Here is a 72,089-nt window from a genome sequence, read left to right as displayed (position 1 = left end):
TAACTTCTTGTAGTAACCACATAATCCAAGAAAAGATCGAAGTTCATGAATATCACGTGGTCTAGACCAATTAGCAATGATTTTGATCTTTTTGGGGTCTACTCAAATACCATCAATAAAAACAATGTGTCTTAGATATTCGATTTCATTTTGAAAGAAATTTCTCTTTTCATAATTGACATAGAGTTGATTCTCTTGAAGAAGTGAGAACACTTTTTCTAAATGTTGTTCGTGCTCTTGACGATTACTGAAAACTAAGATATCAAACGAAAAACGCTACAACAAAATTTTGATATTTCAAGAATATTCTATTTAACATTCTATTTAAAGTAGCCGGAGCATTAGTCAAACCGAATGGCATAACTAAAAACTCATAATGACCAGTTTGGGTTCTAAAAAAGGAAGTTTTGAAAATATCTCCTTCGTCCATTCGAATCTGATAATAATCAGACTTTAGGTCAATCTTGCTAAATACTTAAACTCCCTTAAGCTTATCTAATATAAGGGAAGGATTCCTTACCTTTCTAAGGATCTAACCATGGGAAGGGATACATGATTAACATTTATTGTTAGAGGCCATAAGACCCTACCCTTATAAAGAGAATTTTCATAAGGTAATTTTCTAAATCTTAAAAGAAGACCATTACTTGTGGAAATCACCTTATGAAAATTCCCTTAAGAGAAGATTATTAGTTGCGGAAATTACCTTACAAAGAGAATTTTCATAAAGTAATTTCCTAGAAGACCATTAGTTGTGGAAATTACCTTATGAAAAATCTCTCGAGAGTTATGGTCTTTACAAGAGTTAGAGTATTATGTGATGTAGCTAAAGTTTTTTAAAAGGGTTAAAGATTAGAGGGTCTCTAAATACTAAGAATACTTAATTGTGAAAAAATACCATTATCCTCTCAAGGAGAATTAGAGAAGGGATATTTCTTATAGGGTCTCTAAATACTAATGAAGGAAGGAAAAAGGACTCTTAGTTATACTAAGAATACTTAATTGTGAAAAAATACCATTATTTCTCATAACTTAAAGGCAACTTTTATGATTTTTTTTTTTAGATCCTTGGTAAGACAAGGGAAGTATTCCTTATCCTTTTAAGGATCGAACCATGTGAAGAAATAAAGGATCAACTTGTTTAGTGTTAGAGACCATAAAACCCTACCCTTAACAAGAATTTTCATAAAGTATTTCCTTACTCTTAAGAGGAGACCATTAGGGATATATAAGATCGCGTTCAATATGACTTAGACACCCCAGAGAGCTGAATCTTCTTAAGGAAACATCAAAGTTGAGGAGCTATTTAATTGGACCTCGTTTAGCCCTAAGGAGACCTGATCCTTAATGGAAAAGTGGACCTATAGAAGATAAAGGAAGATGGCCTTAAGCAGGTTAATCATGATAATCCCTAACGTCGATGATACGGGATAAGGGGATGTGTTTGGATTTGGAATGAAGTACCAATGAAACCCAATGGATGTGCAAACCTTGGTGGTGTGATAAGGCATCAGAACCAAAGCAAATTGAAAGCTCATACTCCAAAGCAATGGTTTTCTTGCCAACTTTGTTTAAAGTTGTTTGATGCACTTGCTTGGATCATTTTCATAAATCATTATGATACCATTTTCTATTGTGGAAAATGTTAATTTTATTGTGGAAACGGTGATAAAGGATCTTCACCATGGTGATTGTGAGTTCTGTGATGGTACCACACAGGTTTGTATCCTATGTGGGTGTCATCCAAGGGGTCCCCCACATGAAGGGCGGTTGGCCGAGACCCTGACCCCTCTTAGTCAAACATGGGTAAGCTCCTAGCACACCTGGGTGAGGGATGTGAAGTGGCCTCGTGCAAGGGTCCAGATTAGTAGAAGTAGCTCCGATGTGGCCCATGAGTGGACAAGCTCGATGGCTGTATGCTACAGCTCCTAATGGAAATAGGAGTAGACAAGCTCAACAATGATTGCCATCCTAGCACATGAGCGACTCTGAGGCAAATAGGCTCCTAGATCCTCTGATCCCAAACACAGTTAGGGGAGTGATATTGAGTTCGATGATTTTGCCTAAAGTAACCGGCCTTGGATTTGGATTTGTATATGTGGCTTTGTTGTGATGGCTTGCATATGTATGTGATGATTTTTTAAAATGTATGTGTGCATACTCTTGCTTTCATTAGCGGTGCATGAGTGAAATTATTTATAAGTGATAGGTGGGTGTGTACCTAGCACCGGATCCATAGCTTGAGTGCTCCGACAATTGGCTAAACCCATGGTGATTGGACGGGGGTCCAGGCTCAACCCTTTGGACGAGGCGAGGCTCGACCTATGGATATGCGCATGTGTGTGCGCATGAAAAGAAAAATAGGAAATAAGCATACAAACAAACTTAAGAATCTAAATAGGAAGATGTAATCCCAAGTCTATAGAAAGTCAAACATTCAAGAAAAATAACAAAGAATGATACTCAAGGAATTCCAACCCTTAAACCCCAATTAAGGGGGAAGTTTCCAGAGTTAGAATTGTTTGATTAATTGGAATCGCCTACATTTCTCGATGGGTGGATTTTCTTAGTTGAGTCTTAGGGAGCTACTGGGATAGACAATTGTCGAGCCAATGTAGGGAAGGCCTCAAGTGAGTATGCTCTACCCCTATAGAGTAGCTAAAATTGTGGGGTATGTTGAGATTCAAGCTCGATGTCAGTGTGAGCCAGCTATGCTATGTGCTGGCAGATTAGGTAGGAACATGTGTGAGACATAAATGACCGCATGTCCAGCTGGTCATAGTGTGTGGACATTAGCTAGGGTTAGTAGAGTGTGGACACAACTCATTGTGTGTTGTGTGGATTATGGATTAGTGCATTATGCTTTGTGTGAGAGTGGACATGGCTTCCCTCTATGGTTAGGGTTTGCAATATACATTAGGGTTTGCTCCTGTGTGTGTGTCTCCTCCTCCTCTACCGTTCTTTCAACATGGTATCAGAGCCTTGTGCTGTTTATTAGGGTTTATGAGTGAGTGAGTGAAGAGGGAGAAGAAGCTGTGAAGCTGCCATTGGAGCTGTGAAGCTTGGAGCACACCAAATACTATCAGATCTGAAAGCTTGGCCTACCGGGTAAGGTCTTCTAAACATCCTTGAGCGGATTGCAGGTGAAACAGGCAAAAGCAAAGCAAAATAGAGCAAATCAAAGCAAAGCAAAATTCTGGTTTTTGAAGCTTTCCATTAAAGCTTGGGAACATTGATGTATGGTGGAAATACGTGTGATTCTGGCAAAAGACATATGTATTTGACAAAGAGGGATGTATTAGCAACCCATGTGCAAGCCTTGAACAATTTTTGGAGCAATTTACATGCATTTGATTGAGTGAAATTACTGGTTTTTTGAGCTCTCACAAAACAGAGAAGAGGAAGCCCAAAATTGAATCATTTGGAGTGTGATTTTGGCTCAAATCCAACCATTGGTGGGTTGCACACATACCTAGGTATCTTGGGCACTTGTAGCACTCTTCAATTAGCATCACAAAGCCTCCCAAATCCCCTAATTGCAGGCGGCGCAGCTCGCAGAGTGAAAACAGGGCAGATTTCTGGTTTTTTGCCTACGAGGAGGTCAATTTCTCATTGGATGCTTGGTCCCTTCCACAACTTCCTTAGCAATTGGATGCTTTACATCTTGGAGAAGAGGGCTATGTGATTTGTTTGGTCAATGATGCTTAATTGAGCTGGGAATGAGCTGATTAAAACAGGCTGTCCACTGGTTACAGAGAAACAGAGCATTTTAATCGAGCAATTAATCCTTGGTGTTTTACAATTGGACAAATTCCTCTTACATGGAGTTGATGGACACTATTGCTAAGCCAATGAATGCCTGGTTGCTCAATTTGGTCAAATATTGAAGAAATTAGAGCCAAATCATTACTGGTTTTTTTGGTTTTTCTGGTTTTTCCAAAAACAGAAAAAGGGGTTTTCAAAAATTGATAATTACACATGTCAGATGGAGTTGATACTCAACATTGAGGTTCATTAGGTGTCAATGCAAGTTGCCTAGACTTGATTGCACCATTACATTGTGATTTGGAGCCTTGGAAGGCGTGTCAATTCAGGGTATCCCGCACTGCGTGAGTCAGTTCATCTTGGATGATTACAGGTTGATTTCCTACATCAAATTTGGGTCAATTCAGGGTATCCCGCACTGCGTGAGTCAGTTCATCTTGGATGATTACAGGTTGATTTCCTACATCAAATTTGGAGTTTGTTGGCTACCTTGGAGTATCTGGAACATTCATTGGAGTGTGGTTGAGCTGAGGAAGGCTCATTTACAGATTTGAAGTGTGCGGAAGGTGTATGCATTGAGCAACATGTCGGACAATCCAGTTCAGATTGTTGGTGAAAAGCTGGATAGGAAGAACTTCCAGGCATGGAAGTACAAGATAAAGAGTTTCTTGAAAGGGAAAGGATTTTGGAATCTCATTACAGGTGCTGAGCCTGAGCCTGAGTTACCTCGGCAACCTACACAGCAGCAGCTTATTGCTCATAAGCAATGGTCAGAGAGAGCATTCAAAGTGCTGCATTATTTGTCTATATGCATTTCTGATGCTATGCTCATACACATTCAGGATGCTGAGAATCCCAAAGATGCATGGGATACTTTTGGCAGAAATCAGGCTTTCTACTCGCAGAGAGGCTTTAGAGGCAGGGGGAGATTTGCATCACGTGGACGTGGTGGTAATGGTCGTGGATGGCAGGATAGACCTCCACAACAGAATTTTCAGCCTTCTTATGGTGCTCGAGGTGGTCGTGGTTATGCACCTCAGCGAGGCAGAGGTACCCCCCGTGGTCGAGGACGTTGGCAAGGTCAACAAAATTCTATGCAAGATGTGGAATGCCATTATTGTGGCAAATATGGTCATATGGCGAGAGATTGCTTTCGCAAACAGAATGATTTGAGAGGGGGAAGAGCACAACGTGGTGGTCATTATGGTGGAAACTATGCACAACATGGTGGTAACTATGCATCAAGTAGCAATGATGGAACTGCAAATCATTTGTTTGCCATGAAGCATGTTGTGGGTTCTATGACGACAAATGCTGAGAATGATGATACATGGTATATGGACTCAGGAGCATCAAATCATATGACATGCCATGGTGAATGGTTTGAGCACATGAAGCCAATGGATGTCAAAGGCTATGTGGAAACAGGTGATGATACCCAGCATGTCATTACACATGTTGGAAGTGTACCATTGGTCATGCATAATGGTCAGACAAAGTCTATGTCAGATGTGCTGTATGTGCCTTCGATCACTAAAAGCTTGGCCTCAGTTGGTCAAATGGTAGAACAGGGATTACAGGTTAGATTCAATGAGCATGGATGCTTCGTTGAAGACTTCAAACATGGATGTAGAGTGATTGCTAAAGGCAAGAAAGAAGGAAGACTGTTTAAGCTGGATGCTGGAATTCCTGAGCTAAAATCAGCCATGTTCTCAAAGAGCAGGAATGTGGTACAAGATATTGATATGTGGCACAAGAGGATTGGCCATGTCAATATACAGAGATTAAAGAACATGCAAACAAGAGGCATTGTCAATGGTTTGCCTAGGTTCAAATATGATGGACATATGCATGTTTGTGAAGCCTGTCAGTTTGGGAAGCAGGCAAGATTGAGATTTCCTAGAGAAGGAAATATGAGTAACAGGCCACTTGAGATAGTACACAGTGATGTATGGGGTCCTGCACAAAACCCATCTATCAAAGGCAGTTTATACTATGTTACATTCATTGATGACTTTAGCAGGATGACATGGATATACTTTCTGAAAGAGAAGAGTGAAGTGTTGGAAAAATTCATGAATTTCAAAGCTTTTGCAGAAAAGCAGTATGGCTGTTGGATTAAATGTCTGAGGACAGATGGAGGTGGTGAATACACCTCAAAAGCTTTTGAGCATTTCTTGAGGAAGCATGGAATAAGGAGACAATTGACTTGCAGGTATACACCTCAGCAGAATGGTGTGGCTGAGAGAAAAAATAGAGTCATATGTGAAGTGGCAAGGACAATGCTTAATGAAAAGAGCATGCCAGATTACTATTGGGCAGAAGCATGTGCTACTGCAGTTTATATATTGAACAAAACACCTACAGCAGCCATTCATGGAAGCACTCCAGAGATGCGGCTCAAAGGTTACAGGCCAGACATTGGACATCTTAAAGTTTTTGGATGCATAGCTTATGTGCATGTGCCTGATGAAAGAAGAAGGAAGTTGGATCCTAAGGCAGAGAAATGTATATTTGTTGGATATGCACAGGATCGAGGCCTACAAGTGTTATAATCCACAAACTAGACAAGTGGTCATCTCACGTGATGTGGTGTTTGATGAGCTTGCTAGTTGGTATAAAGCAAAAGATGAGGGTGTTATTGAGTCACTTGAGGCTGATGTTCATGTGAACTTGCCACCACAAGCAAGTTCTAGTTCTACTACTATGTCTGGGCCAGCAGAAGCTGAGAGTAGCAGTGTACGTCCATGGTCAGGACGTTTGAGGCATGAGAGTGTAAGCACTGGGAGTAGTGCTATGGATAAAGGCAAAAAGAAAGTCGAAGGAATTGGAATCACAGGATATGAGTCATCCAGTTCTGAAAGTTTGGATGAGGAGCTTGGCATACCTGTTTTATGCACACCTGGTGCTAGACAGGACAGATATGTGCCACCACATGCTAGAGTTACAAGTGTACAGAGTGACCCGCATGCATTGCGGAGATCCCAGAGAGTCAGATATCCTGTTGACAGATTGACATATAGAGATTTTGCTATGCACTATGCATACATGACATCTATGGTGAAGCATGTGGAACCTACATGCTATACAGAGGCTATTGGAGAGCATGTATGGGAAAAAGCAATGGATGTTGAGATGGACGCATTGGTCCATAATGATACATGGGACTTGGTTGCACTACCAAATGACAAGAATGTTATTGGATGTAAATGGGTTTACAAAGTGAAGTGCAAATCTGATGGTTCTATTGAAAGACATAAGGCAAGATTGGTAGTAAAGGGTTATGCACAGACCCAAGGATTGGATTATGATGAGACGTTTAGTCCAGTGGCTAAGATGGGCACAGTGAGAGCAGTCATTGCTATGGCTGCAGCTAATGGCTGGGAAATGCATCAGATGGATGTTAAGAATGCATTTCTGAATGGAGATCTACAAGAGGAAGTATACATGGCACAGCCAGAAGGGTATGTACACCCTAGATATCCCACTCACGTATGCAGGTTGAAAAAGGCATTGTATGGTCTAAAGCAAGCACCACGTGCTTGGAGTGATAAGATGAGCAGATATCTTATCTCACTTGGTTTTCAGATTTCTACAGCAGATTCTTCACTCTATGTGAAGAAGACACACCATGGGATTGTTTTACTAGTCATCTATGTGGATGACTTGATTATCACAGGTGATCATGGTGCAGATGTGATGCATGTCAAGAAAGCTTTGAGTGGGTAATTTGACATGAAAGATCTTGGTGAGTTGAGATACTTCCTTGGCATTGAAGTGGTAAAAGATCATGCAGGTACTTGGTTAGTACAGCGCCAATATGCCTTGGATATGTTGGCAAAGTATGGCATGACAGGGTGTAAGCCTATGAGTACACCATTGGAGCAAAATGTGAAGTTGCGGGCTGATTATGGCGAGGAATTGGATGATCCTTCTATGTACAGGAAGATGGTTGGTAGTCTCATATACATGACTATCACACGCCCGGATTTGAGTTATGCGGTGGGGCTAGTGAGTCAGTTTATGCAGAGCCCCAGGAAACCACATTTGGATGCAGTGAGACGCATCATGAGATATGTGAAGACCACAGCACATTATGGTTTATTTTATGAGAGTGATAAAAGCTTGGACATACATGGCTACACAGATGCTGATTGGGCAGGTAGCGCATATGACAGGAGGTCTACTAGTGGATATGCTTTTACACTTGGAAGTGCCGTGGTGAGTTGGAGTAGCAAAAAGCAACCTACAGTTGCTTTATCCAGTACAGAGGCTGAGTACAGGGGTGCAGCCAATTCTACTTGTGAGGCTATATGGTTAAAGAGTCTCTTGACAGATTTATGTGAGCCTCTTGATGGCAAAGTTGTCATACATTGTGACAACATGAGCAGTATACAGTTGGCAAAGAATCCAGTGTTTCATGCGAGGACCAAACACATAGAGGTCCATTATCACTTTGTCAGAGAGAAGGTGCTGGATGGTACAGTTGATCTTCACTATGTGAAGACTGATGAGCAGGTGGCTGATATCTTCACGAAGCCACTTAGCAGAGAGAAGTTTGAGTACTTCCGGACTATGTTGGGAGTACATGGGATGAGCTTGAGAGGGGCTGTTGAGATTCAAGCTCGATGTCAGTGTGAGCCAGCTATGCTATGTGCTGGCAGATTAGGTAGGAACATGTGTGAGACATAAATGACCGCGTGTCCAGCTGGTCATAGTGTGTGGACATTAGCTAGGGTTAGTAGAGTGTGGACACAACTCATTGTGTGTTGTGTGGATTATGGATTAGTGCATTATGCTTTGTGTGAGAGTGGACATGGCTTCCCTCTATGGTTAGGGTTTGCAATATACATTAGGGTTTGCTCCTGTGTGTGTGTCTCCTCCTCCTCTACCGTTCTTTCAACAGGGTAGGGGTCTCACATATCTTGAGTTCTACTCCTAACCGGATCCCTATTCTACTTCCTAACTATTCTCTTCTCCCTAAGCATGGTTAGTAATTCGTGTTTTAATATCTTTTTTTTCTAATAGTAATGTACAAAAATAGGAAAGATGTCCTAGATACTACAAAATCTGTTGATATTTAATTTCCAAGTTGTCTCTTTAATTCTAAGAGTCATATGTAATATCCCATTTTTACTAGTATGTATTGTCAAAGTAGTTGATATTGCCTATGATTTTTCCCAATAATCTTGCATATTCTTAAAAGATTAAACATTCTTGCTCCTTCGTCTACTTAATTGCCTTTCTCCTTCTTACTATTTATGCACTACTTCCAATTGGATTTTTCTTTACTTTCTTCTTGTTTGGCAAAAATTCCCGATTAGGATTGCCAAATGTGGTCAGTAAGGTCTTCAAGAAGGCAATGAGATTTGGGTATTTAGCCTGGGATATAGGAAGGAAAGTTGTTTAGTGGTTTTTCTTCTAGCCATAACACCAAGTCTTCATGCTTGCTACTAGGAAATGGGGTAGTGGTTCACTACTTCTTCCTACTAGGGCCTAATTTCTCACCTTCCCACCACTAGGGCCCAACTTCTCACCTTCCTAATAGGTCCTGATTTCTCACCCATCACCCCCACCCTAGGAGTAGGGTTGGGTGAAAAAAGGGTATGATTGGGTCTAGGATTGCTAGGGGATTGCTAGTAGTAATCACTCTAGACTGATAATTTAGAGCAATACTAGGGTCTTGGAACTTGAGATTAGTCTATCCTTGGGGTATCTAAAAATCACTAGATCCTAGAAGGTATATTGAAAGATTCTAGAAGATATCTTAAAGGGAAATCTATTGCTTTATAGAAGAGTGTTGGAGGGTTGTGATTAGTTAGATAGAACATTCGACTTCATAAATTAGATACTTGATAATTATTTACACTTAGAACATTCGCCTTTTGTAAGGCTTTATAATTATCAACGCTTATTAAAGAAATCAAGTACAATAGTATGTTAAATCAACAATGTATATGATTGTATTAGCTTTGTTTATAACAACTTGTGCTAGTCATGGGAGGAGGTTTCAATACGGGTGATAGAATGGATTCATCTCCTTGCGTATTTGGTTCTTAAAAAATAGCCTAGAAAGCTCTTAAGACTAAGATGAACTTGGTAGATATATGGGATGGGAGAGTAGAGAGGAAGTTCTAGTGGTCATGCCTCTAACTCTTCTTCCATATTTGATGGGATATATGGGATGGGAGAGTAGAGAGGAAATTCTTGTGGTCATGCCTCTAACACTTCTTCCATATTTGATAGGATATATGTTTCCGATAATGGAGAAAAGTATAGTCATGCTTATTTTAGTTCATAATACTCTAACTCTTCTGCCACACTTGATAGGATATATGTTTAATGGTTCTTGGCTACCTTATGCTCTTCATTTTATTATAGTTTATAATTAGCCTTTGCCATATCATTTTCCTTTTCTTAGTAATTTTCTTCTTTTAAATGATATGTATGCTCTTCCTTTTCCAAAAGTCTAATTTGATGGTAATTCTTCATTGCATGATTATTTATTTAACAACCTTATAAGATCTCTTCTTCTATTGTTGTTGCTAGTCATTATGGTTGGAGGTAGTGACATCAGCATATCATTAACTTGGTTAGTAAGGTTAGAGCTTCTCAGAAGAACCTTTGCAACAATGGTTAATGCTAGACAAACTAGATCTTGGGCTCTTGATAAACAAGAACCTATTATAACTTAGTAAGGTTAGAGATTCTTATAAACAATAAGAACCTATTAACTTGGTTAGTAAGGTTAGAGCTTCTCAGAAACAATAACCTTTTCAAGAGTTAGAAATCTAATGGTATTTCTTGGTTAATGCTAGACAAACTAGATCTTGGACTCTTGATAAATAAGGCAAAACATAAGAATCTATTATCATGGTATAATTATGGATGTGTTGGTGACTATTTTTTTTCTATGTATATTAAAGTTTAAAAACCTTGGGTAAATCTTTATATTATGTGTTGATATATAGTCTTCATAACCCACTCAAAATTAGTGATTTTGGGCGATCTCAAAAACTTTTGACGCACATTTTCCTTGTAAAGTAGCCCCACACTTTTTGGAGGACCTCATAAAGTAGCCATTGGGCTAAAAATTGGTAGATTTCATGGTGGGTGGAGGTGTGAGATATTGTATCAAATTAGAAACCATTAAACACTTGAAACAAGCTAGAAAAATACTTCGTAAAAGACTCTACTTGCTTGCTTACTTTCATTAAAAGGATAAATATTTATAGCCTTTGAGAAGATGCCCATATCCAAAATATTATCTTCAAATTGCTACCTACAATCAAGTCCAAAATTCTCTTCAATTTGAGAGCCTTAGAGAAGGCACTCAGATCCATATTCTTCACCTCAAATTGCTACCTATACAATCAAGTCCTAAAACCTCTGTCCAATTCCATGAACTTACAATGGTCGGTCCATAGTGTGTATGACTTGATGCTATAACTATGTCATACTCTAGAAATCCAAATGTGGTTATCACACAACCTTTCATCCACCATTGGCATATCAACCATAATCTCACCAACCGTGCTAGTCGTATAAGTGTGGAAGCTATCACCCAGGTGAGTCATCAATGTCCGTAGCACTAGTTGAGCTTAACACTCCTCTTCAAGCTCAACTCCACACACTACTGCACACTTCGAGTACACTCCTAAACTTGTGAAACTTCTCTGTACCCAATGCCTTTATGAAGATGTCAGTGACCTAATCCTCTATACTGACATATATTAGATCTACATCACGTGTTAGGACTTTCTCCCTCACAAAGTGATAATATACCTCAATGTGCTTCGTCCTAGCATTATAGAATGGGTTATTGGCTAGCTATATGACCAGATGTATGGTACTCATTTTTTCATAATAAATGATAATGGCCCTATCCACATGCTCACCCATATCCATAGGCTCACCCATATCACCAAGTAGCTTATGAAACTCGACAATTCGGCTGTTTCTTGGCTGCTCCAATATATAACAACACTTGGAAAAAAAAATGAAAAGCCACTCAGAGATCTCATGTCTGCCACACTACGAGCCCAATCGGCATCTGTGTACTCATATAGCTATATCTCTGTGCCAACCTTATAGAAAAGTCCATAATCAATTGTGGACTTTATGTACCTGAGAAACTGTCAGGCCACATCCAAGTGTGGCTTCCTAGGGGCCCGTGAAAACTGACTCACAAGTCCAATAATATAGCTCAAGTTTGGCCTAGTAATGGTCATGTAGATCAAGCTATTCCCACTATGCGCCTGTACATAGTGGGGTCCTCCAAAAGCTCATATGTATCTATGGAAAGCTTTGTGTTTACATGTATGTTGCTAATGCTGACAATTGTTGGTCCTTTTGTCACGTGGTGTTTTATGTTTATACTACTTCATATGGTTACACAAGGCTGATGCAACTTCATGCTTTTCTCAATGTCCTAGTTTTTTACTGTTGTACAAGATCTCAATCTTATTTTGTTGGATTATGGAATACTTACAAATGCTGTATCCTCGGTTCATTATTTTCGTGTTCATTCTTTGGGGCTTTATTGCTTTCAAGGGAGTTGCTAGTGTTATTGCCAAAAGATGGTTATCTCAAGGCATTTAAATTTGGTGATCTGAATCTACTTCTACTAGAGATTGCATGGACCACTTCTAGATGCTCTTGCAGATGTGTTGCTCCAGTGGTTATGGAAGATTTCATGTGACTTTGCTAGAATTTTATTTTATTTTTGGAATGTGAGGCAATGAAACTAGGGTAGATTCAAACCCAGTACCTCCATTTTAGGAGGCATGGGCGCTGCTGCTGTTGGGCTAACAACCCATGGTACTAGTGGATTAGAATCTAGTACTCCACTTAGTGCCTTTGCCTAAATGTTGTTGCTGTGTTTTACCTACTATTGTTTGAGTACATTATTGTACATCAATATTTTTAATTGTGTTCTGGAGACAAAATTCCCTTTGCTAAGAAAAATTGTGTCGGAGTTTTTGTAAAGGTGTTTTTATATATATATTTTGATATAATTTCTACCCTTCAAAAAAGTTGTCCACAAAATTTTAATGTCTGCGCATATATAGAGTGGAGGCCAGCAAAGAAGTCTACCGCAGATCCTTCTCTCTCTTCCTCTCTCACCTTATTTGATCCCTCATTTTTTCCTGTGGTCTGATCTGCGACCCTAATCTCCGAGAAGAGGAAACCCTAATTTTTGAGGGGGAGATGGCTACTGTCGGTACTACCAACATGCAGGCGAAACTGGTCTGCTCTTGCCCTCGATCTCTCCTCATTGCTACGAATAATGAACTTTCTCTGAGAGAAGAAAAGATTAAGGTTAAGAAACACAGAGCGCAGGCAGCAAATAGATTAGGGCAAGAGGAGCTTATGCCAAGTATCTAATGGAAGCGGGAAATTTTATTGGAGTGAGACAGGGCAGTTGGTTAGGTTATGAACAACAGACTGCATCAATTGGGGTGAGAGAGAGAGAGAGAGAGAGAGAGAGAGAGAGAGAGAGAAAGGCAGATTAGGTAAAAAATTATGGATTAATCCAGTAGGTTAGGTTAAGCAAGGGTTGCCCTGGTGTGCTGAAGTTTGACTTACGTATTTTTCTTTTTTCTTTACAACTAAATGAAATTTTAAACATTGGAAATTATCATTTATATAAGGTCCTTCTTGGAGACATGGGAGCCGGCAAATCAAGCTTAGTCTTACGTTTTGTCAAGGGCCAATTCCAGGACTTCCAGGTACATATATTCTTTTCCGAGAGAGAGAGAGAGAGAGATTAACGTTTCCTAAAGGCCGAAATGGCCCATGAGACCGAAACAAGGTACAACTGATGATGATGATGTCTCATCATAACAAATCTGAAAGAAAGAATGAAAATAGTAACATCCTTAGAGAGCTAAGAGCTGAAAGCTGAACCGCTGAATCGTCGTGGTAAACTCCTCCGGTGGCGGGCAATGATGGCTCGAATTTGCCGATGGTGAGGGAGTCGTGGACGTGATCCTCGTGGTCGTGGGCGTCTCGCTCTATAGATGGCAATGGCTTTGTCCAAGGTGACTCCTTTGGGCCAGGTAGGCCTGTAGATGGGGGAGTAGAGGCTGTTGGGGTTACAGTGCTTACAGTGCTGGCTCTGAAAAAATCTGAGGGCTCTAGCCTCTCTGTCTAGGCGGCTCTGGTCCTACTGCCCTGCTGTCCCTCAATAGGCTCTCTCTTTGGCATCTAAGCTCAAGTATGAAGAGCCCTAAGCACCTTTGGTCCTCAAAGTTCATGATCCGACACAAAGGTCCAAAGCCTTCACAGAACAAGCAGTGGTACCTCCCTCGGATCTCATAGTAGACAGTACAACGATATATATAGTGTTCCTCCGACTCCACCTCCTGATGGCAAAGCTGGCATATGCGGTCCTCTAGTGATGTATCCTCATATCGAGCTGTCTCTATCCTCAGCCGGTGTGAAGATGTGCGAATCTGTCCAATAGCACTCCGAATACCATGTGAGAGGTGTGTGTCCATGTAAGCATGGCGTATAATAAACCCGTCTGAAGAGAGGTGTAGAAAATGACTATGGTAGTGTGCCATTTTCGTGCCCAACGGCTGCGGGGGCTTGACCCATGTCCTCTTTGTATCTAGTCTCACAATGTCCATCCTGATCACCCGATTCAGCTCTGAACGGCTGAGATCTAAGAATGGGAAGTCCAGGCTGAAAGAGTGCATCAATACTCATGCCATGCAAGGCCAGCCATGTGCGCATCTAGGCATACCAACACTGGGTGTCTCCCTCATCTGCAAGCTGTTTGGAGCAAGTGAGTGCTAGGTGAGGGTATTTCTACTGAGGGAGCTCCCATATTCTATGGAGAAAAGTAACTCCATGGATCAAAGCCTCAGTAACCACTGGGGCAGCCCCCATCTCTACCCTGATGATCTCATGTGGTACAGATGACTTGCTCCGAATCATGCGTGCAATCATCATCACTAATGGCCTCTCCATATGCTGCCATCCATCGTAACAGTCTCTCTCTGGTCCATCCTGTCCTGTCCTGCCAATGGCTCCCTCCTCTTATGAAAAAGACTAGGCCCCCATATCTCCGCTCCATAGAGAAGTGTCGATGTAACCAGAGTGTCAAATAGCCATAGTTTCGTGCGTGGCTCTTGAAACTGTATGTTTGCGCACTCTCTCTCGAGTGCCCCCAAAGCTGCAAATCCTCGTGCTAGTCTAGCCTGTGCTGCCTCCCTCATAGAAAACCGTGGCCCTTTGAAGGCCACCCCGAGAGAGAGAGAGAGAGAGAGAGAGAGAGAGAGAGAGAGAGAGAGAGAGAGAACTCACCATATTTAGAAGGTACAACTGATTCTTCAAATGCTAATGGATTTGTTTTTTCCAGTTAAAATTATAAAATAAAATTTGTTCTGGGTTCTACCTGTTCATGGTCTTTATGCCGATGGCCTTAAAAACAAATAAAAAACAAGATGTAAAAATGGCATATAAGGGTATGTAAAAAAAAAAAAAGGCTTTGTGTAAAAGGCTTTCCTGGTCCTTAATTTTTGCTGTGGTATCTTTATGACAGGAGTCCACAATTGGGGCTGCATTTTTCTCACAAACAGTGGCTGTGAATGACACCACTGTAAAATTTGAAATCTGGGATACAGCCGGACAGGAAAGATATCATAGCTTGGCCCCCATGTATTATCGTGGAGCCGCGGCAGCAATTATTGTTTTTGATATCACCAACAACGTAAGTAGCGCAAGAAACTACTTATGTAGCATCTGGATTGTATGAATATATGTAATGTTTTACTCGTGAATTGCCTCAAGGTTAAGGGCTTTTTCTCCAGGATTCTTTTGTGCGTGCAAAGAAGTGGGTACAAGAGCTTCAGAGACAAGGTATCCCCACATTTATTTGTTCCTAGTCGGTTTTTTGTCTTGCTGACTGTCAATACATTAGTTTTTATATACTCTGTCATTCTGATCTCAATAAAAAATTACATACTGGGCCACAATCACTTGTGTAAGACATATCCCTCAACTTGAGGGTACTTATTATTTGAACAGGTATATGCGCCGAATCCAAAGACTATGCTATCTCCCTGTTTTCACCTTCATTGCTGGAGTAGCTGAAGTGCATATTGCAGGGAACCTGCTTATCCCAGTGGCTAACAAAATTCATCCCTGTTTTCACCTTCATTGCTGGAGTAGCTGAAGTGTATATTGCAGGGAACCTGTGTAACACGCGGAAGCTCTGAGAGTCTTCTTTCAGCCCTAAACACTCTTGGAAACCATCTGATGCAAAACGCAGATATAGAGAGAGAGTAGAGAGAGAGAGAAGTGCTGGAAAATTCAGTATATTGCTATAGTACAAAAAGGTACTTGTCTGCAGCCCTAGTCTGCCTTCTAGAAAAGGTGGAATACACCAAAACTGTCCCCTATGGGACCCCTAATGACTCACACCCCTAGAGGGAGTGAATGAGTTCAATGATGAGCACTTGGGCCTATTTATAGGTTCTTGGACAATGTAGGAGCTGGCTGACTGCTGGTCGGCCAGGTCTAAACTCATTAATGCCCCTTTAATGCAGCCGTTTTCTCCTTGTTCATGATGCGCAGCCGACTGGTCCTCCTTCCTGTTCATGATGCGCAGCCGACTGGTCCTCCTGCTTGCGTCTGCTGTTGCCCCTAATTCTGGTTCAGTCGACCATGCCCATGAGCAGCCGACAGCATCCTTTTGGTTCTTCTCCAAGCCTTGCTTCAATCTACACTGCAAAAGGTGCTCAGTGCTCTGTGCTCTATCACCCTGGTTTTTCTACCTGGTTCATACTCTTTATCTGGTTGCCTTTTTTGGATCTAGCCCTGAGAATGTCCATGGCATCTATGATGCACATGACAACCTGCTTATCCGAGTGGCTCACAAAATTCAAGTGACCTACCTTGTGCTTCCAATTTATAGAATTGCGCCTGTTAGTTGAACCCTGCAATGAGATGGTCTTTTTTGACACACAAAGTGACCATGCCCCCAAGAGGACAACCGTAGACCTTTTGGAGGGAAATAACACTACAGCTATTTAGCGTAACAGCTCACAAGGTTCTTTTCTAAATGAAACATGTAAGCAAGGGCTTGCAGAACAGGACGAAGAAGGGAATGGCACCAGAATGCCCATTTCTGCATGTGCGGCTGAACAGCGCTGTCGAGAGGATGCTGGCAGAATGGGTGGACTGGTGCATATTTGCTGATGTCATGGGATCCGCCACCCTTGGATGAGCCCTGTCCTGTTCCTTTGGATGCCGCAGTTCCATTCCACACGTCAGCACAAGGACTGGTGGCTTTGGTTGCTTTTGAACTGCAGGCTTTTATTATTGTTAATTCATTCAAGAGTGATTTCAAAGCTTGGATTTATCAACTGCACACCCTAGTGAGTGAATTGCTTAGGCCTTTGAACCCTTCACAAGTTCTTGTATGTCACATGCAGAAGCCTTGTCATACCTAACTAAGTTAGTTGGGTAATTATTGTGGGGCATTATTGGAGAGAAGAGAGACACCAAACACCCGATTGGGTCCCAAGGCCCACTAAAGGGCTCTCACCTTTTTGTCACATGCACACTATGATGTGGACATGTCTCTACAGTGTAGCCCATCAAAGGGTGTGTTCGTGGTTGGGTTTTGGCCAATTTTTGGGCTTTTCAGCCATTGCATTGTATCTTGGCTCCTAAGGCGCCCAAAGGGTGTGGACACGTTTATTATTGGTATTATTGTTTTTAGGGGTGGCAGTGCGAACCAGCCCAGAAAACACTATAAATAGAGGGCAAGGGGCTGAGACTCATTCATGTTGAGCTGTATGTGCTCAGAGAGAGGTGGGCAGCAGAACTAAGGCCTGACCCGACATACCGTGATCATCATCAGCATTTGTCATTAGCACAGCATTCATGAGTTGGATCTATTCTGATCTGCAATCATTGTACATATCCATTCATGTTTTGGAATATACAGTAGATATGGGCATCACGTGTCTTGTCGATTGCATGTTTTCATTCACGCTTCTGCATAGGGAGATTTGCGTTAATCTACAGCTTAACTTGTTTTTTTTTGCGTTAATCTCCGTTAAGCACCCATGTGACATCTTTTAGTGCAGTTGCTTTATTTTACAGTTGAAATGAGTACATTACATATGTGAATCCTTGACCTTAGGCTTTCTTAGATGAACTTCAGTTTGATACCCAGTGTAAACAATAGCCAATCTTGTAGCTCTGAAAAGGTTCTTGCTGGAATAATCTGCCTACTGTGCAATTCTCTTGAACACCTTGTTTTGCAGTTGAACGATTGCCTTTGCTCTTCTGCTGAAGTGGAGTGCTGGTCTTGGACTCGTTGCTCCTAGGATGCCCTGCTGACCTGTCCATGAACTGAGAAGCAGACGAGGGACAAGGGAAGAGGAGGGGCCTAATATTTATAGGCCCATTTGCATCCTTCTGCTGGTTGGCCTGTTTCACCGGCAATCCCAGTGGTGTTGAGTTTTTGGGGATCACTGCATTGGCCTTAGGCATCTTGTTGACCTGCAATGGCCAACCATGTGCCCACCGCGAGGCTCCTGTGGGCTAGCACAGCCAAAGAAAGAGGATGAGCTTCCATGGGCGGAAGCTCCCAAAGACGCTAAGATTCTGCAAGGGACAGGGGAGTGAGATTTTGGGTGTGCCAGTGGGCGATGTTGATGATCTCCTGAAGCAAAATGTGGCGGCTCCTTCTGGCTGAATAGTGGAGAAGGGGATGTTTGGGGCCTCCATGCGAACAATGGGGTCCCGACTCCTGTCAATGTTACTCTCCTGGGCTTTGCTTACAGCCAGACGAGAGGGTAGTTTGGTACCAGAAATGTTTCCTGCAACCCGGAGAGGAGAGTGGTCGACGTGCCATTTGCAATCGTGGAATCCAAATATTGAGGGAGGACAACTTTCTAAAGTGAAGCCAAGATCCTATCGACCAAGCTGGCCAGAGCTGACACGATCCCAAGAGATGTGCTATGATAATGTCCGGTGGAAAGGTGGGTGAGGGGTGACAAAGTGGCTCCTCGTCAGGCGGGGAACAATGGGAAGAGGGTGGATTCCAGGCATGGAAGAGGCTAGCTGCAAAGTTGTCCTCAGAGGAGGTGCGAAGTTTGTAGAGTGGAATGGCTATGGAGATCCTTTGGATGCTGGTAGGTTAGGGGTCTCCGTGGGATGGGGGATGTGCTAGACAAAAATCCTTCCATGGAGCTCATCCAACGAAACTCTACTTTGTAAGGTTGGATAAATGATGCTCATGACTCCCTTTGTGGGGTGTTGGACGATGATTCGGCTCCCATCTCTGACCTCTAGGTACCAGAAGAAGGCAGATCTAGGCGGGGAAGAGGCTAGCCGCAAACTTGTCCTCAAAGGAGTTACGATGTGTATAGAGTGGAGCGGCTATGGAGATCCATTGGGTGCAGGTGGGCTAGGTGTAACAAGTAGCGGAATTATGCGTAATGAAGGATCCTGTCACACAAAGTTTCACGCTGTCTTCTTTATCTTGAGTTTCGTGAGTCTTTAGCAATCCACTTTTATCACTTCAAACTTTAAGAGATGAGAGAGAGAGAAATGAAATGAAATGTTATATTAACGTCTTCAAAAGGCCAAAGTGACCTATGAGACCAAAGTTACAACCATGTGACATCTGAAGTGGTCTAGAAAAGAAAAGAAAGAACTGAAGGTAAGTATCTAGCCCTACAATACATCAGTAGGGAGCATCCGGAAGCAGCAACTAGGGAGAGTGGGAAGCTAATCTACTAGTCAAAATGGGGTACATGAGTACATGGATACATGAATACATGGAACACTTGTGCAAGATATATTTTAACCATATGCTCAGCTTTGATGGTCTTTTTGACCGGCAAGAAATGAGTTTGCTTGCTAAACCTGTCCACAATTGTCCAAATTGCATCATTACCCTGTTGGGTACGTGGCAAGTCCATAATGAAATCCATTGTAATACTTTCCCATGGTTGCGTGGGAATAGGCAATGGCTGAAGCAAACCTGGTGCCTTTTGCCTATCAAATTTGGTGATACATGCACGTACATGTGCCTCTATGTCCTTCTGCATACCTGGCCAAAAGAAATACCGCTCAATCATGTGCGTAGTAGGCATTATGCCTCTATGACTAGCATATGGAGGAGCATGGCACTCATCCAAAACCTTTTGCCTCATGTTAGACACCACACATAGGCAATTATCTTTCATGAGATAACCCTCTTTGATCACATATGAGGCATGTGCATGACCAGCCATCAAATCAGCCCAAATAGTGGCAAAATCAACATCCGTATGATACAAATCATGCATGGTAGACAAGTCTCCATGAGAGGCAACCGAGATAGCTACTACATACGGCTTTCGTGTTGACAATGCATCGGCCACTACATTCTTCTTTCCCTGGGTGTGCAAGATCTGAAAATGAAACATAGAGAGGAAATTGGCCATCCTCATATGCTTCTTTGACAACTTAGTTTGAGTAAGAAAATACCTCAAACTCTGGTGATTTGTCTTCACAGTGAAATCAGCCCCATATAGTAAGGGCATGAATTACAGCCAAGAGCTCTTTCTCATAAATGCCAAGAGATAGCTCTGCATCATGCAATCTATGACTCTCATAAGCCACGGCATGTCCCTCTTGATTTAGGACAGCTCCTATGCAATTTGCAGATGCATCACATTCCACACAAAAAGGCTTTTGCAAATCTGGAATGATCAACAGTGGACCATGAGTAGTTGCATCTTTCAATTTGAGGAATGCATCTCTCTCTACATTAGTCCATTTGAACGCGGCCTTCTTCTTTGTCAAATCATGTAAAGGAGAAGCAATCCATACAAAGTGCCAAATGAACCTACGGTAGTAAGAGCATAATCCAAGAAAACTATGGATCTCATGCACCGAACTCAATTCAGGCCAATTCCGAATTGCATCAATCTTTGTATGATCCATCCGTACTCCATCTTTGGACACAATATGCCCAAGATAATGTATCTTTGACAAGAAGAACTCACTCTTCTTTGCATTTATGAAGAGTTTATGCTTATGGAGCTCTTCAAAAACAATAGCCAAATGAGCTTTATGCTCTTCTTCGGTCTTCGAGAAGACTAGGATGTCATCAAAGAAGACACCAAATTTCCTGTATCCATGGAATATGCGATCCATCGTTCTATTGAATGTAGCCGGGACATTTGTAAGATCAAAAGGCATAACAAGATACTCATAAAGCCCAAATGCTGTCCTGAAAGCAGTTTTGTGTATATCCTCAGACACTACACGCACTTGATGATACCCACTCTTGAGATCAATTTGGCTAAAGCATGCTGATCCATCCAATTTGTCAAGGATGTCGTCTATGCGTGGAATCGAAAACCGATTCTTGATGGTAAGCTTATTCAAAGCTCTATAATCGACACATAGACGAAAGGATCCGTCCTTCTTTTGAACCAAGAGGACGGGTGAACAATATGGGGAAGAGCTTGGCTGAGCCAAACCCTTCTCAAGAAGCTCATGCACTTGCTTCATGATCTCCTCTTTTTGGGATGCACTTACACGATAGGCTGGCTTATTACGTGGTGAGCTACCCGGCACAAGATCAATGCAATGATCTTCCGGTCGTATAGGTGGTAACTCATTTGGTAACTCATCAGCAAAACAATCATTGTGCTCTTGCAAAAATTTCAGCCTATCATTGCTAAGAGTGTTTACATGTACATTATTTTCCTCAACATGATCTCGTACAAAAATCAATTCCGAAAAACACTCTTTTTCATTACCTTCTTAATTTGTACATGTGATACAAGGGGAATGGTATCACCCTCTTCACGAGCATCAATTATATGTTCTTGACCTTTATGCATGAAGGTGATCTTGTTGGTCTTGTAAGCCTTGCACAGATCAATACATGTATGCCAAGGCTTTCCAAGCAATACATCACAACCATTCAAAGGTGCCACAAGAAAATCCTCATGATCCACATAGCCTTGAATGTGTATGCGCAACTTGCCAAAAATAGGCATGACCTGCACTTCTCTACCAACAAAGGTAGCCGCTGCTTCAATTTGAGGACCCATGTCCTCCACTTCAATACCCAAAGCAGCTGCCGTCTGTGTGGATATGAAATTTTCAGATGCACAATCATCAAACATGAACAAAGCGGGCTGATCTTTGAGCTGTCCCCAAGCTTTACATACAATCCTTTCTTTGCTATCATGTGAAGTGTGCCCTGCACATCCGGAACCATATGCACATTAGGCTTTGATGCATTTGCATTATCACGCTTCTTCTTGTTTGGGCATGCCCTTGCAATATGCTCGGTGCTACCACAAGTAAAGCATTTTCCCTCACTCATATATTGCTTTCTCTGTTCCGGAGTGAGACCATAGTCTCTCAGTTTGAAGGGACACTTCTTGGTAGTGTTATTTTGAGCCTTTGGACCATTTTTATCTTGGTTTTGGTCCTTTACAGGTGGTTGTCCATCATTTTGCAGGTTTTGGACAGCCCTCTTTTTGCCTTGAAATGAGGGTTTAGCCTTATTGGATCGACTCAATTTGAGTTCCAATTGTTTGGTGGCAGTGGTGACTGCGATTAATTGGTGTAAGGTATGACCAGGATACATTTGTAGTCCCGCTTTGTACACGGGTTGCAATCCCGATTGAAACCTTCTCTTCCTTTCCGCCTCGGTGACATGCATAAATGGAGACACCTCCAATAGCACTTTCCAAAACTTTTGTACATATGCATTTACCGATTCCCTCTCATTTTGCTTTACCCAATCCCACTTCATTGTTATCTCATTCAATGCATTGGGAGGCAAGAATTGAGCATAGAACCTCTCCTTGAACTCTTCCCATGATCTAACAGGATTCGGTGAGAGCTTCTTTGTGAGTCACCAATGGGCAGCAGTGTCTTTCATGAACATGCTTACATGCCGGATCATGGATTTCTGAGTGAAATCCTCATCACTGAAAGCAATATCAAACTGGGAAATAAAAGCAAGTGCCTTTGATGCATCATATTTCCCATGATATGTGTCAAACTTCACAGATTTGTAGGCATATGCTCACTTATGGTAGTGCTATGTGTGAACAGGGCTTAACCAAGGGCTCTTTTTCCCATGTGCTTTCCGTTCCGTTCCGGCCAGTCTGCACCTCCACCGCTCCTTTTCGGTTGCTGCTCCATTCGTCCGACACCGTTCCGGCCGACTAGAGTCGACGACGCCACTCCGTTCTGGCTGATTGGTCGTCGCTGCTCAAACTCCCGTCCGTCCGTTCTGACCTGCCGTCTGTTCGGGTTCTGCTCTGCAGCTACGTGTGCAGCTAGCCCACGGCTATCCTGGTCGGACACCAGCGACTCCAGCGCTCGCCTCTGGCTAGTCCGACTCTAGCGCCCGCCTCTGGCTGGCCCGACACCAGCGCCCGCCTCTGCTGGTCCGCCACCTGTTAGAAATAATGTCCTGAGACATTATTATGGGCAGTGGCCAATGTATTAGGACCGGCCGGGCACTTTTTACTCACTTTAAGTGAGGTTTTTTCCCCGCGCCCAATAAGGCGCCCAACTTACCGTTATGTGAAACGGGCACCAGTTAGGGTTATTATATGCCCTAAGTTTTGTAACAAACTTATCTTCATAATTTGAGCTCCATCGTTTTGCTCCTTGCCTCCACACATTTTGCTTCTGTTTCTTCGTGTGCTCCACACCGTCTCTCACTCACAATTGGTATCAGAGCTGGTTATTGTTCCTGCTCCCGCCTACCCTACTGTTGGTGAAGCACTTTCGTCGCGAAGAAACACCTCTATTGTGCTGGTCGCCTGCTTCTGGTGCTGAAAAACAGGTCGCCCTCCTTCTACAGACCTGGGCGACTGCTTTTTGTGTGTCTCAGGCACTGTTCTGGTGCAAAAAGCAGTGCTGGTCGTTTTTCTACAGGCCGTACAGCATCTGTGCAGCACGTGTGGCTGCTGGTTGCTGTTTTTCTGTTCGTACAGGTCTGTACGACCAGTTTTGCTGCTGTTTTCTGATCGTACAGCAGCCGTACAGCTGTCGTACAGCTCTATCTGCTGTTTACTGTCCGTACAGTTCTGTACCGCACCTGCTGGTTGCTGTTTGCTGTCCGTACAGCCTTCCGTACAGCATTGTACCGTCTTCTGCATCAGTTCGTACCTCAGCAATCTGCAGCAACAACTCGGGTGAGTCTACCTGCTGAATTTTGGAGCTTAACTGTGAATTTAGTCAGCAAATCAAGCCAGAAATTTGGGGCTTTTGCTGTTTTTGTGTTGCTGCACAATCTGTGACAGCTCCCACAGGTTTTTTGTGGGAATCAGAGAAATTTGAGCCACCAGAAATTTGGGGCTTTTGTTGCTGTGCTGTCTATCTGTGTGAAACAGACAGTCTCGAGCAATATTTGTGGACTCTTGTGCAGTCAGTCTCTTTTGCAGGTTACAGTTTGCTCTCATGGCACAGAACACCGCTGATGTGTTTGGGTTTTTAGCCCAGGAAGATAAGTTGGATGGAACCAACTATTCCCTGTGGAGCTTTATGATCAGGAATCTGCTAGTTGCAAAGAATTTGTGGAATTATGTAAGTGGAGCTGAGGCAAGGCCTATGCATGTGGCCCCAGCTACCCCTCCACAACATGGCAGGCAGCAGGTTGTACTACCAGCTCCTCAGGCACCTACACAGGAACAAACTAGGTGGGATTCCAGGGATGCTCAGGCACTCTCTTTGATTGCACTTTCAGTTAAGAGGTCCATTATTCCGCATATCCGTTCATGCAGGACATCTCAGGCTGCATGGGATACTTTGGAGCACATGTATCAGGCTCGCAATGAGGCTAGAGTTGCCTTTTTGAAGCGGGAACTATCACACTTGTGCATGGATGAGGGTGATTCTATGCAGGATCATCTTACGAAGATTCAGGATTTGAGAGAACAGCTCTTGAATATTGATGAAATAATTTCTGATGCTGAGATGGTCACCACTACACTTAACTCTTTGCCGAGCTCTTATTTGGGTTTTCATACATCTCTTCACTTGTCCATGAGGGGTAATCCAGTCCCTCTATCCTTTCAGGATTTGGTTGGACTTTTGCTGCAGGAAGAGCAGACTCGGAAAAATGTCATGCAAAGAGGTGGTGAGCAAGCATTATTTGCCAAGAACAAGGGCAAAGGAAAATCTGGTGCATATAAGCCTAAGTCAGAATCAGGACAGCCATCTAGTAAAGAGAAGGATGATGCACAGAAACCTAAAAAGAAGGGTAAGTGCCATTACTGCAAGAAGCCAGGTCACTATATTCATGAATGTCATAAGAGGATAGCCAAGGAAAAGAAGAAAGAGTCTGGTAATTCAGTTGAAGACTCTTCAGATGTGGATAACAAGAAAGATGATGCCACAGTCAATCTTGTGGAAGAGGATTGGTGCTTCTTTACTTGCAGCTATGATCCCTCAAATCAGGTTCATTCACTCAGTGTGAGTGAAAGTGGTGATGTATGGTTCTTTGACAGTGGTGCCTCAAGGCACATCACGTCCAGAAAGGATTTGTTTGGCAAGATGGTACCTTCTTCATGTGGCAGAAAGGTTACGTGTGCAAATAATGCTTCTTATCCAGTTCAGGGCACAGGGGATGTTATGCTTACAGCCATTAATGGCTCAGAATTTCTCCTTCAGGATGTATTGTATGTGCCTGGGATAAAGAAGAATCTTCTCTCAGTGTCTTCTTTTGCAAAGAGAGGGCTGGTTGTTTCCTTTGAGGATACTAAATGTATGGTCCGTGACAGGGAAAGTGACTTTGCTTTGGTTGCTACAGGGATCTTATGTCGCGGTTTGTACCGTCTTGATCCTTATGAGAGACACAGTGCATGTGTTGTTTCTACCTCTACATCTGCTATGCAGGATGCAGAGTTGTGGCATGCCAGGTTTGGGCATGTAAATTATGGCAGTCTCATGGCACTTCAGAAGCTGAAAATGGTAGATGCCCTACCTAATTTAGAGACTCCTCCCAGACATGTGTGTGAGGGATGTATTTTGGGAAAGATGCATCGTCAGGCTTTCAAAAAGGATAGAGTTGTTAGAGCTGTCCGCAAATTGCAGCTCATTCACAGTGATGTATGTGGTCCAATGAGGACACAATCCTTGGGAGGTCATTGGTATTTTGTTACTTTTATTGATGACTTTTCCAGATATGCCTGGGTGTATGCTTTGAAGAACAAATCTGATGTCTTTATGCATTTCCGACATTATGTCAACATGGTTGAAAATGCAACAGGACAAAAAGTGCAGACTCTCAGAACTGATAGAGGGGGGGAATACTTATCTAAAGTATTTGATGCTTTTTGTTTAGAGAAGGGCATAGTACACCAGTGTACTACACCATATACACCTCAGCAGAATGGTGTCGCCGAACGAAAGAATAGGTCACTCATGGAGATGGCCAGGTGTATGCTGAAAGCAAAGGGATTGCCACATAAGTTTTGGGTGGAAGCTCTTATGTGTGCCACTCATGTGTTGAACAGGTGCCCTACAAAGGCACTCAGATCTGTTACACCCTATGAAGCTTGGTTTGATCGGAAACCTAGTGTTGATTATTTTCGTGTGTTTGGTTGCTTGGCTTATGCACATGTACCACAGGAGCTTCGTGGGAAGCTTGATGATAAAGCCATAAAGTGCATATTTGTTGGCTACAGCAGTCAAAGTAAAGGGTACCGTCTCTATAATCCTGTCACACGGAGGATTTTTGTGAGCAGAGATGTTGTTTTTGCTGAGAATTCAGCACAACCCATTGCTGAATTTAAATTTCAGCAACCTCAGGAGTCTTTTGATGTATTTGAAGGGTTGATACCCATTGGCATAGGAACCACAGCTGATATACCGGCTGAATTTCAGAATTTGCAGCCACCACCTCGTGTGTTTGATGCTTTAAATCAGCCCTAGGCTGAGCCTGACATACAGCAAGCAGAAGAGGATATTGTTGTACAAGAGAGGACAGCTTTGCAAGAAGCTAGAACCATTCCTCGTTGGGCTATACAGACTCTTCAAGAGAGTAGACTTGCTGCTCCATTACCAGGTAGGACACGTAGGAGTACACGTGAGGCTGAAAGCTCTCACTTTTCAGAGTCAGCTTGGGTGAGTTCTCTTATGGATGAAGAGGAACCTGAGAGTTTTGAAGATGCAAGTGAAAATCAGCATTGGATGCAGGCCATGCAAGCTGAATTGGATTCTATTGTTAAGAATCATACATGGGATTTGGTGGATTTGCCTCCTGGCAAGAAGGCAATTGGTACAAAGTGGGTTTATAAGGTTAAACGCAAACCAGATGGTACCATTGACAGGTACAAAGCAAGGCTGGTTGCTAAGGGCTATGCTCAGAAAAAGGGCATAGATTATGAAGAAACTTTTGCCCCCACTTCTCGGATGACCACCATCCGTGTTGTTGTTGCTATGGCTGCACATTATGGCTGGTTTGTACATCAGTTGGACATAAAAACAGCCTTTTTGAATGGTGATCTTGAGGAAGAGGTTTATGTGATACAACCTCTTGGTTTTGCTATGTCTGGTCAAGAGCACAAGGTGTGCAAGTTGAGGAAAGCTTTGTATGGCTTAAAACAAGCACCGCGTGCCTGGTATGCAAAGATTGATGCATTTTTGACTAGCCCGGGGTTCACCAACAGCCCAACTGAAAGCACCCTCTACATCAAGAGAGATGGGGGGGATATTTTGATAATCATTCTTTATGTAGATGATATGTTGCTCACAGGTACTGATGCGGATAAAATTTCAGATTTTAAGTCCGAACTCAAATCTGCTTTTGAGATGTCAGATATGGGTATGTTGCACTATTACTTGGGCATACAATTCATACAAAGTGAGAAGGGTATCTTTATGTTACAGTCGAAGTATGTACAGAGACTGTTGGAAAGATTCAAATTTCAAGATTGTAAGCCTATTTCCACTCCTATGGAACCAGGGCTGAAACTTACAGTACATGATGGCAGTGAATCTTTTGATGCTATTCTCTATTGTCAGGCTGTTGGGTGCCTGATTTACTTGTGCAACACCAGACCGGATATTCAGTACGCAGTATCCCAGGTGAGCAGATATATGCACAGCCCACGGATGCTTCATTGGCAAGCTGTAAAGCGTGTGTTTCGTTACTTGCAAGGCACCAAGTCTTATGGCTTGATGTTTCCCAGGGGGGGTAACTTGCATTTACATGCATACAGTGATTCAGATTGGGCTGGTGACTTCGACACAAGGCAGTCTACCAGTGGTAATTGTTTCTTTTTGGGACACTCATGCATTTCATGGTTGAGCAAGAAACAATCTACAGTAGCTACCTCGTCTTGTGAGGCTGAGTACAGGGCAGCTTTCACAACGACAGTGGAATGTGTTTGGCTACGCAGACTCTTGGCAGATCTTCATCCTTTATTGGAGGAGCCTACTCCGATTCTCACTGACAGTCAGAGTGCTATTGCAGTAGCACGGAATCCTGTGTTTCATGCACGAACGAAACACATAGAGATACATTATCATTATGTCAGAGAAAGACTTCATGCAGGGGAGATCAGCATGATCTATTGTCCAACACATGACAATGTCGCAGACATTTTCACCAAAGCTTTACCTCGAGAAAAGTTTGAAGCTTTCCGCAAAGCTTTAGGCTTACTTCCTTTTGGTGATTGACATCATGCCTTGTACCCACATTGGCACTGCAGGGGGGTGTTAGAAATAATGTCCTGAGACATTATTATGGGCAGTGGCCAATGTATTAGGACCGGCCGGGCACTTTTTACTCACTTTAAGTGAGGTTTTTTCCCCGCGCCCAATAAGGCGCCCAACTTACCGTTATGTGAAACGGGCACCAGTTAATAATAGTGGGTTTGGGTACGACATCATGCTCGTATGGCATCTAATGCGAGTGAAACTATGTGAGTGGATCCATAAATCTGCTACCTCTCCAATTGTAAAGTTTCACAACCACCATCGGACGCCAGATGGGCGGGATGGTGTGTTGCCACTCAACATTTTTTGCATAGTGCCCAAGGGGTCCCCTATGCAAAAAATAGTGGTTCTGCATGGGGCATCACGGTCGTATCGTGTCCGATGTGGGAAAAAATTTACGAGTGGGTCCAAGGGATTACCACCCCTCCAATCACAAAGTTTGACCACCATTGGCCGAATTGGGGGGACTGTGTTTTCCCATCCGCTATTTTTTGCAAGTATTTTGCATAGTGCCAAAAGGGGTCCCCTATGCAAAGAATAGCAGGTTCGGGAGGGACATCACGCTCATATGCCATTCAATTAGGTGAAACTTTGAGAGTGGGTCCATGTGGCTGCTATCCCTCCACTCACAAAGTTTCACCACCATAACAAACTTATCTTCATAATTTGAGCTCCATCGTTTTGCTCCTTGCCTCCACACATTTTGCTTCTGTTTCTTCGTGTGCTCCACACCGTCTCTCACTCACACCACCGCCCAGAGCGCATCCGTCCTCTGCACACCTCGCTGGCTACCAGGTACACGCACCCGCCTGCAGCTCCGTGTCCTTCTCATTGTTGAGTCTCCAGCTGCAACGACTCCCTCCAACGCCTAGGCCTCTTCCCGACTGTGCTTCCGTACTTCATTCTTCCCGGCTGTACATCAATACTGTCCACACGTGCAGGTACCTTTGTTTCAGCAAATAGAAAAATTTAACAAAGTAAACAAAATAAGCTTTGCAGGCACTCCGCTCCAGATTCGACAAATTTTGGGGGTTTGCCAGGAAGATTTGAAAGCTTGCAGGTGGTACAGGATTCAGGCAAATTGGGGGATTTCTCAATTTGAGGCAAAATTGAAAAATTGCAATTAGGGGGTTTTCAAAATTGAGGTCAAAATTAGCAAATTGAACCTCTTTCATTTGCAGAAATTTGGGGCTTTTGTGAAAATTGGCCAATTAGATGCACATTGAAGCGATTGGAGTGCATAAAAATTGGGGATTTTCAGATTGGAGCATGTAATTGGGCACTACAGCTGCGATTTGTCGCGTATGTATACACATTGTGTGTAATTGGACAATTTGGTGCAGGTTTACACTTGCTTTGATTTGCAGGCATACATTTGCACAGGACATTTGGTTGCCTGGCAGTGCACATTGGTGCTTGGTTTGCTTGCAGGTATATTTTGTTAACATGGCACAGAATGCTACAGATGTATTTGGTGTGCTCACCCAGGAGGATAAGCTGGATGGATCTAACTACTCCCTCTGGAATTTCATGATCCGTAATTTGTTGATAGCCAAAGGGCTTTGGGACATCGTGTGTGGTGATGACACACGCCCACTTACCATACAGCCAGCCACGCCTCAAAGAGGAGGTGCTCAAAGAGCTCCTGATGTAGAACCTGCTCCCACACAAGAGCAGAAGAGATGGGACTCGAGAGATGCACAGGCCATGTCATTGATGGCCCTTTCAGTGAAAAGGACTATTATTCCGCACATTCGTTCTTGCAAGACATCGAAGCTTGCATGGGACACATTGGAAGCAATGTATCAGGTACGCAACGAGGCAAGAGTTGCCTACTTGAAGAGGCAATTGGATCTTCTTTCTATGGATGAGGGTGACTCCATGGCAGATCATCTCACCAAAGTGAAAGATTTGCAGGAACAATTGCTCAACATTGACGAGGTTATCCCAGATAGACAGATGGTCACCAACACTCTTCATTCTTTACCGCCTTCCTACTTGGGCTTTCACACCTCTCTCAACCTCTCAATGAGAGGAGGTGGTGATCCCGTCACTTTTGAAGAGCTCGTGGGTTTACTCTTGCAGGAAGAGCAAACAAGAGCAAACTTATCGAGCAACCGTGGTGGAGAGGCATTTACAACCAAGGATAAGGGTAAAGCAAAGAGCTTTAGGCATGGGGGACAACAGTCTAGTAAGGCTGGTCATGGATAGCCCTCTTCTGGCGGTGAAAAGTCTGACAAAGGGGATGCAAACAAGCCCAAAAAGAAGGGCAAATGTCACTACTGCCATAAGCTTGGACACTACATCAGTGAATGTAGGAAGCGGATTGCAAAAGAGAAAAGGAAAGAAGCAGGCAATGCAGTAGCAGACTCTTTTGATGACAAAGCATAGCAATCAGCTAATGTAATCCAAGAAGAGTACACTTTTTTGGTCACATGCACTAGTGACACACCAAGTGCTTCAGACACTGATATGTCTTGCATTGCATCTGACAGATAGCATGCATCATGGTATTTTGATAGTGGTGCTTCGAGCCACATCACTTCATGCAAAGATGTATTTCAACACTTGGTTTATGCTTCAAATGGCCGCACTGTATCATGTGCAGATCATACCACATATCCAGTAAAGGGAACTGGTAATGTCATACTTATTGCAGCCAATGGTGCCAATATATGTATGAAAAATGTATTGTATGTTCCAGGGATAAAGAAAAATCTGCTCTCCGTCTCAGCCATAAACGACCAAGGTTTAAAGGTTGAATTTGAAGACGGGAAGTGTTTGGTAAAAGACCCATCAAAGGGTTATGAAATAGTCACTTCTGGAACACGATACAAAGGCTTGTATAAGTTGGACAGCTATGACAAGCGCACTTATGATGCAAATACAGTGGCTGCCCACACTCCTGCTATGCATGATGCAGAACTATGGCATGCTCGTTTTGGGCATGTAAATTTTTAGAGTTTGATGCTTTTGCACAAGCATCATATGGTTGATAATATGCCGCCTCTTGAGTCTCCACCAAGACATGTATGTGAGGGGTGTATTTTGGGAAAGATGCAACGAAAACCATTCCCCAAAGATGGAGCTGTTAGAGCTGAAAGTAAATTACAGCTCATACATAGTGATGTATGTAGTCCAATGCGGACACCATCCATAGGGGGGCATCTTTACTTCGTCACATTCATTGATGACTACTCCAGGTTTGCTTGGGCTTACCCCTTGAAAGCGAAAGCAGATGTGTTTACATGCTTTTGACACTTTGTAGCAATGGCTGAAAATATGTGTGGATGTAAAGTCCAAACACTCCGCTTAGATAGAGGTGGAGAATACATGTCAAATGCATTCAAGGATTATATGCTTCAAAAGGGATCAAACACCAATGTACTGTGCCTTATACACCGTAGCAGAATGGTGTAGCTGAAAGGAAAAATAGATCTCTCATGGAGATGGCAAGATGCATGGTGAAAGCACAAAAGTTGCCTCACAAATTTTGGATGGAAGCTATAATGTGTGCAGCTCATGTGTTGAACAGGTGTCCAACAAAAGCTTTGAAAACCATAACACCATTTGAGGCTTGGTATAGCCGAAAGCCAATAGTGGATTATATGCGTACATTTGGGTGTTTGGCATATGCACATGTGCCAGAACAACTCCGAACAAAGCTAGATGACAAAGCAATTAAATGCATTTTTCTGGGCTACAACAATGAGAGCAAAGGATACCGTCTTTATAATCCAACTACACGAAGGATTTTTTTTTTTTCCCGAGAAAAGATCCTTTCATTAGTTAAATAAAAACGCCCGTAGGGCTACAAAAGATCTCTCCTGCTCATAAGAGAAACAGAGCAGTGAATACAGCAAGGCAGCTCGGGAGACTCTCCCTAGGTGCTGCAAAATACAAGCATCAGTACAGAGGACTGAGGGCTAAATCATACAATAGGGGGGGGGGGGGGGGGGGAAGCCAAACAGGTGGCCTGTAATGCCAACGGGGGGATCCCGTGTGTAAGGTGTAAAAGGGGCCTCTGCGCTAGGTGGTGTGAAAAGCCTGGCGCCGCAAGATCGCCTCATCCGAGTCGCCCCGGATGCGGTCATACTGTCCTCGCAGGGTGTGGATCAACTCTTGCCAAATCCCCCGCACAGTCTCTGCTGGTGGCTCCAGTCTCCCCTTAAAGGCCGTGAAACACCGAGCCCTCCAGGTGAACCAGATGGTGAGGCTGCTGAGGAGCTCCCATCGTAAATCCCTCTCCTGTGTCCAGCTGGCGGACGAGAAATCCGGTGCCGGAACCAGGCGAGGCTGGCCCCTAATGAATCTGATGGCTTGACTGTCCTGCTCCATCTCATAGCCCATAGCAGGTCCTGACGAAGTCGACCAAGCAGCGGCACCCCACGTAAACATACCCTCTGGAGAGAGGGGGGCCAGAATACGCAGCATCCGCAGCCAAATCTGCTGCGCCCGAGGGCAATCCCAAAGGCAATGTCTCTGTGTCTCCATAGGGTGGCCGCATCGGACGCAGGCCGCCGGAAGACCGCTGTAAACAAGCCAGGTGCCAATTGCTGAGCCCCTATGGGCGACCAGCCACTGGAAAGTCGAGATCTTGCGGGCCTGTCGACTAGCCTAGAGCCGAGCCCAAAAATCCTCCAGGAACTCCTGTGAGAGTCCCTGTAGCCGCCAATGCCCCGCTGCAGCTGGAGAGACCATCCTCCTCGCCGTCAAAATATGCCGCCCCAGCCGAACAGTATACTGGAAAAAGGTGATCTCTGTGGCCTCAAGGGATGCATAAGGATCATGCCACTCGTACTCCCCAGGGTCCCACTGTAGCCGGGCCAAGGGGCGCACTGCATATGCCCATATGCGCCAATCCGGGAGCACATCAGCAGGGTCGGGGTCAATATGCCACTTCCGAGAAGCGGCGGCCACAACCCGTATCCTCTGAAAGGTGCACTCTGCAACCAAAGGCAACTCCATCTCCACTCTCTGAAGTCTGCCCTCATCCTGGATCTCATAGTAGAGGCATCTGCCATCCTCAGTGCAAGCTCTGACAGCAATCAAGATCTCCAACTGTGTAAAGGCTCCCATCCACCGTGGGGTCATTGGCTCGAAAGGCGTGAACCACTCCTCTGTGAGTGCCTCCTGAATATCATCCCTCATAATCAACCCCCCTCTGAAGTGACTCAGCCTCTCCACCTGGATCTCCTCTGGGAGACTGTAGAAGGCCTGCCAGTCTCCAAAACTACGTGCTGGGCCTGCCGCTAAAGGTCCCCAGGCTAGACGAGGCCGAGAACCCAGCATATGACCCTGCTCTGTGCGAACCGCTGGGCTCCAGATGAGCGGCTGTCTGGCCCGCTCCTCAACACTAGAAGGAGGTCGCTGAGAGAGCCCCGGTCTCAGCAGCTCCCAAGCTCTCAGGATGCTCAAAGCAAATCTGTCCTCCCATCCTCTACTGAGGCCTGTCCTCCTCATCTCTATGAAGATCCAGCGAATCTCTGGTGCCCAAGTACCCCCTGCTGGGGGAGCCCGAGCCTGCAGCCGCTGCAAGAGAAGCTCTTTCCAAGGCTCAGTGCCTGGAAGCAGCCCCCGAACAATAAGCTTCCCCAATAAGGCTCTACTCTGATCGACTGGATCTATAATGCCCAAGCCTCCCTGAGCCAGCGGAAGTGTAATAACTGCCCATGCAACCTTTGCCCGGGCTGACTGACCGTCCCGCCCAGACCAAAGAAAGTTCCTGATTAGCCTCTGTACCTGGCTGATGCAAGAGCTCGAGAAGATCCAGCAAGACGTAATGTACCACATGGTCGCTAATAGCACCTGATTTGCCACCACCAACCTCCCAGCGAAGGATAGTCGAGCTGTACTCCAATACAAAAGCTTCTTCCGAATGCTCGGAAGAAGCGGGGCAATCTGTTGCTCAGGTGACAAATCTAGTCCAATCTGGCATCCCAAATACCGCACTGCTGTGCCAAGAGGAATCCATCTAAAACCGGGGTCCGGGCTCCATGCCAGAGTGGGAGCACTACTGATCCAAAGGCCACTGTCTTGCGCCAATTGATCAATGCTCCCGAAGCTGCACTAAAAATGTGGAGTGACTGCTTTGCCCGAAGAAGATTGGCCTCTTGGCCATGCAAAAATAAGCCCGTGTCGTCTGCAAACTCAGCATCGAGCAGGTCCTCCCCCCGGACTGGGAGCTGGAGTCCTCTCAAACCAACCTCCTCTGCCGTCAAATACATACTCATAGCCTCCGCAAAGAAGAGAAAAAGAAAAGGGGCGAGGGGACACCCCTGACGGACTGATCTGGTCAGCTCAAAACTCGGCCCCCGTCCTCTTGCAATCAAAACCTGGCTACGAGCTGTGGAATACAGAGCCGCCACCCCTCTGATCCATCCTGGCTCAAAGCCCAGGCGAAGCATAGTGCCCTCTAAGAAACCCCAATCAACTCTATCGTATGCCTTCTCAAAATCGAGAAGCATCACGACCAAGTCCTCGCCAAGAAATCTAGCTCGGGCCGTCGCCTCCCAGAAAGTAAAGATGTTGTCAAGGATACTGCGCTCCTTGACGAATCCTGACCGCACATTGGTGTGTCGGGGGAGACTTCAACATGCTTGAGGACCCGGCCAATAGGGTGGGAGGCAGTCATGTTACAGTGCACGGCACGGAGCTTGCAGCTTGGGACCGGTTTTGCATGTCACTGAAGATCACTGATGCATGGCAGCATGGGGCCTTCTCCCGCTCTCAGGACAGTCTTAGTTTCTCTCGGTCGGATCGCCGGCAGGGAGGGACTAATCTATCACGGATTGATCGCTTTTATGTGGGTGACTGGTTAGGGGAACGAGGGGGCTCCGTCGGCATTCTCGCTGGCACCTCATTTTCAGATCATGCGCCAGTTATTTTGACATTGGAGGAGAGGACACGGGAGCCCAGCTTGCAGTTGAGGATCCCAAAGAGGGTACTTGCAGATCCCAGTATTGCTGAGGACATTGAGAGGATCTGCCAGGATAGTCAGTGCTCTGACCAGGATGCAGCAGGCCAGTGTGCCCAGGGACTAATCGAGCTTAGCTCTTTTTTGCACGCTGCAGCTTTGACACGGCTGGGAGAGATTCGCGAGCGGGAGCATCGGCTGAGACACAGCCTTGCTTCGCTACAGCGCCTTCAGGAGCAGCAGCCTACATGTGAGTGGGTGGCGTCACAACTGAGCCAGGCACGCCAGGAGGCTAGAGAGGCAGAGGAGCAGAGACATGAGTTTTACTATCGTCGCCAGGCCTCTCAGTGGACGCAACTTGGTGATAGAGTGACTGGCGAGTTTTTTGAGATCACTGGACCCCGCCATGCTCGAGCAGGAGTCCGTCAGCTTGGTAGATCGGATGGATCAGTAGCTACTGAGCCCGAGGAGATCAGAGCCATTGCCACTGCATTCTATAGAGACCTGCTTTCAGCGGAGCCAGCCACTGAGGATCGAGATGCTTGCAGACAGACTGTGTGGGCCCATGTGCAAAGGAGGGTCACAGATCATATGCGTACAGTTCTTGGTGCGCCTCTTTTAGAGATTGAGCTTGTCGAGGCCTTGAGGGTCCTGCCGCGACATAGTTGCCCAGGGGAGGACGGACTGATGCCGGCCTTTTTTATGCGCTATTGGGACCTTTTGGGGCTAGGCCTCCGCAAGGGCTTTCAGTATGTTCTGGACACTAGGGTGATGCCACAGAGCTTTTCAGAGGGCTTGATCTTTCTTATCCCCAAGGGGGAGGGAGTATCAGATGATATTCGGCATTGGAGGCCTATTACGATCCTGAATACTGTCTACAAGGTCTTAGCAAAGGCCTTGAGTTTGAGGATCCAGCCCTTCCTAGGGGAGTTGATTCATGCTACCCCTCTGGCAATGCATCCGTAACCTGGGTCCAGAACTCTGCTCTGGCACTAGCATGATTGGGCGCATAGACGTTGAGCACGCCCAATAGCTCATCATGCATCCTCAGAATGACATACTGTGCTCTACCAGGCACAATGATCCCTCGATCCACAATGGCCTGCCGCCATACATCTGCAATGACCATGCATACTCCTCCCTGTCCACCCAAAGGACCAAACCCTGCAGACCAAAAGGTGTCCCATCTACCAGGCATCACCGAACCATATCTCCGGATCCTGCTCTCACCCAAGTGGTGCTCCTGCATCATCAAAATATCAATGCTGCCACCAACCAGGCATCTCTGAAGATCCTGCAACAAGCAACCACGATAGCGTATAAAATGTGCTGCGCCAAGGCCCTGTACATTCCATGAGATGATCCTCATGGATGACCTGCTGAGGTGGAGGCTGTCTCAGCCGTACCGCGGGCCTTCGCAAGCAGCTTGGATGGAGAGTAGTCCCCATCCGAGCGGCTGCGAATCTGCCCACCCGGTGTACTGCAAGAATCACGGATCAGGCGCCAGTGGCTGTGGCCCATGGCGACTGCCTCCCGCTCTGACAGAGCAACCTCGTGTATACATACATATCCAGGGTCGTGTGCAAGGTCTGCCACTATGCGAACGACCAAATGACGAATCCCTGAGGCATCCACACTCCCGGGATCCAAGAAAAAATGAGCCAACTCCCAGAGTCGGCCTATCACATCTGTCACTTCCAGATCGCTCACATGATGAGAAAACTCAACTGCCTGAGTCTTCAAAGTGCTAAGAGCGAGCTCTAGAGTCCACTCCCGGTCGCAAGGGCCACATAGAGGGAACGAGAAGGCCACCGCTGAATCAAGTGCCTCCTCCCCGCGGGCCGGAGGTATCACTACATGAACTCGGATGGGTGCTGGCTCATGGGGTCCCTCTGCTCCAAAAAGCCGTGTGAAGGCGTAATCAAAAGCCTCCGAGCGCTGTCTAATGCCGAGGCGACTCAGCCGACTGCGGATAGATGATATCCGTGAAGCCCGAATCGGCATGGTAGGTCTCCTCTGTGGTGCTCGAGCGAGGTCGGTGCTCAGCGCCCTCCGGACTACAGGTGAGCGCCAGGGGACTGCCAGGGCCTCCCGGGAAGGTGAGGCGGGCGGGGGGGGGGAGGAGGGGGGGGGGCGAGGGGGGTGGAGAGGGAGCCGCTGCTGAAACCGGAGCGGGGATGGGAGGAGGCGAAGGTGGAAGCGAGCCGGTGGGAGGGGACGGGGGTGTGGGGGATGAAGGAGGGGGTGCTGTCATCTCCTGGTTCTCAGTCGTCGCCGCAGGGGTCTCCTCCTGGAGGGGAGCAAAACTGTTCCTCACGGGAACCCAGTGAGGCTGAGACTGTGGCTGCTGCTGCAGCGGTCTCTGGGCGTGCTGCTATGGTTGTCTCCCTCGGCGGCGCCCTTGTCCAGGCTGCCACTCTGAGGTCTTTGTGGCCTGAGCAGGTGTCCCGGAGGCAGCCTGCCGAGCCGCATCTGTGGGCGGGCCATCAGGGGCCTGCTGCTGTGGTGAGGGTCGGGGTCTCCTGCGAGGGCAGGCCTTGGCCAGATGTCCGACCTGCCTGCAAATGAAGCACTGGTCCACTCTCTGATCAATCCATCCCCCCCCTATCCTAGGTAGCTAAATGACCTTAGGAAGGGAGGAGATGTCAGACACCAACACTCTGACCGAAGGTAGCCCAGCTGCTCTGGCCACCACTGAAGCTGCTGTGGGGCCAGTCTCTAGTACCGAGCCCACCAATGCTCCTAGCCTAGAGAGGAGCGGAAGATACTCCCGGTGGAGTCCAGGGAAGCAAACTGTAACATGGAAAAGGCGCTCTCCCTGCTCAGCCGCTGCTGGGTCAAAGCCATGCTGCCAAGTTCTGAAAAAAGCCCGAGCACCCCTGATGTCTAGGGGACTCATGGCAAGGACCTTGGCCATGCTCTGGGCGGTCTCGAACTCGATCTGGTAATGTCCACGGCCAAGAAGCTGTACGTCCAGGATCTTGCCCACATCTGCAAGAAGGCGGGCCTGGAGAAGATCCCGGATCTCCCCTTTGCTGGGGCGAGTGCCGACTAAGGCAGATGGTGGAATGTGCCTGAAGGCGTTCCACCTCTGCGGCGAGGCTCGCTTCCTCTTCCGGCGAAAGAGAAAGCCTGCTGGGGTGTCCTCAGGGGCGGGCGAGGGGGCTGCGAATGAGTCCCTCTGAGGCGGGGCGGGAGGAACCTCCATCAGAGTCTGAAGCTGTGTCGAAGGCGGAGCGGAGACGGAGAACCTGCACGAACCGAGCTGCACACGAGGGTGGGGAAGGCGAAAAGTAAAAAGGGGGAAAAAAAAAAATCCCTGGGGGCGGAGAAAAACAGAGAGAAGAGGATTTTGGGGGGGGGGGGCAAAGAGGCGAAGACGGATCTGGGGGGGGGGGGGGGGGGGGGGGGGGGGCGGAAGCAGCACGAAAAGGGGAACGAGAGCTGGCGAATGGGAGGGGGGGGGGCGAGGCGCTGAAGAGGAGGAACGAGAGCTGGCGAATGGGGGGGGGGGGCGAGGCGCTGAAAAGGAGGGGGGGTGGGCGCGATGGTGAAATGCTACGGGAGGGTGGGGGGCGACGGCGAAGAGCAGTGGAGGGGGGGGGGCGCTTCAGCGCAGGCAAGCCAGGCGAAGGGGGGGCGGCGCAAACCTGAGGGCAGGCGGAGGGGGGAAAACGCGAAGGCGGGCAGTGAGAAGGGAGTGCAGACAGAATCGCGAGGGGGGGGGGGGGGGGGGGAGCGCGGAGCTTCAGCGAGCTGATTTTTTTTATACGTTTGTCCACCTTCTAACAGCCTCTGCGAGCATAGACCCAATCAAAGATGTTTCTTGAAATCCGTCTTGGAATTCACACGAAGGATTTTTGTCAGTAGAGATGTGGTATTTGCTGAAAATTCAGAACAGCCCATGTACAGCTTGTATAAAAGCAATGATACAGGCATACAGGACATGTTTGATGGACTTTTACCCATTGCAATTAGGGGGGATTCAGATCAGCCAGCCCCTACACAAGAAAATCCTCATATAGAACATGTGGAACAGCCAGCCATTCAGCCCCCTTCTATGGAAGAAGTGGAAGATCTTGTCAGGGAAGAGCAAACAGCCATAGACACAGCCAAGTCAGTGCCAAGATGGTTGCTGAAAACTTTGCAAGAAAGCAAACTTGCAGCTCCACTCACAGGTAGAACAAGGGCTAATTCCAGCCATGCTTTGAATATACATCCCGGGGAGTCTGCATTAGCAATGGGTGGTCTCTTTGATTCAGAAGAGCCTTCTTCTTACGAAGAAGCACATGAGAATGAGCTGAATTTGATATGTCAGATTTGGGGCCTTTACACTACTATCTCGGCATACAGTTTATGCATACAAATGATGGCATTGTTATGCAGCAAACTAAGTACATAAAAAGTTTGCTAAAAAGGTTTCACATGGATGAATGTAAGCCCATTTCTACTCTGGTAGAACCAGGTGTACGGCTTACTATGCATGATATTGGAGAGCCTTTTGACGCCGGCATTTACAGCCAGGCAGTGGGATGCCTCATTTACTTGTGTAACACGAGGCCAGACATATCTTTTGGGGTGTCTGTTGAGCAAATTCATGCACAGCCCAGGCACAAAGCATTGGCAAGCAGTCAAACGCATTTTTCGTTATCTTAAGGGTACCCTGGATCTTGGTTTGTTATATCCCAGGGGGGGCAGCTTGCAGCTTTATGCATACAGTGATTCAGATTGGGCTGGTGATTATGATACCAGGCAATCCACCAGTGGGAATTGTTTTTTTCTTGGCAGTTCATGCATATCTTGGTTGAGTAAAAAGCAACCCACTGTTGCTACATCTACTTGTGAGGCTGAGTACAGGAGGGCAGTCTTTACAGCTACAGTAGATTGTGTATGGTTGAGGAGACTATTGGCTGATCTTCGTGAGTGTCAGCAGACACCCACCACCATTCTCACTGATAGCCAGAGTGCTATGGCCGTGGCACGAAATCCAGTATTTCATGCACGTACCAAGCACATAGAGATTCATTATCACTATGTCAGAGAGAGGCTACATGCAGGGGAGATCAGTTTATCTTATTGTCCTACACAGGATAATGTTGCAGATCTATTCACAAAGGCTTTACCTCGAGAAAGGTTTGAAGCTTTCCACAAAGCTTTGGGCTTACTCTCATACAGAGAGTGATCTGCTACCTTGTACAGGTTCACACTTCCACTACAAGGGGGATTTATAGGCATATGCTCACTTATGGTAGTGCTATGTGTGAACAGGGCTTAACCAAGGGCACTTTTTCCCATGTGGTTTTTTCCCTTGGACATCAAGTGTGAAAGGACACTCTAACATATAATATTTTGTACTTCTATATTATATGGATGTGGCACACATGCAAGGGTTGACTTGCATTTTGTAGATACCACACTTTTGGCTCTCTCTCTCTCATTTCTGTGTGTGAGCTTCTCTACCCTGCACCTAACCCTGATGTGCAGGTTTGTGTGTGTGAGTGTGTGAGTCCAACACCCAATAAGATTTGTCTCCGGCTTTGAAGTCACGAGACTTTGACGCATCTCAACATGTTTTTCCCCATGTTTGTCCATTGGGACAACCCCTGTGTGACTGGCATCATTTTTGGACCAAAAGGTGATACATAAGGCATAGATACATGTGTCCTGTAAGCATGAGGCATGGCTGGCCCCTCAACATGCATTGATACATTTTCAGCCATAACTTCTCCCTCACAAGCACACTCGAAGGCATGAGTGGCATGAGAGATACGCGGAATACCTGCACCAACAGAAAATTGCAGCCCATGTTGCATGTGTTGTGCATGCACATTTTCAGCCGGCAATGGCATTTGACATACATTTTGACCACTGCCATAAACATTGTATCCTTGACGGGCTACATAAGGTATTCCTGCATGGCGTGAAGTCACTGATTGTTCCTCTTCCATAGCATGGAGATTCATCCTCTTAGACAGAAGTTCTTGTTCGGGCACTTGTGGGGATTCCAAGACATGTGGGATGGTTGCCTTTTCTGCATAGGCATCCTCGGTACGAGCCAAGTATGCACGTGCTGCATCCCTTGGTTGCATGTGCAACTCTTGAGTAATCATTGCCATTGCATGATCCATATAAGATTCAGCTTTCTTGGCCTTTAAACGGTCATGTACCAATGGATCCTCACGGCGATAGAGATTCAATTCTTCTTGTTGTGCATGGAGAAGAGCCTGCATACGAGTAAGTTCAGCCCTCAAGACTATGGACTCTTCTTCCTGCATCTTCTCTTTGCCATGGGACGGCTGTTCCACATATTCATGTTCCCTATTGTGCACCACATGAGTTTGCTCATCCTGTAAAGCATTGGAGGCATGCATTTCATTGTCCCTGCCTCTTGTATTAGCATCTCCAACATTCATTGTATGGCTGTCCATAATGTTCTAAGTGTAGAGATAGCTAGTGTTCACGGTGATTGTCTCTCACGATAGAAGTGAAAGAGAACCATATGCTCTGATACCAATGTAACTTGGTTGAACACAATGCTAATCAATACACTTAAATACACTAAGATTTGATGGACACTTGCTCAAATAGAAGAAGTAAATTGCTGAATTGACAAGAGACACACAATGAGCTGGAACGGCCGACCCCTCCCTCAAATAAAGTATATTGATCTTGGGAGAATCAAGTACATAGTGTCATGGGCATTTCTGACCAGATTTCCATACCAATGCATATGAATACAGTATTGCAAACAAGTGGTTGTCGATGTAGACTTGCAACCCACACTACCCTCTCACGTGTCCATGTTCCCTACCATCTGCTCTCTATTGTTCCACCAACACATGGTAGCAACAATCTGCAAGAGAGCACGTAGGACAGAGAACACTACACAGGGTATGTGATCTTGTAATCCGGTTCCTCCCTCCTGTTACTTGCTCCCATATTTAAGCATAAAAGCTTACCAATAGCAAGTAGAGTCGATAACAGCGGAAGTCTTTGCGATGGAAGTCCTTGGAGTGTTGAGATCTTTGATTTGTCGCCTTTCTTTGTGACAAAAGTCTTCAAGAGGATGAAGGGAACCTTGGGAAATCTTCCCCTATGGTTCAACTTGAGAAAGGAAGGCTGAAATTAGGGTTTTCAGCAAAAAGACCAAAAATTACAGTAAAAATGAGAGCTGTTTTGCTGAATTTCAGTCATTGGGAGTGAGTAGGAGAGTGACTAGCACTTGGAAACACTCTTGGAAGCTTGGAAAATACCCTAGCAAGTTGGGTATGGCTATGGAGAGCTTGGAAATGGTGGAAAAACAGAGTTTTCAGCCTCCAAAAATCTTCATGAAGAGAAAACACGAATTTTCTCTTAATAAGTAACTGAATTGGGGTCCAATCAGGTGAAGGGACATGGGGAGATGCCCATTTATGAGTAAAAGGGAAGGATCAGGTCCTGGACATTGAGTCTTGTCCGCCTCGGGACTTCAGTGAGTGTGAACGTGAAAGCAGTCATAATTTATAAGTGACTTTTGGGCGCCCAAACTTTAATGAAGTGGGAACACACTCACTTATAAATATTGGCTAAGTTCTAATGGCTATTTGAGCCTAGATTGGGTAATACTTACCACCTGTTCACATGCCACACAACCATGTCAGCAGATAGTTTCACACGCACGGTTCACGGGCGGGCGTCCCCTAGCCCGAAACTACACATAGGTGAAAACAGCATGCAATTTCATTTGCAAGCAAGCACATAAAGATGCTATGCAACGCAGCATTGGTATGGACAATCCCCGTTCATGAGACTATACCAAAATAGACGTGCTCCAGGCAAGTACACGAGGTACCAGACCCAATGGAACACCAATCCACCAAGCATTTCCGGGCATGTACACGGAGGCATAAGTCCCAATGGAAAGCCAAGTCTACAATATCACATGAGTGGCATCAATCCCCGGCATAAACAACTGCCATGGACACCAGTCCAATGTACATACATAATAAGAAAGCACGGGTGGACCAATTGGGTGGCCAAATGGTGACATCCTCTACACACATGAATCTCGCATATTTCCCCTCTCTCAGAATTCATGTAACCTAACATGTAAGCAGAACCCATAAAATCATAAACCTTTTTCCTCATATGAAAACTTAGGCATGGTGTAGAGAAATACCTTCAACGAGTATGCATCAAATCAACCTTAGCACAAAGGCGTAGAGAATACTTGGATCTTGCGAATCCATCTCCCGTGCATCGTGATACCTACCGTATTTGGGCCGTTCTGATACTAAGTGTTACAACCCCAGAGATCTCCTAAACATGAAACACAAGTGATTAGTACAAACCCCCCCCAAGATAACCACTTGTCATAATAACCTTAGCTGCCCGTATTAGCTTGCTTTCTCTTGATCTTAGGGCTCCCCTAACCTTGTCGGATTAGGCCACTAATCTCGAGGATTAGCACCAAGTACGTAACATGCGTCTCATCTTGGGCACTTCTAGTGGGACAGGGCTTGGAATGTCTGTTGCTCTATGCTCTCCTTCGAGAAGGGAGAATCCAAAAAACGCTTAACCTGGTCGTGTCTGGTAGAGACGCTCTCTTGTTTGGCTGTGTCTAGCAAAGGCAAGGTTAGTGAGGAGCTAGTGGTAAAAGTTGGAGACGATGGCATGGAACGTGGGAAGATGAGATCCACTATATCCTGTTTGGACGACAAGGCCAGCAGACTCCGATATCTCGTCTGGGCCACGGGGGTGGTGGACTCTGTTGTGGCGGTGATGCAGGGCGGTTGAGGCAAAGAAATCCCTAGTCACTATCAAAAAAAAAGTTGTGCATGGCAGCCATACTCCATGCATTGAGACTTGATGGCCTCGAGCAAGTACAGTTGATCTGGATCTCACTAAGGACTCCCTGTGAAGAAAAAGTCCCAGGGATCTTTGATTCGGGAAGTCCATGATCCTGGAAAGTGGTCCGAACCAAGCTCGGACGAGGCAGTGGAACCTCCCCCGGATCTCATAGTATAAAGGGCATCGGCATATGTAATGATCCTCTGTCTTGGGCTTTGTGTGACAGAGCTACTCCTCTGGTGTGGCCGCCCTGGGTCCATATCTGGCACTCCCCACTCTCAGTTCGTGGGACGAGGTGCGGATCTGGCCGATTGCACATCTCACCCCAAAAGATGGGTGTGTGTTGATGTAGCGTGGGCGGATGATGAAACCATCCTTTGTCAGGCATAGGAGAAAATCTCTGTAGAAGGCCATCTTCGTCCCCAATGGACAACTAGGTGAACTCCATGTCCTCTGAGTATCCAGTCTGACAATGTCCTTCCTAATAACCCTGTTCCACTCTGTGCGGTTGAGAGAAAATGACGGGGCCTCTATGGTGTACTGAAATGGGGGGAGTGCCTCCATATGCATGCCAAACCAAGTGCCTACTTGTGCATACCAGCACTCTGTATCTCCCTCGAGTGTCAGCTGCCTCGAGCACTCCCGAGCTAGCCGGGGGTATCTATCTAGTGGAAGCTCCCATAGCCTGTGCCAGTATGTCACTATCTGGAATAAAGCCACTGTCACTATCAGTGCAGCCCCCATCTCTGCCCGCACAATCTCATGTGGCACTGGTGGCTTACTCCTAATCATGCGTGAGATCATCTCCACTAGGGGCCTCTCCATTGGCTTCCACCCATCATATACCTCCTCTGTATCTATCTTGGCCGGCTCTCTTCTCCGTCTCCTCTTGTGGTATAAGTTGGGACCCCAGATGGGGGCACCATAGTGTAGGTGTAACTAGAGTATCAAATAGCCAAAGCTTCATCCTCGGCTCTTGAAACTGTATCTGTGAGCATTACCTCTCTAGCGAAGGGCTGCATATCCCCTCATCAATCTAGCTTCGTCCGCCTTCCGCATCGAGAACTGAGGTCCAGCAAAAGTGATCCCAAGTTATACATATGAGGTAACATACTCCACAGGCTCTCCACTGTATGTAAACTGTACTACAGATCTACCTATCCGCTGTGGGGAGGTGTTAAAGATCATGACCTTGGTCTTTCCAAGGTTCACAGTGAGGTCCTGGTCCTCGCAAAAGGCCCATAATGCCTTTGTAGCCCCTCTGGTGAATTAGAAATAAGAACAATATCATCTACATACAAGAGGATCGGTATTAGGACTCCTGCTAAATGTAAGGGGTAGCCTTGCTTCACCCCGGTAGTGCTGTGTAGGATCTTTGAGTCGTGGAGCCCATACTCTGCCTGTGATGACTGACTCATAGAATGTAATGATCCCCCAAAGCATCTCTTCTGGCACTCCCATATCCTCATCAGTCTAGCCCGTGGGACGGTACCAAAAGTCTAAGTTAACCTTCCACACTACTAAGACTCCGACTATTCCAACACCTTCCCTCGGAGTGAAGGTGGTGAGACCTGAACGCACAAGAAGCAACCAACCTCCAACTCCATCACATCACTATAGAGAGGCGACCTAGCCATGCGCGCCTTCCATGCCATGTTATTCCCTCAATTATCTTTAGCGGTACATTTACCCTATCAACTACTTATTTGCTGTACTAATTCTTTCTATTTGCTACTTCCCTTAGTGCTAGGCTTCATTATGGCTGAGTATGCCATGCATCTCCGGAGGTTTGACAGAAACGAAGGGCTTTGTGTGAATATATGCTCTTATGTGTGTGTGTGTGTGTGTGAGAGAGAGAGAGAGAGAGAGAGAGAGAGAGAGAGAGAGAGAGAGAGAGAGCATATCTTGATACAGAGTTCTACACCCACTATTGGGCACTGATGACGTTAGTGGGGATGTCGTAGTATCTAGTCCATACTATGCATAATGGAATTGATAGTTATATAGTCTTGTGGGTTGACTACCATGACTATATAACATGCACGTTCCTAAAAGATGAATTTGGGCATGTTCCTGGATTCATCCAGGTACATAATTCAGCCGTATTATCGGACATGTAGATTTCACATTGTGAAGTTTTCGTCCAAGTTGCGGTCAGTTGATAGTGCTTATTCTTTCTATCTTTAGTGGTGCATTTGCCATATCGACTACTTATTTTCTGTACTAATTCTTTCTATTTGCTACTTCCCTTAGTGCTAGGCTTCATTATGGCCGAGTCTGCCATGCATCTTCGGAGGTTTGACAGAAACTCAGTACGAAGGGCTTTGTGTGAATATATGCTCTTATGTGTGTGTGTGCAGTGCGTGTGTGAGAGCATATCTTGATACAGGGTTCTACACCCACTATTGGGCACTGATGACGTTAGTGGGGATGTAGTAGTATCTAGTCCATACTATGCATAATGGAATTGATAGTTATATAGTGTTGTGGGTTGACTACCATGAGTATATAATTCAGCCGTATTAGTGGACATGCAGGTTTCACATTGTGAAGTTTTCGTCCGAGTTGCGGTGAGTTGATATTGTGCTTATTCTTTCTATCTTTAGCGGTGCATTTGTCCTATCAACTACTTATTTGCTGTACTAATTCTTTCTATTTGCTACTTCCCTTAGTGCTAGGTTTCATGATGGCTGAGTCTGCCCTGCATCTCCGGAGGTTTGATAGAAACTCAGTACGAAGGGCTTTGTGTGAATATATGCTCTTATGTGTGTGGAGTGCGTGTGTGAGAGCATATCTTGATATAGAGTTCTACACCCAATATTGGGCACTGATGACATTAGTGGGGATGTCGTAGTATCTAGTCCATACTATTCATAATGGAGTTGATAGCTATATAGTCTTGTGGGTTGACTACCATGAGTATATAACATGCACGTTCCTAAAAGGTGACTTTGGGCATGTTCTTGGATTCATCTAGGTATATGACCAAAGCTGAGATTATCGCTTAGTCATCCCCCTGATTCCTAACTGGGATAAGAATAGCCTTTTATTGCATCAAGGCATTGCAACAACTCCAAAAAAACATCCAAAAATTTTCGATTCTGGGGGACAACCTGGGTAGAGAACCCCTGATTCAAACATGAATGATGACTAGAAATTGAGGAAGAATCCCCCCCTCCATGCCAGTGAAGATCCTTTTGCGGTGTCATTTCCAAGCAATGGATGCTTGGGTCATTCCTTTAGGCTCATGGGCCAGGGTAGAGCACCCGGATGTAGATGTGTTCGATGAAGATGTGGATGTCGATGCAGAACACATACCCTTTAAGTCTGTCGTAGATGTTTAGTAAAATTTGTCTTTCTTTCTTTTTCTCCTATTTTTTATAGACTAGCCTTCTTGATTTAAATCAAAACTGACTAGTTTCTTGTTCTAGTAGTGACTCTATCAATTGTACTTGAAACTTTTTCTTTTTTTTTTGGTCTTGGTATTCTTTGCAAAATTTTTTGGAGTGTTTTACTGTTTGTTGTAAAATAAATGCAATTATCCTTTCAATTCTGAAGGTCAGATATATTCCAATCTTATTTGCTGCACTAATTCTTTCTATTTGCTACTTCCCTGAGTGCTAGGCTTCATTATGACTGAGTCTGCCCTGCATCTCCGGAGGTTTGATAGAAACTCAGTACGAAAGACTTTGTGTGAATGTATGCTCTTATGTGTGTGTGTGTGTGGAGTGTGTGTGTGAGAGCATATCTTGATACAGAGTTCTACACCCACTATTGGGCAGCACTGATGACGTTAGTGGGGATGCCATAGTATCTAGTCCATACTTTGCATAATGGAATTGATAGTTATATAATCTTGTGGGTTGACTACCATTAGTATATAACATGCACGTTCCTTGTGGGTTATATAGTCTTGTGGGTTGTCTACCATGAGTATATATAGTCTTGTGGGTTGACTACCATGAGTATATAATTCAGCCGTATTAGTGGACATGCAGATTTCACATTGTGAAAGTTTCGTCCGAGTTGCGGTGAGTTGATATTGTGCTTATTCTTTTTCTATCATTAGCGGTGCATTTGCGCTATCAACTACTTATTTGCTGTACTAATTCTTTCTATTTGCTACTTCCTTAGTGCTAGGCTTCATGATGGCTGAGTCTGCCCTGCATCTCCGGAGGTTTGATAGAAACTCAGTACGAAGGGCTTTGTGTGAATATATGCTCTTATGTGTGTGGAGTGCGTGTGTGAGAGCATATCTTGATATAGAGTTCTACACCCACTATTGGGCACTGATGACATTAGTGGGGATGTAGTAGTATCTAGTCCATACTATGGATAATGGAGTTGATAGTTACATATAGTCTTGTGGGTTGACTACCATGAGTATATAACATGCACGTTCCTAAAAGGTGAATTTGGGCATGTTCTTGGATTCATCTAGGTATATGACCAAAGCTGAGATTATCGCTTAGTCACTCCCTTGATTCCTAACTGGGATAAGAATACATCTTTGCCTTTTATTGCATCAAGGCATTACAACAACTCCAAAAAAACATCCAAAAATTTTAGATTCTGGGGGACAACCCGGGCAGAGAACCCCTGATTCAAACATTAATGATGACTAGAAATTGAGGAAGAATCCCCCCTCCATGCCAGTGAAGATCCTTTTGCGGTGTCATTTCCAAGCAATGGATGCTTGGGTCATTCCTTTAGGCTCATGGGCCAGGGTAGAGCACCCAAATGTAGATGTGTTCGATGAAGATGTGAATGTCGATGCAGAACACATACCCTTTAAGTTTGTTGTAGATGTTTAATAAAATTTGTCCTTCTTTCTTTTTCTCCTATTTTTTATAGACTCACCTTCTTGATTTAAATCAAAACTCACTAGTTTCTTGTTCTAGTAGTGACTCTATCAGTTGTACTTGAAACTTTTTCTTTTTTTGTCCTGGTATTCTTTGCAAAATTTTTTGGAGTGTTTTACTGTGCGATTATTCTTTCAATTCTGAAGGTCAGATATATTCCAATCTTATTTGTTGTACTAATTCTTTCTATTTGCTACTTCCCTTAGTGCTAGGCTTCATTGAGTCTGCCCTGCATCTTCGGAGGTTTGATAGAAACTCAATACGAAGGACTTTGTGTGAATATATGCTCTTATGTGTGTGTGTGAGAGCATATCTTGATTCAAAGTTCTACACCCACTATTGGGCATTGATGACGTTAGTGGGGATGTCGTAGTATCTGGTCCATACTATGCATAATGGAGTTGATAGTTATAGAGTCTTGTGGGTTGACCACCATGAGTATATAACATGCACGTTTCCAAAATGTGAATTTGGGCATGTTCCTGGATTCATCTAGGTATGTATTCCAATCTTATAAAGGTAAATGATGAGGGTTAGGGCTATGGGATCACAGTTGACTCTGTTATCTGATGTGACTTGCTTTATGTTCTTGGATATTGCTCCCTTTTGTGGTACATCCTTTAAGACAAGGATGTCAACCCCACCATTACAAAAGTGTATTAACTACCATTGATTTGGCTGCTGTCTGAATTTTTAAGAGATGAAAACTTTATGCTTAAAAAGAGATGGTTTAGATTTTGCCAAGTTTGAACAATCAGGATTCAAATTAAAAGTTTTTCTTGCTTGCAGGAAATGCGAATCTTGTGATGGCTCTTGCGGGGAACAAGTCAGATCTAGCCTCGAAAAGGAAAGTAGAACCAGAGGTAAGCTCCAAGAGGTTTCTCTTCTCTTACAAGGAAGTATATTCTCACAATATTTCAGTGATTTTGATGTTCAGGAAGCGCAAGCCTATGCTGAAGAAAATGGGTTGTTTTTCATGGAGACCTCAGCTAAGACTGCTCAGAATGTGAATGAGCTGTTTTACGAAATTGGTATAGTATTTAAAACCAGAAAACTGATTTCTGTTATTTGTTTTATCTGGGAAACTTTAAGTTATGGCCTCTTCCTTTTCAAAATATGCGATTCATATGCATGCATTATAATTAACGATCGCGTGGAGCTGTGAGCCCCCCCACCTGCACCCTGCCCTGTCCTCTTTGTGCTCCGCCTCCCCCCCTTCTCTCCGCTGTCACCCCTTCCTCCTCCTCTCCTGCCTCCTGCCTCCTGCCCCCGCCTCTCCCTCCTCCTCCCGCACGCTGTCCCTCCCTTTCCGCCTCCTGCCCACCCTTTCTCCAGCCCCGTCGTGTGGCTCTGTTTGGTTGTTTCTCCCTGCTTCCGCCCCTGCTCCTCTGCTCCCTCACCCCTTCGTCCCTCCAACAGGCCTCTCCTCCTCCGCACTTTTTCCTTCGTTTGAGAATAACTTACCTTCCTGCTCCTCGTGACCCCCCGTCTCTTCCTTCCCTTCAGCGCTTCCTCAAGGCAGGTTTTCAGCTTTTGGTCATTGTTCCTTTTCGGCAAGTTTCAGCCCCTTCTGGTCTTAGAACCTTTAGGAGGATTCCATGGCAGCCGCTCCGTAACCCCTGACCGAGGCCGCTGTCCCTTGCCTATCTTTTTCAGAAGCGGACCTACAGCTCCTCGCTTCGGTAGTTACATCTTTGGAAGCTTCCACCCTGGTATGCAAGATTGTGGGTAGCCGCCTAGCGTGTGGACAGCTCATGGACATGTTATAGGCAAGCCTGCTGGGCGTGCCTGGAAAGATCTTTGATATTCATCCCTTGGGGCGTGGCTACTACCAGGTTGAGTTCGATTCGCCTGCGGCGTTAGACAGATTCATGTAGCTGAGCCCCGTTGCACTGCACACGGCCTAGGCCTTCTTTGCGAGGTGGCAGCACGGCTTTGACCCAACGTCCGACCCTTGGCTGTCATCTCAGGCTTTCCTATGATAGTCTGCTTTCTTGGTCTCAGGAAGGAATACTTTCCCCTCCTTCCGGTGATTGGTGGTGCCATCGGGAGGGTGATGGAATCTCCCCCACTGCCGCTTCGATTCTTGCTCGGACGGTCGGGATTCCATCCCTTCGTATCTGCATTGCCTCTCTGGAGGTAGAATCTCATGCCATATCGCTTCCTAGCCTTCGGGGGAACCCTATTTCGCAAAGAGTTGAGTACTCTCACCTACTAGGCCAATGTTTCATCTTGTCAAAACCCCACGGATCTCCTCGTGATCGATCTTGGTTCGGACTTGAATCCTGCAAACAAACGAACAAACAAAGAACAAGGGGGTGCAGGTGTGACTCACCTCCCAACCACGATAGTTGTGGGCAAGCCCACAGTCTTGGCTGTCCCCACCGAGCCACGAACTGAACTAACTAGGATGACGTACCGACCAATCTCCTCCTCGTGACGTCCCATACCGCCACGAAGCTGCCCTCGCGGGCCTCGAGACTGCTGTCGGCCTCAGCTGCGTAAAGCAGGTGCACGTTTGCACTAGATCGAGGCTCCAAGACCATAGAGCTCTCACAAACTCGCGAGACTCTCTATATCCCAATAACTAACCTTGGCCACCCTTTTATAGACTCTTGGCCGGTCATCGGGCGTCCACACTTAGGCGCTCGCCCGTCCATACTTGGGTGCCCGCCCGTTAGTATATCCCTAACTCAGCTCGTCAATCAGCCTGCCTAGTTCCAAGCTTCCCCAAGCCTCGAAACTAGTCTTGCGTGCGTGTAGCACACGGTAGATACACACTGTGCCCATGACATACTCCCCTTCCTCTAAGAGCTCACTCCTGAGCTCACTAAAAAGCCAAGGTAATCTCTCTGAAGAGTAGTCAATGTCTCCCATGTAGCGTCCTCCTCAACATGATTCTTCCACTTGATCTTGTATTCCGTGATAAGCGTATTACGTAATCTTCGTTCACGAAATCCAAGAATCTTTTCAGGTTCGTGCGGAACAAATGTCATGTCCTCGACATCTATAATTTCTTGAGGAGTAACTAACTGATTTGCTCCACCCAGTACTTCCTTAAGTCTACTGACATGAAATACAGGATGAACTTTCACATTAGAAGGCAAATCCAATTCATATGCAACTGAACCAATCCGTCGTGTAACACGAAATGGTCCACAGTATCTAGGGGGTAATTTCGGAGATCGACCTGTCTGTAAAGTCTCGGAATCTTTCGGAACTCGCAAATACACCATCGTTTCTTCAGAGAACTCTCTGGGTGAACGATGTCTATTAGAATAAAACCTGTCTCGGCCTTGAGCACTTCTAATAGATTCCTTCGCAACTTGTAACATTTCCTGCATATCTTGCAAAAAATTATGTGCTGCATCATGTTGAAGTCCTTAGAATTCTACTGTAACAGGTGATCTAGGTTGAAAACCATACATAAGCATGAAAGGACTAAACCCTGTACTCGTATGCTTAGTACTGTTATATGTAAATTCTAACATAGGAAGATAATCCTCCCATGAAGTCTGTCTTTTGCATACATATGCTCGAAGCATATCCTTCAAAATCTGATTCACTCTTTCAGTCTGGCCATCAGATTGAGGATGATATGAGGAACTCAAATTCAAAGTTGTTTCCAACTTCTCAAAAACAAGTTTCCAAAAATCACTCGTAAACTTAGAGTCCCTATCACTGACTATGTCTTGCGGTAACCCGTATAGTATAAACATTTGCTCGATAAACTGCCGTGCTAATTGCATAGCTGTAATAGTCTTCCGGGTCGGTAAAAATCTAGCCATTTTTGTCAAGCGATCTACCACAACCCAAATAGAATCGTGGCCTTGATGTGTTCTTGGCAATCCGGTAATAAAATCCATGGAAATACTTTCCCATTTATTACCTGGGATTTGCAAAGGATGCAACAACCTAGCCTATCTAAAGCGTTCAGCTTTATTTGCCTGACAAATCTGACACTTGAGAACATAATCTTCTACATACCCTTTCATCTTCGGCCAATAAAAGTGTGTTTCACTAATGATAGTGTCCTGTGTACCCGAGGGTATCCAGCAGAAGGGGCGTCGTGACACTCCTTAAGAATCTTGGACCTAATGTCCGGGATCTGTGGTACACAAATTTTGTCATTACGAAATAGTAAACCATTCCGAATCATCCACTGGCCTCCTGCAGCTTGAATAGTAGACTGCTCAGTCATCGAGTCTTGGTCAATCAATGAGCTTCCGTCCTGGATCTTCTGCCAAAATGGACCAAAATAACTATCAGTCTTGCAAAGCCCTCTTAATGACTGAAATAAGTCAGTAGAAATCTCGGTGAACGACAAAGTATTCACCTCTCTAATCTGACTAAGCGCATCTGCGATACTATTCATGGACCCTTTCCGATAACGGATCTCAAAATCAAAATCTTGCATTAACTCTGCCCAACGAGCCATCCTGCCTCTCAAATCATCCGCATCACACACATACTTGATTGACTGATGATCAGTCACAATACCACAAACTTGGAGCCATTTAAATAATGTCTCCAAACCTTGAGAGCATGAATCACAGCATAAAGCTCCTTCTCAAGGGTTGGCCAACGAGATTGAGTGTTGTCTAGCTTTTTACTTTCAAAAGCAACCGGTCTACCATCTTGAAATAAAGCAGCCCCGATAGCATAGTCACTGGCATCAGTTTCAAGAACATAAGGCCGACTAGGATCAGGCAATGCTAAGATAGGTGCTTCCTTAACTTTATCTTTCAAAAGTCTGAAGGCCATATCCAAATCGTTATTCCAAGTGATAGGCTGATTTGACTTACGTTCACAACCTTTCAATAAGTCGGTCATCGGTAGTGTGAGCTGAGAGTACTCCCGTACAGATTTCCGAAGAAAAACAACAAAACCGAGAAAATAACGAAGTTGTTTCACTGTTCGCGGTATAGGCCAGTCCAGAACCTTCTGAACTCGGTCATAGTCAATGCTCAATCCATCTCTAGTGATCTGGTGTCCCAAGTAAATGATGTCGGTCATAAAGAACTCACATTTACTCAACTTAGAATATAGTCGATTCTGTCTTAAAATAGATAAGACAATCGTGAGGTGTCTGACATGATCCTCAAGAGTACGACTATATATCAAAATATCATCCAGGAACACCACCACAAATTTTTCCAAATGTTCACAAAAAAGATCGTTCATCATTTGCTGGAAAGTGGCTGGAGCATTGGTTAACCCAAAAGGTAATACGAGAAACTCGTAATGGCCATACCTAGTCCGAAAGGCGGTTCTTTCGACATGCCTTTCATGAATACGTATCTGGTGATAGCCAGTACGTAAAGCTATCTTCGTGAAATATTTCGCTCCTACTAACCGGTCAATCAGGTCATCTGATCTAGGGAGAGGATAACGGTTCTTAATGGTCAGCTTGTTCAATCTCTTGTAATCTATACACATTGTCCAGGTATTGTCCTTCTTTCTCCTAAGCAACACAGGTGCACCCCAAGGTGATTTACTTGGACGGATCTGGCCCATCCTCAAATAATCTTCGAGTTGTTTAGCCAACTCATCTTCCTCAGCTTGGCTCATCCTATAAGGTGGAATACTTACAAGATGAGCACCAGGGATCAAGTCAATACGATGATCTAGTCCCGTTCAGGTGGTAAACCCGATGGCAGTTCCTTAGGAAATACGTCTGGAAACGAATCAAGTATCTTATGTAATTCTTTGCTTTCAAACACACTTAATTCATTTACATCCATGGAAGAGATGAGAAAGGAAGAAAGTGGAATCAATACACAATGGAAAGCGGTATACAAAGAAGAATCCATTATATTTCCAAAATCAATTGTATTTACAAGAGGTTGTTGAGAGGGATGAATACAATCACCTAAAATACTATACTTGGTGTCCTTATGCTGAAAAGAAAAAATATGACTAGACCAATCTATCTGGACTTCAAGAGTCTTAAACCACTCAATCTCTAATAACAAGTCTACATTTTCTAGATACATTACATAGCATTCCAGAGTATCTTTGTAGTCCTGAATCTGGATTGGAAGCATCTCCACCTTGTGATCCCAAACTTGCCTTCCCGCAGGTAGGCGTACCTCATAGGTATGATCGCTGAGTGTCGTATCAAGTTATGCGAACTGCCAGGGTCTAAAAGAATGTGAATTTTATGGCCATTCACTTCTCCATAAACTCGGAGAAGATCATGCAAGCCAAATACTTTAGAATTGAACAGACAATCAGAACAAGTACTAGGGCGAGAAAGTACAGTAATTGACGTACCTGTCAAAGACAACTGGTTAGCTGCCTTTGGCTTGGGTCCTGCGTTTGTCTTGGTACCCTTTTGCTTCGGGCACTCGTTACGCATGTGTCCTTTTTCTTCGTAGATAAAACAACGTCCTTCTTGAGCTTTAAAGCCCTAAGGAGTCGTTTCTTCTTCGCTGGTGTCGAATTGGAACTCTTTGAAGGTTGGTCTGAAGACTTTCCTTCTGTCGTGTTAGCCATAGGTGCGGAGAACTTCCTTTTATGCTTGTTCCCCTGCTCGGTAACGGGTTTCGACTTGGAAGAGACCATCGTATCATCATAGATACGAGCTGAATGAATGGCCTCGTCCAATGTTTTACATTTGTTATTTTTAACCTGTAATCGGCACGAGTCTGGTAAACCAGCTACGAAAAACCCCAAAAGAGTAGTGGGATCCATCTTTGTAGCTTTCATCTGCAAGTTACGAAACTTCTGGAGGTAGACCTCATAAGTGAGGTGCTGCGAGGTCATGGTCAAAGCTGAAAACCGGGCAACAACATCATAATCATCCTCTTTCTTGAGGAATTCTTTCTTGAAGATGTCTTCGTATTGTGCCCAAGTCGTTGGCTTAGGGTTGAGTTCCTTTCACCAAAGCAAAGCTTTGCCGGACAACAAACCTGCTGCTAACTGGATCTTCTTTCCATCATCATATGGATGAAACTGAAAGTGAACTTGCCACTTATGTAGCCACGTGTCTACGATCTCCTTGGTGCGCTGCTTTTGCTCGCCCCTGAACGGTTCCGGAGTAATGTTGGGGCCTAAAGCTGAAGCCAAGGTATCCATACCCGAGAAAGTGGAGAGGGTAGTGGTCAATAGAGCGATGGAGTTCTGCAAAGCTTGCATCTGGGCTGCGATTTGTGTCTGTACGTTCCGACGAAGAAGCTTCGAGAGCTACTTTGAACTCTTGGAAATCTGATTTTGACACAAAATCGTCAAAAAGATCGGCATCGGTACCTTCCGTAGCTGGCAAGCCTTCGAAAACACATACTATTCTGAAAACAACAGTATGCACAGAAAAAACAGCAGGCTTTTTAACACATACCTTTCTTCGACCTCATCTTCTCTACCTACCGACTTGCTCGTTCACGAGGTATGCTCTGATACCACTGTCAAAACCCCACGGATCTCCTCGTGATCGATCTTGGTTCGGACTCGAATCCTGCAAACAAACGAACAAACAAAGAACAAGGGGGTGCAGGCCTGACTCACCTCCCAACCACGACAGCCGTGGGCAAGCCCACAGTCTTGGCTGTCCCCACCGAGCCACGAGCTGAACTAACTAGGATGACGTACGGACCAATCTCCTCCTCGCGACGTCCCATACCGCCACGAAGCTGCCCTCGCGAGCCTCGAGACTGCTGTCGGTCTCGGCTGCGTAAAGCAGGTGCACGTCTGCACTAGATCCAGGCTCCAAGACCATAGAGCTCTCACAAACTCGCGAGACTCTCTATATCTGGCCACCCTTTTATAGGCTCTTGGCCGGTCATCGGGCGTCCACACTCGGGCGCCCACCCGTCCATACTTGGGTGCCCGCCCGTTAGTATATCCCTAACTCAGCTCGTCAATCAGCCTGCCTAGTTCCAAGCTTCCCCAAGCCTCGAAACTAGTCTTGCGTGCGTGTAGCACACGGTAGATACACACTGTGCACATGACACATCTACCGACAAATGGGACACCAGGCTAGAGCTTGTCCTCGTCGACAGTCTAGGAGGATGCCTCCAGTGCCCCCTCCCCCTACCCTAGTTGAGATCCTCCTCAGGTGGATGGGAGGGACACAGGCCCCCAAATACCCGACGGCCAGGACCTGACCTCGGGTGAGACTGGCGCAAGAGAGTGGCAGACTATTGGCCCGAGGTGGAACCGTCGGCTGACTTCTAGAGCAGAGCGACGTTGACAGGCGTGCCAGGTTGGCAGGATTCATGAGGATACAGTCGTGTCAGAGAACCGTTACAACAACCCATCGACAGTGATGCCCCCTCTCCCCCCCCCCCCTTTTTTTTTCTTTCCGGAGACCGTTACCTCGTCGGGCCCCCCTCCAGGCTTTTAGCTTTTTGAGAGTCTCTTTGACCCTATAGAGCCTTTGGTAGGCCTGTCCTCGCGGCCCCTCCCCTTGCAGGCAAACCCTTCTCCCTGCCCATCCCCTCCTTCGCTACCTGCGTCGACTCTCCCCCCTGTAGCTCCCTCTCCTCCGGTTGTTTTGGAACCCCATCCTCCCTCCCCTTCCGCTTCTCCAGAGCACTCCAACCGCGCCTGACTCGGAGCGGAGATAGTTGGCCAGCTCAGTCCACCGTTTGATCCATCGTTTTATGGAGCCGGTAGAGATGACCACCATCGTTGCTTCTACGGTGTAGGCTCTCCCTCTAGAGTCCCCCCCCTCCCCAGGGTTTTGGGGCAGCCAGTTGACATTTGCTTTTTCCGTTGCCTTCGTGTCGAAGGAGCTGGTATGTTTGAGGAGACGGTGGATCCCATTTGCATTTGTGTGGTGTTATATCACTCCAGACCGTCCACTCCAGAGAGGCGAGATGATCTTCTCCTTCCCACTGAGTGCAGCATAGGGGACGGACTGGAGCATGGAGTTAGTGTCCACCGCTATTCAGGAGAAGGCCATTGAGCTCTAGCACCATTTGCATAACCTTCGTATCACTAATGTGCTTACCCACCTCTGGCCTTTGGTCCAGATGGAGTTGGGTGGCTCTGGCCTTAGAGATCAAATAGGGGAGATGGTGTCCTCTAGCTTGGAGGTGTTGCTTTTTGTATTTCTTCATGTTTCAATGGCAATACCCTTGTTCCCCTCCTACAAATATCGGCATTGTGACAGGTGGACTCCATACTCCAGGGCTCGAACAGAGTGGCTACACATGGAGGCCAGGATTCATGTCCATTTGGCACGGCTCCGCCCTAGGACCGACAGTGATTACTCTCCATCGAAACTCACGCCTAAGACTCTTCGAGTGGAGGGCAGTGCAAATAGTTCTACTTCCCGCCGATTGTAGTTGCACTGATGGATTTGATGCAGAGAATATTTAGTATTGAGAAGCAGATCTGTGTCTGCACGAGGTAAATGCGTGTCAACACAGAGAACCTTCTCACTTCAGGATTGCGAGCAGATTATCTCTTGGAACATCCAGGGTTTGGGGAGCCCACAATGCTTTCAGAGGTGTGGTGTCCTTAGAGAGGAGCTCCACAGAGCAATAGTTGGTGGACCCATTGACATTCTCTTCATTCAGAAGCACCATATTTCAGAGGGATGTACCCACCCCTGCGGGAAGATCTTGTAGGGCAGGAGCCACACCTTCTGATCCCATTCTTTTGGTCCCTTTGGGACACAGGGTGGAGTATGCATTCACATCTGAGGAGCTGGTGGAGGCTTTGACGGCACTACCTACGGGAAAATGTTTGGGTGAGGATGGGCTTATTTCTCTTACACTGGGATCTCATGGAAGGTGGCCTTAGAGTTGCCTTCAATGAGATAATGGTTACGGGAGCCATGCCGGAGAGGTTGTCTAAGGGATTAATCCACTTGATTCCCAAGGAGGGTGGTGACAGATTGGAGATTTGGTAGTGGAGACCCATAACCCTCCTAGGGACCGTCTACAAAATTCTAGCCAAGGCCATGAGCCAAGACTGCAACCCTTCCTCCGTGACTTGACTCAGGGTACACATATTGGCTTTATTCAAGATTGGAGCATCATGGACAACATCTTCACCTTTTTGGAGGCGACCGCTTCAGCCAGGCTGCACGAGTAGGATCTGATTGTTCTTCTTTTGGATTTTGAGAAAGCCTATGAGCATACGATCCCATTGGTGAATGATGCAAGGCCAATTAAGCAAAAATAGTACACGTACAATGAAACCTATTCCAAGACCATTAAGGAAGAAGAAAATAGACTCATTTATGTAGATTTCATGGGTTTCACAAGAGGTCATAGTACCAAAAAAGAATGGCAAGTTTTGCGAATGCGTGAACTTAAAAAAGTTAAATGATGTCAATGGTGTACCCATTGCCTTACACTGAACATGTGCTTGAAAGGGTAGCAAAAAAAGAAGCTTATAGCTTCTTGGATGGATTTTTTGGGTACAACCAAGTATCCATATATCCCAAAGACCAACATAAGACCACCTTCTCTATAGAGGATGGGACTTTTACATATAAGGTAATGCCATTTGGACTAACAAACATACCAGCTACGTTTCAACGATTGAAGAGTTGATTGGGGCTTTTTGGAGGGGACGATGTGCAGGATGGGTTTTTCGGAGGACGGAGTCTGAGGTGTTTTGGGACTCCACTTAGCCTCACATGGCCAGGTTCTTATTCAGGGAGCTAGAGGCGATAGATTTCCGCTCTCGCTTGGTCTGGTAGGGCTTCCCTCTAGCGCCTTGTCTCTTCCTGTTTGTTGCTGGCAGAGGCCATGAACAATTTTCTCTTTGTCCAGGAGACAAGGCTACATGGGCTGTGCCTTACCATCCATGTGTAGGAGGAGCTATCCATGCACAGGAGGAGCTACTTTATTTAGTGTTTGCCGATGACATGGCAGCATACTTGTCGGGGGACGAGGCGAATCTCTAGAGATTCGCCGAGGCGATTGCGATCTTTTGTCGTGCTTCCGGGGTGGAGATCAGCACAAGTCGTGTGGTTTTTGGGTTGGCTCATCGCCCGCCCTGACTTGGCGTCCAATTGAGGCTTTTTCGTGGGTCCCAGAGGGGGCATGGGCATCATCGACCCCTCCATTTAGAGCTGGGCCCTTTTGGGTAAGTTGATTGTTCGAGGTCTTCTCTAGGTGGTGAGCCTTGGAAGGACTTCCTCTTGGCTAGGATCTCCGCCTGCACCTTGATCTTGGGAGGACCTTGGCCTTAGAGCACGAGATGGATTTTCATAGAGATGCAGGCACGCGGCCTTAGCCGAGCATTCGAGGACAGATTTGGAGCCAGTCTCTTGTGTGCTTGGGATCATCTCAGGCCGGCCCTTCGGCAGGTAGCTCTGGTAGTCTCCGAGGAGCGTGTCCGATAGTCTTTGATTCGAGGACAGATTTGGAGCCAGTCTCTTGTGTGCTTGGGATCATCTTAGGCCTGCCCTTCGGCAGGTAGCTCTGGTAGTCTCCGAGGAGCGTGTCCGATAGTCTTTGATCTAGAACCCTACGGTACGTCTGCCTAGCAATTACATGCTCGGGGCTTGCTTGCACGTATCATGGGGAGCTTTGAGCATGGGTCCCACTAGGTCACTTGGAGATTGGCTCACATTCAGACAGCTGCCCCTTGAGGCCCAGGAGAGGAGCCTTACTCTGGGATCCGGGGTAGGGACAGATTTAGCCTTGACATTGACTCCGCCACCCCCCCAGAGTGGTTGGCCCCGATATCAGACCCTCCTCCACCAGGCACGATATTCCTCTGGTAGTTCGTGGCGTAGATGAGGGCTCCACCTTAATCACCTTCTCCATCGGACCTCATGGCAGACTAGAGAGAGGAGAGACCCCCTTGGAGGATTTCAGGGGATGCACCATGCAGAGGGTGAGGGTGATTGGTTTCCATGCACATGAGTGGCACATCGACCCTCCACGCCTGGGAGGGCCGACCTCCCAGGCGTCTCCAGTGGGACCCGAGAGAGCAGACTTGGCATGATCGAGAGGACATTGAGGAGATGCTTGGCACCCCCTTTTTTGCATCTACTGCATGGCTGGGCCGTAGGATTCACTGGCAGTCCCAGGGCCTCCCACCACATTTTCTCAGATTTCTGGAAGCGTCTGTGGGACAGTTTTCGGCCGTGGAAGATCACTCTCTTGATGTGGCAGTTGGCTGAAATGAGCTTTGCATTGGGCACTTGGGTGGCCATTGGGGATAGACCAGAATTGTGGCCACCCCTAGGAGTCTCAGCATCATTGTCTTTTGGATTGCCCAAAAGCTCAACAGGTTTGGCAGCGGATCCCACACATTTTCACTATGAATCAGGCCCCCGCCCGTATTGTTACGTGGGGCACAGTCGCTTGGGCCACGGAGGCTGCGGTCATCATGCCATATGAGGAGGGTGGGGGACTAGCCCTTAGGTTTCTCACCTTCGTATTAGTACAGTGCCAGTTCCAGCTCCACTACAGGTCACTGGACTCCAGGTTGTTGCTAGAGATAGGTTTGCAGCAGTATTGCTGTGTGGCACGTCTGGAGAGCTCATTGTAGCGAAGCCATCGAAGGCACCTTCACCCCGCCAGCAATAGTCCCTCTGTGGTCAGTGGGGGAAGATGCAGGGTGGCTTAGACCGTATGCAGAAGCGCCAGGAGGCCCTACTGAGGATTTGGCACTACAGACCACGTGTGTGGTTGTTCCCCCCTCCACCGATTGGATGAGATAGCCTCCTCCTCCGAGAGCGGCCAGCCGGAGGACAAGAGCATCCTCCCCTTTTATGTATCTTGACTCCTGCTTCCCATTTGGGGACGAGTTTGCATTTAGCCTTCATGGCTGTTTTATCGGTGACTAATAGAAGGATCTTTTTCCCGGGGAAAAAAAGAGAAGATACGCGATTCATAATGGACACCCTGATAGCAACAGGCCACAATATTTACCCTGGTCTTTCCAAAGCCATGAATGTCGGCCCATGTGCAGACCTGGGCACGTTGTCGGGGTACCCACTGATGTTGTTCTGCTGCCTACCTGATGTTCTGGTGTCCACCTGCTCCTGGGGGCAGCCCACCATTGTGGAGGCTGCCTATATTGAACAGTCTTTACTAGTACGAGTGTTACCTGCTGTCTGGCATCCGCCTGCTCATGGGGGACTGCTGGCCTTGCTTCCAGACCTTCTGCCTTGCTTCAGACTATACTCACAACCTTGTGCATCCTCACAGCTGATCCTTTTTCCAAGTACAAGAACCTTCTGAGTCTACTTCTGCCTCTCTTTTGATTCTGACATGTACCGCAGGAGAGTTTCTCATAGGACTAGTACACTGCTAGTCCAGATAATTATTTGCAGGTTCAAGATTAATTATTATTAGTTGCAATTCTGGCTGCAGCAAGGAAGCTTCCAAAAGCTCAACCTGTCCAACCTCCAAGTGGAATGCAACTTAGCGACAGACCAATGGAAACAGCTGCAAAGAGTTCGTGTTGCTCTTAAAGAAAGCATGCAGGCCGGCTTCAGCTACTTCTGTGTGTACTTGGATGCTGTGGGGTAAAAAAAGGTCAAATGTCTCCACATCTTGAATTGATGCCAAGATTGCCTTCAAAACATGCTTGAGGAGGAAAACTTGGATTTGTTAGTCTTGGAGGGGATTATTGTGGCTGTCTAAAGTGTAGCTTGTCCATGGTTGAATACAAACATATGGTATTTATAAGCAGAATAAAGATATACCTGCAGATGCAAAATGTATCACATCTGATTTAATAGTACTGTAAAAAGAAATAATAATTTAAGGAGTTTTTTTTGGGGAGTAAAACCAAACATATTTATTTGGAGGCTCTTGGTGGACTGCCTCTTTTTGGGGATGGCGGGGCTCTCGATGCTGCCTCGTTTGGGTCTCCTCGATGTTGTTTGGGGGCAGAAACCAACAAGCAGTGTGTGACCTTACAAGAAGGTAATAGAATTGACTTGTGCGCTTTTTCATTTCCAACATGCAAGTCATATGGGCTTGTGGGGTAAGAGAGAGAGAGAGAGAGAGAGAGAGAGAGAGAGAGAGAGAGAGGTATGCATGTGAAGGTTTAGGTAAGCTACGAGGATCAAAGCAAATGAATCTAACAAGCATTATTGGTTAATGAGATATACACATCGATTTTTTATTTGTAGTTCGTTACCGAAGGAGAGAGAGAGGGGTGCATGTGAAGGTTTAGATTATCTAGGGAGGATCAAGGTAAATGAATCTAATAATCATGATTGATTAATGCGATTATTAGATGATCAATGAGGTAATGTGGTCAAAATTAAAATGATATGTACACACAATCTCACACTAGAAAGTGAGGAGAGAGAGAGAGGGAGAGTTGTGCATGTGCTGTGCATGTGCATGTAAAGGTTTAGGTATGTTAACTGCACGCTACCAAGAATTTGCCTCATATGCTTCATATGAGCCGCCTATGAGAGGTGTGCATGTATGTTGCTATGCAACATTGTTGTTCGAGAGCTTGTAGTTGTTTGTTGCACCTAGATTTGTTGGGAATACTCTTTCTTTTGTAAATGAAGCTAAACGTCTCTCTCTCGCTATAATGTTTCATCCATAAACTCCACTTCCATAACAATGAACCGCTCCGGACATCCTGCATAACCAATGATGGCTTAAACTGAGATTTCACTACAATCATGACTCTTGATTGTGTAGTGGGGTGTCCATTATAAAACACACGAAATTCCTTGTAATCATACAGTTGTCCAGTCATGGAATGTTGTTTATGCTCCACAGCACAAAACATATCCCATTGACCACATGCGATAATTCTTAGACGGTGAACACACACCTTTTACATTCCAAAGAGCAATCTTCATAATTCATTAAAAAAAAAAACAGAAAGCCAATCAATGAGGTACCACCATCAGCCTCTCTTTCCTTAAAATATTGCACAAGATTCTCAATGCCTTCTCTCTCCATCTGTTCACATACTCTTCGCAAGCAAAACATCCACCTGTTCCTTCTCACCTAAAGTATGGGCATCACTAGGTGATGTATCCTGTCTCCACTTGACATCCGGATACTTCTTGTCCCAGGCTGAGACCATAGCCCCTTTTTTTAATCAAATAGAAGAGAAAAAGTTTCCTGGTTTTCTTTTGTAACTCCAGGTCTCAAATTATACCGAGAGGGTGACACCCTTCCTTGGTTGTCTTTCTCTTGAGTCCATCTTGTGGCACTAGGACAACGAAAGGATGAAGAGGAACCATGACCAGCACGTACATTTTGATTACCACTAGAAGTTGTTGTCTGGCGAGCGCCCCTCTTTGCCACCACAAGCCAAGGTCTATCTTCTGTATATCTGCCACTTGTTTACCTTTATCTATCACTTGCTCACTTTGTTTTGCTACTTGTATGCTCTTCTATAGATTCAAATTAGATGGCAAACCAGGAGCTAATGTATCCTTATAAGTTGGACCCTGAGACACATTCGTTTGTGGCTGAGCATTTAACTCCTTTGGACACTCTGAAATGAAGTGACCCATCTCCCCACAACGAAAGCAATGTCCTGCAAACGATTCCCAATTTAATTCAAAATACAAAGGGTCAAATCCATCCACGCATAACCTCAATTGTCGAGATCGGGGCTTCCCAGTATCCCATAGCATGCAAACATTGTTTTTATTCTTGGACGACATTTTGGACTCTACCAACACCTGCCCAATAGTACGCATGGCCAACGGTAATAATTCCCACATAGTTGACGGAAAGTTTATAACCTCAACCCAAATAGGGCATGCTTGGCACAACATATCTCTATACTCTGCCGCCAGAGGGCGCCAGGTTACAACATGCACTAACTGTCCATCTAGAAATAACAAGACTTTTTGCATAACCAAATCTTGGAATTCTTTGGATGAGAATAGGACCTCATAGAATCCTCTGGGATTATCAAAGATCTTTTCCACAAAATTACCATCTAATAAATCATGTAACTAATCTGTAATCCTATTGAAGAATGGAATTTGTCCAGTAAAAAAGAAAATTGCAGCGTCTTGTTATGAAAAGATTCCACTTGTGTCACAAAACTTGTGTCACAAATCGCCATGTTTTCACTCGGGCATCTACCACTTCCTCTATTGATTTCCTACAATGGACACGCTATACAGACTTCTGCAAGCCTGCACAACGAATTATGGAAAGCTGCGAGCTCGGCTTGCTTTCCTACAATGCAACACGCAAACCGTCCCAATTTTTTCCCTCTCACGCAAACCGTGAGAGTGTTGTCTTCTAGCGCTTTGCAGCTGCTATGGCGAAACGAGAGTGGTCCAACGAACTTCAGCATTGTCTTCTGTCGCCAAGCTTTGTAGATTTTGTCTCACGTTTTGCTTTATATTACATGTCTTCTGTCGCAAAGATTTCTCTCTCTCTCTCTCTCTCTCTCTCTCTCCCTCTCCCTCTCCCTCTCCCTCTCCCCCGTTGTTCGACTGTGCCCGCAGCCACACACACACACACACACACACACACACACACACACACACACACACACACACACGTCGGGTTATTCTCCCTCTCTCTGCTGTTTTGCGGCGGCTGTTCTCTTCTCTCCTTAGCGTTTGTCCTCCTCCCTCGGTTGCAGCTTGTCGCTCCTCTCTCTCTCTCTCTCTCTCTCTCTCTCCCCCCTCTCCCCCCCCTCTTTCTTTTTCTGCATATACATGTCACATGCCATGCGGATTGCAGTGGGTCAATTCTGGGTGTCATCGCATAGACCAAGGATAGAGATAGGGAGAGCCAAGCAGATACCTTGTGAGGAGAGGATATGCACTATGTGCTAGCGGGAGGTTCAGTCAGAGGAGCACTTCATATACAGGTGCACCGTATATTATGAGATTGGAGGGAGGTTCCACTGTCTGTTTTCAGAGAGGGGTTTAGATCCTTATCTAGGGTCATGGATTACCCATATTAGTGGTGCCTGGGCCTGTTCCTACTAAAGCTTCATCGCCACATAGACTCACTGATTAGCGAGTCGAGATTCCATGGGAGACATTCATTCCCGCCCTGGGCGACCATCACTCAGTTCTTCCGACCACAAGAGAACACCCCACCAACCATGGATGACATACACACAGCCTCATCGAGCCACACATTCTCGAGTGCCTAGACTGAGCCATGGCAGTATAACGAGCCTTGATGTCCCAAACTCCGCGGACCTCGCCAGCAACACACATACATCAACCCCAGCTTAAGGAGATCTTATAGAGGCATAGAGCCACCTTCCCATGGTCGGTGAATCTTCAAAGGCTTCTACAGAGGCTAAACCCATGCTCAATATCCTTGACGGTCCCCTCTCCCTACCAGGGGCTTAGCTCCATAGGTTGTATGATGATGATGGTCCCACTTTGTATCATATGGCTCGGATTTGACATTCCCAACTCATATCTCTAGTCTTTGTTTTCTTTGTACCATGATGAGTTTACATGGACACTATTGTATCACTTTTGGTCTCATAGACCCAGTGGGTCTTTTGAAGAGATGATATTACATGGACACCATTGTATCACATTTGGTCTCATAGACCCACTGGGTCTTTTGAAGCCGTTGAATATAATTTTCTTTCTTTCTTTATTTCTCTTTTAAACAATACTGAATATTCACTAGGCAAACATATCATCCATAATGTAATTCTAAACATGAACTCTTATTAAAGATAAGGATACTACCATTGTTTTCGCAGATTAAATCTCCACTAGTGTAATAAAATCTCAACTAGTGTAATAAAATCCAAAAACTTAATAAAGATGTTTCACTTGCTTTATTAAACTGTTGTGAAAATTGAGTATTTAAATAACAATAAGAATGTGAGGATGATATGCATTGAGATTTAAATTGAGAAAAAGGAATGCTATTGTATGAGTCATGTTTGTCGTCGCGTGATCAAGAAAAAGTGTAGGGCGTTTTTCAAGGGAGACCCTTGACGACGATGTTAAGGGGCCCAACCATGCCCCTTCAAAGGTGAAGGAAAGAACTTGGGAGAGATAGTGGAGACTTGGATTGACTTCATAAACAAGTACTTTAATGTGGCTAGCTATAGGCTTTTTCTTGTTTGAAGGTCATTGGAGTTGCTTGAATAGGATGGAGGAACTTTTGTGAATCCAATAATTAGAATCAAAATAAGCTAGGTTGGAATAACATGAATCCACTAGAGGTTTTATCCTCCAAGATTCCAGGAGGATAATGTGAAAGAGTTCTTGGAACAGAATGGGAAGACCATAAAGGAGTATCATCAAGCCTTCTTTAGTCTCCTCTATTTTTCCCCAACAATGGATGAAATAACCATTCTCCCATCAATTCATCCATAAGCTCAACCTACCTCTTGATAGGTTGGTCAAGAATGCAAAGCCTTCATCAATATCCAAAGCTGTGAAAATAGCTGAGGATTTTGGTTAAGCCTTTCCAAGTAATGTCGATAGAATTAGAGTCAAGGACAAGGGTCAAGGATTAGACTTGAAGGAAGTTATTACTCTCAGGCACTAGCTTTAGATATACCATTTTTTATAGATGATTTATCTTAATGCGGAGTAATTTTTGTATATATATAGTGTGGGCTTCTTATTTAAAAGAGAATAATTTCTTTAAAATTTTGTAAGATTTGTGTCACCATAACTTTTTCTCCATCTCAATATCCATCTTGCATAAAGATACACATTATTGGGCATGATGAATGTTTATAATATATTGATATTAATAATAGTGGCTATATTTTTGTGTGGTCTAAACTAACCTGGTTTTTAAGAATTACATTGTATCGTTTTGCATTTGCCTTCAATATAATGTGTTGAAGAGCTCTTGTAATGTATTGTTTTTATTTTTTCACCATTGTGTTGAGTTGTACGGAAATAGTTGATATAAGTGGCATAGTGCAATTTTTCCATGCTTTGAGTACTCCATGTAGCAAGAGGCCCTTGGTTCTTCACAAAATATGAGCCATGTGCAAATAGAATATGCTTCACATAGAAAAATGAACATATTAATAATCGATTTATGTCATATTAGTTAGTCAATGTATGAATTACATGAAGCAAAAACTCTTACTAAAAAGTAGAAGATTATGTCCTTGTTTTCCCACGTGTTAATCCCATTTTGGATTAACAAAGATGCTTCTCAATTTGAGGACATTAATAAGTGTTATGTAATGGCATTATAAACATTGCACATTATGAGATACTGGCCAGCCAAAGCTTTAGATTAGTAAGTTTTGGGTACCCAAGTGTGAATAAGGGCCAGATGTATAAAAGGAAATTTCTCATAATGAAAGAATACAATCCCTCTTTGTGCTATGAGAGCTCTTGCTTTGTCTTGAGAGAGAGGGAGGGAGTGTGTGTACTCTAGTGCATGTTCCTCTTTTATGCATGTGTATGGGAGAGTGAGAGGAAGATTGCCTTGCATTATGGTGTGAGCAACTCCATGGTGACAGTGTGGAGGTGGAGATTGGACGAGTGGAGCTTCCAAAAGTGAGCTTGGAGAGCCTCAAGGGACGTGAGCTCGAAGCATTGGTAAGTACCCAACGATAGTTGTTGTCTATTGCTTCTTCCAACAGTGGATGTGCGGAGTTTCCTCTTGGGAGGTACGGTAGTCCATAATATTTTTGGCGCCTACCGAGGAAACACCATCGTTTCTTCCATCCTCTTAGAGCTCAAGCTCCCATTATGCAAGATTCACTATTGCCTTTGCATTTTAAAGGTGCATTGTGAAAAACTGTGTAGATAAGGTTTGTGTAAAGTGGAAGAAGTTAGAGTAGTTCTGGAAAATCGTGTGTTTGGAAGTGTGGGTGAGTACTAGGTATTGCCTAGAGAAAGGCTACACTCGGTTTTTCTTTCAATTTTGTTGATTTCGTCACCAATTTTGTAATCGTGAGCTAGCAGTTGGTGACACGCTTTGTTCTGTTTTTTCTAAAAAATCACAAAAATTATAAAAATAAGAAGCCATTGGTTGTGTTGGTGACTTGCATTGCATTCGAATTGCTTGGCACAACCTTTCTGGATCGTTTGGATAAGGAAATCGCACTCTAAACATCATTCTGTTGACGCGACTTTTAACACGTCAATGTGCAGGAAGTCGTTCACAGTGTGAACCGTAGTTTGCTCCTTCACGACATGAAACACTCTCCACAGTCAACGCCAAAAATTTCAAGATTGTGTTACTAAAGTTAGGGCACCTTATCCTGACATGTCTGACACAAAAAGAAATGAAAAAAATCTTATCTCGTGAAAGTGCAACAAAATACTTCACGACGTGAAACACCATCTGGTTCACGACGTGAACCACAGGCTGCTAGTTCATGGAGACCCGCTATTTCACGAGACGAGAAAAGTCTTGTTCACGGATTAAAGGATTGTCAGACTAGCGGTAAGAAAGGTTCATAAGTGCACCATAGGAGTCACACCCTGACTCAAATTACTGCAATTCTAAGCTAAGATTTCAAAGCGTAAAACATGAGTGGTTCACTACGTGAAACACAGTTCATCACGTGAGACACAGTCTACTACTTCATGACGTAAATTGTAGTTTGCTGTTTCATTGAACGAGAAGAGTCAACTCGACAGAAAACCAATTGTAGCGGTTAGAGTAGTAATTTAGCCTGTTGAAACACATTCTCATGCACTTGAGGTTAGGGAAACTCATTGGAGATGACCTTGCCCCCTCGATGATAGTGCATAAAATCACCCAGGTTCTTCCTACCAAAGAAGTGTTGGCTCAGGTCGCTCGGCGAGCACTCAATTGAGTGTTGCAACTTGGAGAAACCTAACCACCATAGAAACAAGTAGTGAAGAATCCATGGAAGAAGGGCTAAGATTCTCTGGCTTTGGAGAGGAAGAAAAATCCTATTCTCTTATGAAATCCCAAACAACCCTAACTTCTAAATGCTAACATATTGAGGATTAATGGGATAACCCCTAGGGTTAGGAGAGACAAGGAAAATGCTACCAAGACAGGTCAAATCTTCTTCCCCACATGTGAGAAAGTGGAAATGGACTTGAAGGTGGCTGAAGCAGAGCGACAAGTGCGCGGCTACTGAGCTTAAAAAGGCAAGATCATGCTCGTTGAAACGAACCTGTAATCCCTGTTCCACCATTTGACCAACTGAGGCCAAGCTCTTTGTGATAGAAGGCATGTACAGTACATCTAACATAGATTTTGTTTGACCATTGTGCATAACCAATGATACACTACCAACATGTGTAATGGCATGTTGAGTATCATCTCCTGTTTCCACATAGCCTTTCACATCCATAGGCTTCATATGCTCAAACCATTCACCATGACATGTCATGGTTTGATGCTCCAGAGTCCATATACCATGTATCATCATTCTCAACATTTGTCATCATTGATCCCACAACATGTTTCATGGCAAACAAATGATTTGCAGTGCCATCATTACTGCTTGATGCATAATTTCCACCACCATGTTGTGCATAATTTCCACCATAATGACCACCACGTTGTGCTCTACCCCCTCTCAAATCATTCTGTTTGCGGAAACAATCTCTTGCCATATGACCATATTTCCCACAATAATGGCATTCCACATCTTGCATAGAATTTTGTTGGCCTTGCCAACGTTCTCTACCACGGGGGTTACCTCTGCCTCTCTGAGGTGCATATTCACGACCACCTCTAGCACCATATGTCGGCTGAAAATTCGGTTGTGGTGACCTGTCCTGCCATCCACGACCATTACCACCACGTCCACGTGATGCGAATCTCCCCCTGCCTCTAAAACCTCTTTGAGAATAGAAAGCCTGATTTCTGCCATTATCATCATGGCTAGTAGATGCATCCAGAAATGAATCACTGAGTTTGATTTCCTCAACAAGTAAGAGTGAAACCAACTCATCAAAGTCTGGTAAACCTGTACTCCTCACTGAGATAGATGTATCAAAAGATTTATATTGCTTGCCAAGACCACGCAAGGTAATATCCACCAACTCATCATCAGACATGGGGGCATTTATTGTTGCCAATGCATCTGCAAACTTCTTTATTTCTTGCACATAATCATGGATGCTCCTTTTATTCCGCTTCACATTATGTATCTGCTGTCGCAACTGAGACTTGCGAGCACTCGTGTCTGTATCAAACATCTTAACCAAAGTATCCCATGCATCTTTGGGATTCTCAGCATCCTATATGTGTATGAGCATAGCATCAGAAATACATATAGACAGATAATGCAGCACTTTGAATGCTCTTTCTGACCATTGCTTAAGTAATAACCTGCTGCTGCTGCTGTGTAGGTTTTCGGGGTAGCTCAGGCTCTAGCTCAGCATGTGTAATGAGATTCCAAAAACCTTTTCCTTTCAAGAAACTTTTTATCATGTACTTCCATGCCTAGAAGTTCTTCCTATCCAGCTTTTCACCAACAATCTGAACTGGATTATCGACATGTTTGCTTAATGTGCACCTTCCGCACTCGTCCAAATCTGTAACCGAGCCTTCCTCAGCTCAACCACACTCCAATGAGTGTTCCAGATACTCCAAAGTGGTCAACAAACTCCAAATTTGATGTAGAAAATCAACCTGTATGCATCCAAGATGAACTGACTCACACAATCCGGGATACCCTGCTTTGATGCGCTTCCCAAGGCTCCAAATCACAATGTAGTGGTGAAATCAAGTATGGGCAACTTGCATTGACACCTAAACAACCTCAATGTAGAGTATCAACACCATCTGACATGTATACATATCAATTTTTGAAAACCCCTTTCTCTGTTTTGGGGAAAACCAGAAAAACTAGAAAACCCAGTAGTAAAATGGCTCTAATTTCTTCAATATTTGTCCAAATTGAGCAACCAGGCATTCAATAGCTTAGCAATAGTGTCCACTAACTCCATGTAAGAGGAATTTGTCCAATTGTATAAGACCAAAGATTAATTGCTCAATTAAAATCACTCTGTTTCTCTGCAAACCAGTGGACAGCCTGTTTAATCAGCTCATTCCTAGCTCAATTAAGCATAATTGTTCAAACCAACCATGTAGCCCTCTTTTCCAATGTGTATAGCAACCAATTTCTAAAGCAATTGTGGAAGTTATCAACCAACCAACCAAGTAGGAATTGATCTC

The 72,089-nt window shown here is 45.1% G+C and overlaps 1 protein-coding gene across 1 annotated transcript; it reads left to right on the top strand.

Moving 5' to 3' along the window:
• Positions 1-12,822: 12,822 nt before the first annotated feature.
• On the top strand, positions 12,823-62,975 carry LOC147628529 (ras-related protein RABF2b-like). Its single transcript, XM_086813718.1, has 7 exons — positions 12,823-13,014; positions 13,419-13,496; positions 15,317-15,484; positions 15,585-15,633; positions 49,882-49,955; positions 50,030-50,123; positions 62,382-62,975. Exons 1-7 carry the CDS (start codon positions 12,976-12,978, stop codon positions 62,480-62,482), a joined length of 603 nt encoding a protein of 200 aa, XP_086669844.1. The 5' UTR covers positions 12,823-12,975; the 3' UTR covers positions 62,483-62,975.
• Positions 62,976-72,089: the final 9,114 nt, after the last annotated feature.

The sequence above is a fragment of the Cibotium barometz genome, chromosome 19 (assembly GCF_041138505.1).
Source record: "Cibotium barometz isolate CiBa-2024 chromosome 19, ASM4113850v1, whole genome shotgun sequence".
NCBI classification, from domain to species: domain Eukaryota; kingdom Viridiplantae; phylum Streptophyta; class Polypodiopsida; order Cyatheales; family Cibotiaceae; genus Cibotium; species Cibotium barometz.
This window is presented reverse-complemented; position numbering and strand designations above follow the sequence as displayed.

Bases quoted from the DNA above. Each gene is read 5' to 3' on its own strand.
- LOC147628529 (XM_086813718.1), top strand. From the start codon at position 12,976: ATGGCTACTGTCGGTACTACCAACATGCAGGCGAAACTG. The intron at 13,497-15,316 runs GTACATATATTC...TCTTTATGACAG, and splicing joins GCCAATTCCAGGACTTCCAG to GAGTCCACAATTGGGGCTGC. The intron at 15,485-15,584 runs GTAAGTAGCGCA...CTTTTTCTCCAG, and splicing joins TTTTTGATATCACCAACAAC to GATTCTTTTGTGCGTGCAAA.